Source organism: Papaver somniferum, chromosome 7, assembly GCF_003573695.1.
Source record: "Papaver somniferum cultivar HN1 chromosome 7, ASM357369v1, whole genome shotgun sequence".
Lineage (NCBI taxonomy): Eukaryota > Viridiplantae > Streptophyta > Magnoliopsida > Ranunculales > Papaveraceae > Papaver > Papaver somniferum.
The window spans coordinates 179,450,291-179,522,379 of record NC_039364.1 but is presented as its reverse complement, the minus strand read 5'-3'; the positions used below and the strand labels follow the sequence as shown (position 1 = coordinate 179,522,379).

At 38.9% G+C, this 72,089-nt stretch overlaps 1 protein-coding gene across 1 annotated transcript; it reads left to right on the top strand.

Annotated features, from left to right (window-relative positions):
- Positions 1 to 43,084: 43,084 nt before the first annotated feature.
- On the top strand, positions 43,085 to 44,932 carry LOC113295621 (ABC transporter F family member 4-like). The gene is made up of 6 exons (XM_026543954.1): positions 43,085 to 43,186; positions 43,390 to 43,888; positions 44,009 to 44,090; positions 44,210 to 44,311; positions 44,409 to 44,492; positions 44,632 to 44,932. The coding sequence occupies exons 1-6, from the start codon at positions 43,085 to 43,087 to the stop codon at positions 44,930 to 44,932; spliced, it is 1,170 nt and encodes a 389-aa protein (XP_026399739.1).
- Positions 44,933 to 72,089: the final 27,157 nt, after the last annotated feature.

Below are 72,089 nucleotides of genomic sequence, written 5' to 3'. Positions count from 1 at the left end.
GTGGCGGTGGTAGTGGTGGTGGTGGAGGAGGCGTTGGCAGTAGCGATGACGGTGGTGTTGGTGGTGGTTGTTCTAGTAGTAGTGGTGGCGGTGGTGGGGATGGTGGGGATGGTGGTGGTGGTGGTGGTGGTGTTAGCGATGGTGGTTGGTGGTTGTTCGTTTGGTGGTGGCGGCGGTAGTGGCGGATTGGGGCGTTTTGATTAAGAAGGATAAAAATGGAATTTCAAAACTCTGTTGACCGGTCAAGATGCCCAATTTTGATCAAAATGCCCCAAAACTAACGGAATGGGGCATTTTAATCTTTTCCCTAACGTCCGGGGCATTTTCACAACCTTGGGGTCCATTTTGGGGCATTTTGCCACTTAACCCCTTCGTATATAAGACATCGACATAATCATATGAATGCTATTGTGATTATGTATGGGTATCGGTGAAGATTTCGTCTTAGGAAACAATGTTTTATATTCGTTTAAAGGAAGTACAATTCATAAACTTGTTTTATGAATCGAAAGAGAAATCTCCAGGCTTATTAGTATTGTTATTCATTACAAATCTTTGGATTACCAATATGTGTATTTAGTATAACCGCTCATAACTTGTTTATGTATCTTGGTAAAACTATTCACAATGCCTGACTTTTTTATTGGTTGACTTTTATTAGTGAAACCGATCTTAAGTAATCACCTGAGATGGTATGATCGATATATTGTAATTGGTATGACCAACTCTAGACATTGGGGAACCGATCCTATTAAGAGGTGCAACCGATCACAAGCATGTGGAATCGATCATTGTAAGAGGTGCAACAAGTCTTAGTAATTGGTAACCGATCCTATGACTTGTGCAACCGATTACAAGTTAAATACCATAATTATGTGGGAACCGATCCTAGTACCTAGTCAACCAATTTTTGGAAAGCTAGTATGACCGATCCTAGTACCCACATGGAGGTAGAACCGAAACTTGTTTTGGTAGAACCGTTAAACCCATGAATGGTGATTGAATGTTTTTGATCAATCACATAGTTCTTGGAAATCAGATGAACAAATTCTAAACTCGTTTGGAAGTGTGGCAAATCGGTTCCAAGATTGTAAATATGAAAAAGGATTTACAAAGTAAAGATGTCGTCATACTTTGAACAAGTGCATTAATTCTTATCTTTTATTGTTCAAAGATATTCCTTTATAACTAAAGGAGAATCCCGGATCGAAATAAATTGAGAATCTTTTAATTAAGGTTTTTAGTTTTATATGCTTTTAATTTCCAACAATTAAGATGCATATCTTTAGAAAATAAAAATTGGTAATGTGCATTTACTAATTGGAGATTTTCTACTGAGATTTCGGTCAATAGTTGGACAGAGCATTTCCAGGAATTATGAAAACCGAATTTGGAAATAGATTGCATATCTTGAGAATATTTTCGGTTTTGGAAATTCCTTGGTGTCCAAACTTCCTTGGTCTATAAATATTGAAGTTTGCATTTCGAGCAAACTATTCCTCATAGCCTGCAAAACTACCTAGTTGTATTGTTACTGGTGGAGCCGTCTATCCGGAGAGGAAAGTACCCTAATTAGGCGAAATCTCTTACGACCGCTCATTTTAAAGACTTCTTTGGGATTGGGAAGCTCTACGAGTACCGTTGGTGGGAAACTAGATAATTGCAGTTTATTATTAGTTTTCGATTGATTTGATTGACTAACGGTTGTTGTACTTTCATTGCACCTAGTTTGTTTATGCTTGAGAATCTTCTCTTTTGATATAAGATTCACTCAAACTAGATCGAAGTTTCGACGGGGATCTTTAGACTGTTTGTAGATCTAAAACGTCTTGTGATAATTCATTGTTAACAGACTCCGTTTTGTGTGTGATTGATCACAAGAGATTCAAATTGATTGTGCGCAGGTGTTTATTGAAGATCTAAGAAGATTTGAAGACAAAGAAGATTTCTTATTTGAGTTCATAATCTTTGGTGTGCACAAAACTTGATCGGCTGGGGATCCAACTATAATCGGTTTATCTTTGTGACAACTTTGATTGATTAGTTGAATAGATCGGCATCAATATGTTTCTTTGTGATTAAGAGTATTGATTGCATAGTCTAAACAATTACCTTGGTAGTTGTTAAGAGATTGATCTAAGAACCTGACAAAGGAGTTTATTGGGATAAACAGAAAAGCCTTTTGTCAAACTCATATCACTTGTTTGAAAAGAGTTGTTACCGAAAAGATTTTCTGTTCCTTTACTGTTTGGAATACGAACCAAAGGAATTTTTCCAAGTGCGTGACTTATTGCAAGTTGTAGGCGCAGGGATACATACGGAACTAGGTGAACTATAGGTTTAGTTGTTTGGTCTCAACTATACGAAGTTGGTTTAGATTTTGTATAGCGGCTTAATCCTGAGAGTATTCAATTCTGGACAAGGTCTCGGGGTTTTTCTGCATTTGCGGTTTCTTCGTTAACAAAATCTTGTTGTGTCGTTTACTTTTCTATTTCCGTAATTATAATTGTTTTTATTATTATTATAAGTAAAATACACAAACGTTAATTCCTAATTACTTGATAGCGATCCTATTATGTTTGGTTAAGTCTGAACCTATTATCAAGTAATGATACTTCGTTGTTGTATTGTCTCGATCTTGTATCCATAGTCAATCACACAAATTATCTTGTTGTTTTATTGTCTCGATCTCTTATACATAGACGATCACACGAAGTGTGAACCGATTAGTTGTATTGTCTCAACTCAGTCCATAGACAATCACTTTCGGAGAAAGGAATTATAGGTGGAAAAGTTTTAGATTGAGGTATATTTGGGTACCCTCGTCTTTTCAGAAACAAGTCAAGTCAGTATCACTAACCTCAACTGGAAGGATGATGTCTTCATTGTAGTCGATACGTCTTCACGATCTTCAGGTATTCAAGGTAATACTTGTATGTATTAACATTCTTAGACTTTCTATTCTAACCTAAACGAAGTTGACTCTAGTACATTTAATCAAGCGACTCTAATTGAGTTTTGATACTAAAATATGACAACAAAACTTGACATACCAATGCTTGGTGGGTTCAACCGAGCAATGCTCTAACATACCCCTCCCAGTTTCAGTGCTCCAGTCATCACTCCTGTCAACACTGGAAATACTAGCCCTATCAACAACCCTCTCTTCGGTCGAAATCCTGAAGAAGTCAGGAACAATCCGCTTACCATGGCTGATCTTATGCACATACAAGAGACTCTTGCCAAGATGCAAGAGGACATGGCCACGACGCAAAAAAAAAACCTTCTCACTTATTTGAAGACTTTGATAGAGCATCTGAAGACTGATCAACGCCTCGAAAAAGGAAAAGTTAAGGAAAACTCCCTTGTTATTAATCTCGAAGTTACTCCAGTTCATGTTATGGAAGTCGATGAAGTCACGAACGCTGCAAATAATGCAAAGGCAAAAGATCAGTCAAGCTTTATTACTCGTGAAGATTTGGAGCTCTTCTTGGAGAAACGTGAAAAAGATGGGAAATCATCGGTCCACCGCTACCGACCTCCATATCCTCCTGACGTGAAGAAAGTTCCTCTTTCTAAAGGATAAACTTCTCCAACATTCACGATGTATGATGGAACTGGAAATGCGCGAGACATGCTTCACGATTCTTGGAGTCGTTAGGAGAGCAAGAATAAAATCATGTCCTCCGTTCAAAGGAATTTTTCAAGTCTCTAACAGGCAGAGTGTCCACATGGTATAACAAGATTGCATCGGGAAGTACAACCAGTTGGAGCGAGATTAGACCTTGCAATTATGGCAAAAACCCGCGGGTCAACCCTAACCCGGCCCTAACCCGTCTTGGTTGTTAGTAGGTCCGAGCTAGGGTTGAGCTTTTAGGACCCGCGGGTTAACCCACCAACCCGTCAGATTCCTCGTTTTGTGTATGTTTACAACTGATTTCCCTATATCTTTTGATATCATCAATATTATCATGTCTTATACAATATAATCTTCAATATCAATCAACAATTAATAGTTTATACATTCAAAAGAACCATATCTTAATAATATCTAACATTCATACAAAGAAAAAAAACCTATATATATATATATAGATGAAGAGGACAGAGAGGTCATGACGGCGATTAGATGAGTAAAAGAAGAGATCTGAAGTGAAGAATCTTTGTTCGCATTTTTATTTATAAAGGTTGATATTAATCAGTATTTAATAAAAGCTGTGTAAGCATATTCACGCAACAACATATACAATTTGGCGGTACTGTTGCTGGGTTATAAGTTGAAGGTGCGAGGATCGATTCTCCCCAACCCCTATTTTTTGGAACTAAATTAATTCTAACTATCCCACCAGAGTTGGCCCGTCTAGGGTTAGGGTTGGCATATATTAACCTATGGATTAAACGGTCCAGGTTAGGGTTAAACACTCAACCCCAACCCTCATAACCCGCCACGGATTGACCCTAAACCGGCCCATTGTCAAGTATATGCAAGATGGTCAACGCATTTTATCGGAAATATTTCTTTGTCTCGGAACAGATCACTCTCTCCGATCTGGGAAGAATGTTCCAGAAGACCAGAGAGCATCCAAATGACTATGTTAAGAGGTTTAGGGTCCAGGCTTTGGATTGTCATGATCCAAATGTCAATGAACAACAACTGGTGGATTATACATCAACGGGAGGATTCCTGTCTATCGAGCGTTATTGGAAAATCTACGTTTCTAGATTTTTTTTCAGATTTTCATGAAGCCACCTAGCGATCAGCTACTACAACGCCTGCTTTAGTAGAGAGACCTAAGCATGTTTAGACCGAGGAACCTCGTGAAGCACGAAAAAACAGGTGTCTCGTCAACATGCACTATAACCTTGGTCCTTATATGAATTTTGTCAATGAGGGGGAAAATGGAAAACCACTGCTCCGGATGCACAACAGCCTAAACGTGTGAAACCATCGTCAGCACCAGCTCAACCGATATAAGCTCCACGATGATCTAATCAAGCCCAAGCTGCGCCAATATTGATTCCACGTCAACAACTGCGACAAGCAAGAGAGGCTCAGACGCTTCAAAAATTTCCTCTGCATATGGACTCAATCTGCTAGAGGTACGGATTCAGGATGTAGCAATCAAGTTACCTCCTGGTAGACATCTACCCACTGAAGAAGAGATGGAATACCCTAAATACTGTTGCTTTCATCGATTCGTCAATCATCCAACAAGTGAGTGCAATGTTTTGAAACGTATCTTCAAGGGAAAAGTTGAATCTGGAGAATTGAATATGGGGACTGAAGGAGTCCACAGAAACGCCCTGCCAGTCAGAGTATTCACTTTATCTGAAGAGACAATCGATGAAGCATTCCAATCCTTGGTGGACCACTTATGCGAGTTTGTTTATATATAAAAGGAACAAAGAAAGGATATCTTCGACACCCTTAATCATGTTGTGTCAGGAAAGCGCTTGTCCCTGCCGGAAGCAACTCCTCAACCACCAGCCACAAATAAGGAGTTATATGACTGGGGACTGTTAACCACAGTCTATCTCAAATATAATGAATTCAAGGGAACTTTGATTGATGTTGGTACCCTTGTCAACATCATTCCTCTCAAGACACTCGGAGCTACGGGAATCACTCATCAAGAGGCCACATTCACTCCTACTACGATCAGGGATCATGAAGGGAAAGTTAAGAATGCCTATGGTCACATCAATTTGAAGATGAATATGAAAACTACTTGTATAGAAACCCAATTCCACATCATCAGAGATGACCCATGATATGACATGATCCTTGGACGAGAATGGTTACATGCTGAAAATATGATTACTGGCAAGGCGCCTTCATCAATGAGTTCCTCTGATGAGGAAAACCCTGAACTAGAGGACTTGGTCGATGGTCCATCTACAGATCGTTTGGAGGAATTCCTAACTTTGATTCCAATGAAACAGGAACGCGGAGAGGATGCAATTAATTTCCTATCTCAAGAGGTTTCGTTCTCAGGTAAGTCTCATTTCACTTGCATCTATTTCATTGAGTTTTCCACATGTTCTGTTAGCTAGGATCAATTTTTATAATAAGAGTACCACTGCTATCGCAAGACGTTACGACTGGATGACATCTCCGGTCCAATACTTTACTAAATGGATGACCTCAATTCCCGAATCTCGAGCCAGGACATCCACTACTGGGACGATATCCATTGAAGGGCATCTAGGATTTCTCCATGCGACATTGCAAGAATGTCCACATATGCCACCAGGCAATCAAGGAGAGTTTCAGAAAAGTATTCACATTTGGAACCTGGATGCTGGCACAAGGATGAAGGAGAAACTAAACCAACAGAAGATATTCAGGGCTAGGGCAATCAAACCTAATGCCTTTCTTGTTGGAAATTTGGTGCTGAGAGCAGCAAAGAGAAATCGTCATTCTATGATTAAGTCTGATTGGGAAGGTCCCTTCATGATTGCTAACTCAACAATCGACGAATACTACAAACTAGTTTCCCCAGACGGCAAAGTAGTAGAATCGGAAATACATGAGAAATGGCTTAAAACATTTAGTGCTTAAAAGCAATTGAAGCTCACAGCTTAGAACATTTGATATTTAAACCATGTGGGATTTCCTTATTTTGTTTGTATTTTCAATTCTCCCAATACAGATGCAATACTTGCAACTAGCAATTGAATTTTATCTTTATCAAACCAAAATGAAATCCTCACAATATCAAATTTCAATCACCTACCTATCCAAAATCACTAGAAATCAAAACCAAGTACCAAATAAAACCTCACATCTCTCAACAGTTCAAAGACAGAGTTCAGAGGAAATAAAATAGTAAATTTAAGGGAAATTAGATTAATATGGATTTGGCTCCTTCGAAAGGCTACTTTCATGCTCTGTAAGATATTCTTCTCCAGCTCCAATTTTTTAGACAACTGTAATTTTTGCCTCCGCTTTCTTAACAACATCGTTGGATGGAGTCTTATTTTCAATTTGAAGCCACTTGACTTTTAGACCATGCTTCTCAATAACTTTCAGGTTGAACTCCCAATCAAAGAGTACACCTTCAGTAATGGCGCATCTGGGTTTGGTACATATATCTTTAACAATACGCAATATTGATTTTACCTGCATTATCAAGAAATTAACATGCTCGGGTTTCTTAGCAGTAGCAATATGGTTCTCTCTGTACAAATTAACATGTCCAGTGGGAATGCTGAATCCTCCAACTAACTCATGCGGCTCACTGAATGGAGGATCAAAAGTAACACTTGCGTTCGGATACTCATGTAGAACTATACGAGTCTTAGTCATTGGAGTATCTTTCTCAGTTTCCAGAGTCGTGTCAACTTGGATTTCAGTCTCATCCATCGCCTCAAGAGTAGAAGTTTCATGACTCTGAAGTGTATAATGGGGTTCGTCATTAAATTGGTTCACAATGGTGCTTGTGTTGTTATCGGTGACTCCATTTTTTTCAATTTCACCATTTTGCACCTAATATGACGATTTTATGAGTAAGAGTACTTGAAGCAGAAAATTCAAGCATCAATCATAAAATTTAGAGTGCAAGTGAATTAAGGCACAAATCTATGGTCTAGAGGATCAGAAACACGTTTTTTCAATAAGTATGCATGAAGCCGTTTTACACTATCCTGTACAAACTGATGAGGCATGGTTCCCATACCATTCTATTCGTAGGATGTTCTCCGTAGCAATCCATAATTCAAATCAATCGGATGAGCGATCTAAGAGCCGTGGATCAATAACGAGCATCATTACTGCTGAAAATTTTCTGAAATTCTCTTGGAACTTTTCTGATTTGAGCCCCTAAACGATCTCAAAACTCAGAAATCTTCTTTTCTATGGATATAAAATTTTCTGGTCATGAAAAAGTTGGGTAGACCATCAAAAACGGATACCGGATGAAGATTTCATGACGTTTTTAGTGAAAGCTAAATTTCTGAATTTCCTGAAGACGAACTATATTAAACTCCTCGTTCATCCATATGGTCTTTCATTCATTCTTCCGTCAAGAAGAAATATTCATACTATCATAAAAGCATAAAAGATAAGAACTTACTTGGGGATCTCTAAATCATTTGGAGGGTTAAAATTATCAGCGCTATTATTGGAATCACCATTCTTTCCATTCGATTCCGAATCGTGGTGACTTCCTTCATCGTCCTCCTCCGAAGATGATTGAGTGCCATAATCACCTTGATCATCTATCACTGTCTCCTCCTATAAACAATAACCATTAGTATGAGAATCCTTGAAACACCATTGCAAATGATCGAGCAAAGAGAATACTTACATCGACTTATTCATCCTCGGTTTAGGTTTCTTCGTCTTCAGAGGATCCAATTATCTGAGTCGACTGTCCAGCCGTGGAAAATCGAAGACTTTTAAGGATTGATTGAGCAAAACCCTGCAATGAGGTAACAAAATGATTTATCTTATAAATTTAATGATGTTAAAAATAAGATTATCGTGAAACATATATCTACAACTAACCAAAGAAGCGGGCGAAGGCTCTACAACGTTGGATAACATCCTGTGACTTTTGCTCATTTTCTCGCCACTCTGGGGACTTACTCCAACCTCCACAAAATAACCACTATTCCGGGGCCTTACGATGCATTCATTCTATAGTAGAAGTCGAAAAAATGATTAAACCATTAATCATTATACTTCTCTGAAAGCTGTAAAGAAAATACTCACCTATGAGGGTTTCAGAAATGTTTTCCTCTTATCACTCTTGGGAAGCGGCTTCAACTGAGAACGATTAGATATCATCTCTGTAGTAGGAGCACCGTGAGATGGTGGTGTCTCAACAAACATCACAAAGTCATAAATACGCTCATGTTGCTGGTTCCAAAAGTCTATGTAGCCCAAAGTTACATATGAGCCTCGACCATGATGAGGATATTTACTTCTAGCCACATGTGTACAATCCAAGTGAGTCATGAGATGATGAACCTGAGGCTTGTCAGCTCGAAGAGGAGGCAAACTGATCAAGGCCCATTTGTCTAACAACTCTGTTAATGTATACTCTTCAACAAGATATTCTTGTTGCATCACAGATACAAGATGAGCGGGTGTGCAACTTAGCATAAAAGTTCTCTCACCATCAGTAAGGTTTGTACCAGATTGCAACATCACATCATCTTCACAAGCAAAAGTGGTCAATTAAGAAATATAAGGAGGAATTAGTGCCCATGGGCGAAAATCAAATTCAACCCCGTTGTCTAGCAAATCGACAAGGCATACTTTAGAGTGTGGCATCTTGTTAGACTAACGCAGTATCCTAGCATTATTGTATTCGGAAAAGGCATGACGAGGATCAACACCTTTCTTTTTCAAAATTTTACGAGGAACAGGTGCATAACTACTCAGGTGCTCTTATAATCATGCCTTGATGAACAATGTGTTAACATATGATTCAACCATCATGTAACCATTATAGATATGACTATCAATGACTAAAGAATTTGAGTGGGAATACAACGAACCAGGGAACATACTGCCGTTGGGAAGTTTCTCGCCTTGGGCCATCTTAACTGCAAGAGGAATTACAAATGGTTTCAACTGGGAACTTCCATCTTCAAACACATCCTGGATAACCACAGTGATAAGAATGCAGCAATAGTCAATGTACTATCGTCAGGTCTATTTGGGTCCTTATTCATCGACCACTAGTGCTTCAACCACTGAGGGTAACAATTCGCTACACCATTAATTTCGATCATCTCAGTTTTTAAAATCGAATATATCTTGTTTTATTCTTCTGAGAACACAATAGGAAGATTACCGGTAACCGGAAAATGCGGTAAAGCAGCTACATCTTCTAAAGTGATGGTGATTTCTCCACATATACATATGAATACGTATGTAGGAATACACCATCGAGCGATTAAAACTACAATGCATGTCATGTGATGATATATAAAGATTTCTCCAGACGCTCTGATAGCTTCAGTAACTTGTGCGTCGTTCAACATCACTCGGACGTGGTCATAACCAAGCATGTGTCTCGTCCATCCAGAAAAATCAGACAAAGCTTTTCTAGCAATCTTGAACTCTATGAATGAAGCATAGTAATAACCTCCTTGCAGACAAAACCGAATTATGGCTTTTGGAGAAATCATCTTCAACTTTTCATTCTTTATATGGTTTACGAGAAGATGGAAGTCACGACCCTTGGAGCATTTTACTGGTCTGTACTGAACCAAAAAAAATTCATCATCCATGTTCGGAGTGTTTTTGATCATCGAATTTCCATCTCCACCATTGAAAGCACAATCATAACTATCTTCTGGCATCTCTACAAAGCGGCTATGCATATTCACTCAATGTCTACTTCAATACATGTAAACTCAACAAATCAGCAAGGTATCAAAAGTGCAAAGTGATGATTTTGGATGATGACTATATTGCAAAGATGCGTATATCAATTAAAGACGATGTAAACGATGAAAAGATAACCCTTATTTTTACTGTTTACGATCCAATCAATAAGCAGTGGTGATGGTGCAAGATTTAATGCTTCAAGGATGTCCTCTTTGTTGCACTAAGGATGATTAAATCACCCACGAAGAAGTTTGAAGCACCTAAAGTCAAAAATACGGTATATTGACCTAAATTATGATTAATTCACGTAATATATAAAAATGATTTTTCTTTTCGATGAATGATGTATCATGTAGCACAGAAGAAAAAAAACATGAAATCAAAAAAAATATATAAGGGTTTCACTCCCTTTTATACTTATTATTAGGTTTTCCTAATTTCAGTCAAATTAGGACTTCCTCTTTCAAGCGGTGCCTGTGCCATACACGGGTCAACATGGTCCTTCTACCACCAAAATCAGGGAAGCCTCATTAACTTATGCTCTCCGGACGATGCCAGTAATTCTGCATGCACTCATGTGTCTGACTATTACTCCTTCAACGATCATTCGACACGATTGAAGCATTATCATATCGGAATTCCTGGTAATATCTGACAACTAAGTCTATTCATTCATTTTGCTTATGTCAGTTTAGAAATAACCATCTATATGCATACTGCGGAACATGACTGTCCCACACTAAGCATGGGACTTAACGTTGATGGTGGATTTTTGACGAAGTCCATATTCGTAAAATCACATCGAAAATTATGCATCTTTGATCAGTATCGGAATCATAAGAAATTTGTATCTTCACCTTCAACAAGAGAAGTGAATTGATGTAGATGGGGAAAAACGATTTGCTGGTTTTTAAGGAATTGAGGAGACGACCGTACGGAGGAGACTCCTCGAACCGAGCGAAATGTTAAACTTCAAACAGATGCACCGCTGCAAAGGGGGTGCTTTAGATTCGAGATATGAATCTGTAGTACTCCGGCCTAAATCAAGACAATGACCGTTCTAGAGTAAATTCGGTCACAAGAGAGGATGGGTTGATCTGTAGGAGGGAAGCTGAGAAATATGTGAGATCAATGGTGATCGAGATTGTGGGTGTATGAATTCTGAATATGATAAGCTCTGAATGATTGAAATTGCTCAATTGAGAGTAGTTTCTCAATTGATGAGTTGATGATCTCGTGTTGTCGATGAGACGTGAGATTGATGATATTGTTGATGCTGATGATTCAATCATGATTCAGAGACTTATTTATATTGCTGGAATTTTAGACACCATGATTCCATGAAGTGTGACAGTTGATGGAATCAAGGAGTGGGGAAGTGGAGATCGTGTTTGAAACCAGTTGCCCAACGTGTGGAGACTTGGTCGATTTTCCACCCACTACCTCGTGAATTCCTTCAACTGATTGCACGACTTGCTCACATTCCATCGTGTGTTTGAACACATGTGCCGTAGACCGCCAGACCAAAACCCTAAGTGATATCCCCCCAAGTGACACGATTGACGTCTCGTGGTTTGTTAGTCAATTGATGACTTCGTGGTTTGATGGGACGACGAGTCCATGTAGTTGCTGAGTTGAACATGATGTTCTGAAACTCATGAGTTGAACATGTCATGAGACAGAGGTATAGTTCTTATGATGAAGTGAGCAAGTATTGCTCATTCGATGGATCGTTGAATATTGATTGTTGAACCAATATCCCTTGGTTTGAGCAAATATTTATCATCTGAGCAAGTGTTTCTCATGTGATGAATTGTTGAATATTTGATCGTCTGAGCATGTGTTGCTCATCTGATGGATTATTGGCAACGTACCAAAATATTAATTAGAATACTGGTCGTTGAACCGAGCATAATTAATAAAATTAATGACCATGAGGTCGTCGTAAAATTATTAAGGTTGGAATCTGAAATGATGATCCTTGGATTTAGAAACCCTAATTTGATCAATTGATGATCAATTCATGGTTCGTCAGAATTTCAACCATGGGACGAAGGAGGGAGCGACTACATGGGACCGTGGATCAACCATGTAGTGTCCATATGCTCACGTGAGCAAATACGAAGAACTCCTGAAGAGTTGACGATTTGTTGGTGGAAGAATGATTAAATGCTGGCTTAATCATTTATTCAAAAATGCTCGTCTGAGCCTTAGGTGAGAAAACCTAATTAATTATGACGAGGCGAGGGACCGACCATGGAGTCATGAAACCGGCCCTGGGTTGTCCCGTGACTGCCTGACGATCACTTCATGAAAATCCAAAGTGTTTGGAAGAGTCTTGGACCTAATACGTGCAATTGTGCAAATTAGGTCAAAACTGAGAAACTTGATGGGACCGGCTTCTGTAAGCCAAAGAGCCAATCTTGGTCGGTCACGATAGCGTGCTCGTGTCCCCAAGGCGTTCGCGTCTCAGTCCTGAGAATTTTGATATTTTCTGGCGTGCAATTGAGCATCCATTCGAGAAAATATGCCAAAATTAGGGTTTCGACGAAACTGAGGAAAACACCATGAGATGATGAAAAATAATTATAAAATAAGGAATGAGAGGCGTGGGACCGCCGTGGTCAAGACATGGTCGGCCGGTCGTGACCACGGTCCCGTGGTGTTTTTTCCTTAATTTTATAATATTTTGATGATTTTATGAAAAATTCATGAATTTTGAGAAATTTGATGAATTTAGGGAGTTTCCATGAATTGACGGAGTTTTCATGAGTTCATGGAAGCAAAATATTAAAATAATAAAAACACGGGCGTGTGGGACCATGGAGGCATGGCCGGCCGGCTATGGCCCGGTCCCACGAGTTTTTCATAATTTTTTAATATTTTTAGGTATTTTTGATGATTTGAGGGAATTTTTCCTAATTTGAGAGAAATACCATAAAATCAAGGAATTTGATGAATTCAAGGAAAAATAGGATAAATAATAATAAATAATAAAGCAAAGGGCGTGTGGGACTGGCTAGGGCATGGCCGGCCGGCTAGTGGACCAGTCCCACAAGTTTTCATAATTTTATTTTATTTTATTATTATATGATGATTTATGCCAAAAATACCATGAAATCAAGGAGTTTTTTCATGAAATTAGAGAAATAATAATAATAATAAAATAATAAGGAACCGTGGGGTGTGGGGCCGGCTGGGACCAAGGCATGGCTGGTTGTCCAATGGTCACGCCCCACACTCCTTTCCTTAATTTTATATTATTTGTTATGGATTTATGGAAGTACCATGAAACCGAGGAGCTTCCTCGAGACGAAGGAGATTTGATCAGATGAGAGAATTTTCATTAAATCATGGAAAATAATAAAAATGTATTAAAAATATAAAACTGGCGTGGAACTGACCACGACACGGTCGGTAGGTCGTGTGTCCGTGTTCCCAGCACCTTGGTCAATATTTTTAATTATTTATTATTTTCTTCCGTATTTTGCATAGGTTCATCGTTTCGTAGTATTTTTAAATACTCGTTCATATGGTGACTATTAGTGCAGCGTCGTTGAATACACTTTCACCATTTGAATCGGGGCTTACTTGGAGGTAGCTCAGACGCCCAGTTGTTGATTATTTATTACTAATTGTGGAATTCAGTGAAGAATAATTCGCAAAACTGAGTAATAAGATGTTTATTATTAATTCATAGGATCAGCTGAGGATTCGACTATGAATTCAGAATAATAAAGTGAGCATTACCATTCCATGGGATCGTAGATTCGACCATAGAATCAGAGTAATTAAGATTTATCTATTACCATTTATAAGACCAGTTGTGGATTCGATCATGAAATCAGAGTAATGAGATAATATAGTTATTGCTATTCTATGAGATCAAGCCGTGGATTCGATCATAGAATCAGAACAATTGTTTATTGCCATTCCATGGGACCAGTCGTGGATTCGACCATGGAATAGGAGCAATAATAGATTATTCTGGGAATTCAGTAGTGAATGTCATGGCAGAATTAATCTTAAATAGGAGTAATTAACTTTTTCGCTCTATACTAGCAGAGCAAGATGTCTAGGAGCATTAATTATCCCGATATGAGCTTGTCGGTAAGTCATATCCTTTACATAGTCAGGGTAAACTCGTTGTTTGTTTCTGAAGACGTTATCGCTCTATACTAGCAGAGCAAGCTGTCTAGGAGCCGTCCATCTCGTGATACTATATAGAAATAATCACTGAAAGTGTTCAATGTTTATGAGATATGCCGGTGTCCAGTCGTGAGACTACATATCTACATGTACTCTGAGAGAAAGTACTCCCCGTTCAGAATTCGATGAGAGACCCGTGTCTCAATACTCACGTCTGATTGCTGAATCAGAGCTTCGTATAATTATGAGTTCACGATTTTATCCCTTGTCGAAAATCCACCATCTACATTAAGTCCCCTGCTTACTGAGGAAAGTTGTGTTCCTCAGTCAGCATTAAATGGTGATTTTCCGGCCATAAATAACAATACCAGTAATTGAACTTAGTCGTAAGTTGAAACGTTACCGGATTTAGAGAGCATGAGAAAACCATGACTTGATGAAGGCTTCAATGTCATGATTGGAGTGTCGTTTGATGAGCATAAATTGGTGTTGAACCGCTGGTTTGGACGACGAGTCCGTGGTTGGTCAGGATTCGCGGGACGGGCCCATGAAAACAAATCCCTGTTTTATGAATAGACGCTCATTCGTTCGTTAGTTTAAGGAACAAACAAAATAGACCTGAGTCTAATGATATAAAATTCATCTATGAGCTTTCACGAAAACCGGAATTTTATATTTTAAATATGTGAGATTTCACAAAGTGGAATAAACTCTCGTTTCAAAGGTGGATGCTCGTACGAGATTTTTGTTTTTGATAGACGTGCGTCTGTTAGTAATAAAATTTTGTTTATGAGCCTTCATGAAATTTTTTATCTTCGAGCTTTCGGAAATCTTTGAAAATATACTCTCGCTTCAAAGACAGATGCTCGTGCGAGGGAGCAAAAATATATAGATATATTTTTCAAATTTACGTGAGTTTCACGTTAAAATATATTTTGTAAAATCAATGTTTTTATTTTGAACAATTGTTGAAAGTAGACAACCATACATGGTGAAAGAATGTCTATATGTGAGTTTTCACAATCGTAGAATGGACGTCTGTCCAGATTTTGAGAAACCAGTGAATGTTCACATTGTAAAATTTACGTGGGTTGTTCACGGTTTTGTGAAAATCATGTCAGAATTTTGCTCGTCTTAGCAGGTTTGAAGGAACGAGCAAGATTTGAAATATTAACTCATGTACTGTTAGTGGAATCGTAAACAGGTAAGAGTTGAAAGTTACCATTTTTGCAGACGCTGATGTGAGCATCTTTATTCCATGATTCATTGTTTTGCTGAATCATGCGCTTTGTATAAATGATGTGCTGAATGTTATGCATCTGTCACAGCCACTTTGCAAGAATGACTGAGTCCCATGATGACACTTTCAAAGACGATGTTTCCAGGGATGACATCTCCGTGGGTGTAACTTCAAGAAATGGTACTTCTGGGACCTCTGAGTGATGGTGAGAGATCCTTCATACTGAGTTGTACTCCTGGTTATTTCATCAACTATACCACAGGATGATCATGTAGTGAGGTTTCAGATCAATGTAGACTCCTCGGAAATGGAAGAAAGTCTTCGGGGCGGAGTACCCAGAAGTAAGGACTACAGAATGTTAGCAAATGACGTGCAGTCCCCAGCCGTTTCTTTGGTGAGTTGCTAGCGCTCCTTGTGTCATGAATTTTTCCTCCCCGTGCAATTAGGATCACGAGACCAAGGTTTTGTTATTTCTTTTCAGACCTTTTCTCCATCGAATGACGGTCTTCAACTTGTTCCCAGGCGAACAATTCAAGAATCCAGTACTGATGAAGAAGTCAATGTAAATATCTCTTTCGTGCAAGTGATCGCGGCATCTCCTTGAATGAAATAATAATAATTTTGATTGATGAATCCAGGAAGAAATCATTTTAGATAAGAATCATGTTGATGAAGCGCACTCTTCTTTGGGATATGGGAATATGTAGAATTCCCGAAATCCCGAACCGAATGGAGATAGCGGTGTTGTCAGCGGAGATTCTGGCATCGTTGAGCCTTCAAATGATTTAGAGACTCCCTTAGTAAGTATATATCCTGTAATTTCTTCAAAGAAGTATGATATCACTGATTCGTGAATGAATGAATGAAAATCCATGTGAATTTATGGATAACTTTTCCGAAATACGTCACCGGAAAATTTCAGACTTCAGATTTTACTAGAAACGCTGTAGAATCTTCGTCCGAAGTCGGATTTTCGCGGTTTGCATATGTATCTTCAAGCCCAGGAAATTTCCAAGTTTTTTCAAAGAAGATTTTTGAAGTTTGAGCATGTTTAGGGCCTGAAAAAGGCGAAATAGTGAACTTCCAGGAGACCTTCAGAACTTTTTCAGATGGCATGTTGCTCCATGTTTTATCCACATCTCTTTGCTCGTTCATCGGATTGTCATGAAATTTTGAGACGTTGTAGAGGACATCCATATGAAGAGAATGGTATATAACCCATCTTCAGATTCCTCGTAGATTGCTCCCAGTTTTGTTTTTAGTACAGGGAAGAGTACAGTTTCTTCAGACGAGGTTACCATAAAACGTATTTTCATGACTTTCATGATATTTGCTCGTTCCTTGAGTGTATAATGATTAATATTGATAATGTTGGATTGCTTGTATGATGTATTTTATGATCTCATTTGGTTTCAAGCTTAAATGACTCTAACCTCATGTAATCTTCGTATTAGGTGCCAAATACCGAAGTTGAGGATATTGAAACCAATGAGGATAACTCAAACTGCCCTGGAGTTATTGATGAAGATACAACCATATCTGAACTTCAAGGCCATGAGAAGGTTGTCATTGAAGTCTTGGAAACTCAGATTGTTTCTGCTTCAGTGATAGAAGAAACCGAAACACCAGTCTTGGAAACTCAGATTGTTTCTGCTCCAGTAATTGAGAACCGTATAGTGGTGCATGAATATCCAAGTGAAGGAGTTGCTTTTGATCCTCCGTTCGATGCTTCACTCCCGTATCATGAACTAGTTGGAGGATTCATCATTCCCATTGGATATGCAGGCTTGTACGAGAAACCGTGGAAGATGTATGGGCACATCGTCGTTACCAAGGATCCGGAGCATAGTTATTTCTTGACGAGGCAAGTAGAAGCCATATTGCGTATTATAAATGATATCCGCATCGCAACTAGAAATACTGTCACCCGGGATGTACTCTTTGATTGGGAGTACAACTTGAAGAAAGCTGAAGAACTTGGCTTCAATTTGATCAATTTGAAGTGGCTTCGTCAAAAGATTGATGCTATAAGGAAAACGGTGGAAGGTGACACTTCTTTCACCACCAGTGATGCCGTGTTGAAGAAGATGGATGAAGAAAAGCAGAAATCTTATTTTGCTGACTTTCTTTAGTTTGCTTTCCATGATATCTTGAACCTTGGACTTCTGAGAGATGTGAGGTTTTATTCTGGTCTTGATTTCTTGATCGGTTTTGGATTGTGAAATCGATCGTCTTGACAAGTGGACCGTCAGTCCCCAGTATTTTGTTAAGTCTCTCCCTTTCGTTTTCCCTTCTTCTGGTGAGACCTAGATAGAGGACCCAGGTAGAAAAATTGATGTAAAGACCTAGGTGGTCGAAGTTGGAGGTACCTTGATGAAGGACTTAGCGAAGAGACCTGGTGGACACCGATCAACTGTGGAAGTCATGAATCCCGTCTAAGAATTGTTGCTTGCATGTTGTACGCTCTAGAAGCTGTAGGGACCTCGTACAAGGTCGGAATTCGATGCTTGACCTAACTTTCGAAGCTAAGAGGATGAGTTATCACATGAGAAAAGAATCACTCAATTTGGAGTTGTAGAGGTCATCCAACGAAGCGTGCGCATTTGCAATTTGTAATCCCGTACAAATTTTTCAGATTCCGTAGACCTGACGGTAAAGGCCATATCTTTCAGCTCGTATGTCCGATTGATGCTCCCTTTTGGTATGTTGTAGAAGAAACATAGACGAACATCTTTCGTTGAGGAAGTATTGTCCCATTCCTCACACATTGGTACGTTTCTGTAAACCCATGGCTCGGAGCATGTCGTATCTCATTTGTAGAGGCGATGCGAACATCTTGGAGGAGACTTTGGATTATGCCCACCAATCGTGCCAGCTTTGGGAAGACTTTCATGTGAGCATGTTATCAGTTCTACACATCTTGATATGAATAATTAGTTCTTGGAGAAGTCTGCTTCATGTGTAACACTTAAGAGAATGATTAGTTGATGAAGCCCTGAGGATGTTGCTCCTGAGACCGTTGTTGGTGCTGAGACCATGAATGATTACGCTCCAGAGATCCTTGTCGATGCTGAGATCATGGATGGCGTTCCTTTAGAGATTATTTGATGCTGATGCCATGGTTGGAATTGCTCCAAAGACCGAAAAAGGCTAGAACCATGATTATAGATATAATCTTTGCTCTTCCATCTAGTGAGTCTTTTACATTCACGAACTAGTTGATGAGTTGAGCGTCCGTAAGATGAAGGTGTACTGAGAGTTCAACCTGAATGCTCTTGAAAGCATAACTTTACCACGAACTGGCTTTGTCAGTGAGTCGACATTGTTGCGGTAGATGGCATCAAGAGTTTTCATACTGGATGTGATTGGTGAAGAGAGAAAGTTCCTCAATCATGCAGGGGCTTGTGATGTAGCGAAAACCCGTTGATGAAGTTTCACGAAATCACCTCAAGTTGCCTAGTGTATGTTGAAGGAGTTAGTGTCATCGATGTATGATGTTGCATATGCTTCAGAAGTCTTATCATGAGATAATGAAGACTTATCGTTTAGTTACACTTTGATGTGCTGGTGTTGAATCAATGTGTCATCGTCGATATATTTGTGCTGAAGATGTACTCTTTGATTGGGAGTACAATTTGATGGATTCTTAGATGCTTGAGAGTTGAAGCGTATATTCCTTAAGCATCGAATGTTTGATCATCTCGGCCCTGGAGTATCTTCCATTGATTCATCATCCCTTTCGTTGCGGTAGTGGGATTCGACACTTGTGCAGACATCAGAGCTTTCTGATTTTGTGGAACACATAGACTTGCAGGAGAAACACCCAAAGTGTTCTTTGCCATGTTTGGACATCATCTCGGTAATGAATGTTTCAGTGCTTGATTCGGAGGAGCATCAGATTCAACCACTTGGTAAAATACTAATGTGGTGAAACTACCATTCATAACGTCTTGCAGAGTTGCTAGCAGAATTGAGTCCCCATGCTAGGATAGCATGTGAGGAAATAAATGACATAGACGTGGGATGAGACTTGCCTGAGTGCGGAACCTCTTGATGGATGTATATGCATCTTTTGCAGGTTCTTTCTTCAACCTCGTCAAAGTTTGAAACTCCTCCAAGTACTCTGATGATGGAATGTCCGTCAAATCTTCTAGATCAGAACTTTCTTCGTTGGAGAGACGTGTAACCAAAGGCGCTTTATAAGTACCCATCTTTTCAGCGTGGATCCACGCTCGTCTGAAGGACATGTCATATCCCGGATCTTCCTGATTATGTGAAACTTGGTTTCTGTCCAGTGTTGAACTTATGTTCACTTTGAGAGTGATGTATCCATAAGTATTCCAAGCGCTCCTTCAAGGTCTTTGATTGAGATGGGAGCATGAGTAGCTTCTTGTCGACTGATGCCTGCGGCTCTGAGGTTTTCAGTGGAATGATGTTGATGGCGGTGCCGGCATCGATCAACGTTCTTCCAGATTTGTTTCTTCGACTGTGGAAAGCAGTCCCCAGTCGTACATCTCTTGGTTTGTGGCTGGAGGCTCAAGAAGTATTTCATGAATGGGCTTCTTGACACGATGTGGTTCAGTGCTGTGAACATGTCTCTCTTTTGTGCCTTCGACAGACAGAGCAATTCAAGTTCGACCAAGGATTGAACTGCCTCTTTGATAGGTTGTTCAGAGAGCGTAAAGGTTATGATTGGGAGGGGATTCTTGTGTACTCCTCCAGTGCCCAGTTGAAGCTATTGTGGATCAACCTTCTCTTTGGTGACGTGCTTCAAAATATTGCAGTTACTTGTCGACTGATTGATAAATCTATGAAGGTCACAGTACCTTGGATTCTTCATGTTGGCTCTCTATGATGAGCAACAGTTTGATTGCACCATCTTGAACCCAGACTTCCAGTAACTCGATCACTCCTTCATGAGAAGTTTGAGTCTGTCCGATCATTTTCCCGTTCGTTGATGCCAGGTCGAGGTTTGTGCAAGATTGGTTATCCTTCCGTGATGCTTTTGTAGGAAGAGGTGTTGGATGTCGCATGTTTGAGCAGAAGCTTTCCTTTTTCTTCCTTGAGCAACAACGTTCATGGAAGGTTGGACATCATACTTTTTTTTGATCAGGCTTCGGCTGCTCCGAGGTTCCTCGACCTTGTAGACTTTTCTCAGTAAAGCAGGTGTAGTAGTATCTGATCGTTTTGGATGCTTCATGAAGTTATGAGAAAGTTTGGAACCGGAGGTTTTCCAGCAAGGCTCTGTAGACCGGGATCATTTTGTTGACGCACAAGTCTACAAGTTGTTGCTATGTGATGTTTGGGTCGTGGCAGTCCAAGGCTTGAATTTTGAACCTTTTCACATAATCATCAGGATGTTCGCTGCTCCTTCGAAACATCCTTCCTAGATCAGAGAGAGTGACTTGCTCTGACACGAAGAAGTATTTTCTGTGGAAAGCAATAATCATCTCTCCCCAATCGGTGATACTTCCCGGTGCGATGTTGTTGTACCAGGTGTATGCTTTGCCTGTCAGAAACTTTGAAAATTCCTTCAGACGGATGACATGGTTGTGCTCGTGTTCGCCCAATAGAAATATGTTCCCGAGCATTGCATGTTCCGTCATACAAAGTGAAGGTTGGAGAGGTATAACCTTTTGGAAGAGGAATCTTTGCGGAGCAGCAGGTTACGGAGGATGGTGACGATGGACATGTGGGGTTTTGTCTTTTCCACGGTTCTCCAGAAGGCGTTCCAAATCCTCCCGAGTGATGAAGTTTGATGACTCATTCGCCGATGGATCGTCTGCAGCTTTGCGGACTTCATCATCATCTACTGTATGAATCAGAATTACCTCAGGATCAGCGTCTGAGGATTTTTCCTTCTCTTTTCCTTTTCCTTGGGTCTTCCTTGTATCAGTGAGAGCTTTCTGTTGATTAAATAGCTCCTTTTGTGTTGTAGCCATATCGGTTTGATTCTTTGCAAGAGTCTCTTGCATTTTAATGAGATCAGCAATGGTAGGTGGTGGATTTCCTCTGACTTCCTCAGGGTGTCGGCCGAACAAAGGATGACCCTCCGCGTTGACGTGAGGAGGATTAACGTCACCACCGTCAGTGTTAGAGGCAGGAATCGTTCCCGGGATATCCTCGCTGTCGTCATTGTTGTTGTTGCTAGTGCTAGCACCATTTGTATTAGAACCTGTAACTAATCCGGACCTAAGACCAACCATCTTGTGAAATCGCGTCTCAGTCCTGAGAATTTTGATATTTTCTGGCGTGTAATTGAGCATCCATTCGAGAAAATATGCCAAAATTAGGGTTTCGACGAAACTGAGGAAAACACCATGAGATGATGAAAAATAATTATAAAATAAGGAATGAGAGGCGTGGGACCACCGTGGTCAAGAAATGGTCGGCCGGTCGTGACCACGGTCCCGTGGTGCTTTTTCCTTAATTTTATAATATTTTGATGATTTTATGAAAAATTCATGAATTTTGAGAAATTTGGTGAATTTAGGGAGTTTCCATGAATTGAAGGAGTTTTCATGAGTTCATGGAAGCAAAATATTAAAATAATAAAAACGCGGGTGTGTGGGACCATGGAGGCATGGACGGCCGGCTATGGCCCGGTCCCACGAGTTTTTCATAATGTTTTAATATTTTTAGGTATTTTTGATGATTTGAGGGAATTTTTCCTAATTTGAGAGAAATACCATAAAATCAAGGAATTTGATGAATTCAAGGAAAAATAGGATAAATAATAATAAAATAATACAACAAAGGGCGTGTGGGACCGGCTAGGGCATGGCCGGCCGGCTAGTGGCCCGGTCCCACAAGTTTTCATAATTTTATTTTATTTTATTATTATATGATGATTTGTGCAAAAAATACCATGAAATCAAGGAGTTTTTTCATGAAATTAGAGAAATAATAATAATAATAATAATAAAATAATAAGGAACCGTGGGGTGTGGGGCCGGCTGGGACCAAGGCATGGCCGGTTGGCCAATGGTCACGCCCCACACTCCTTTCCTTAATTTTATATTATTTGTTATGGATTTATGGAAGTACCATGAAACCGAGGAGCTTCCTCGAGACGAAGGAGATTTGATCAGATGAGAGAATTTTCATTAAATCATGGAAAATAATAAAAATGTATTAAAAATATAAAACTGGCGTGGAACTGACCACGACACGGTCGGTAGGTCGTGTGTCCGTTTTCCCAGCACCTTGGTCAATATTTTTAATTATTTATTATTTTCTTCCGTATTTTGCATAGGTTCATCGTTTCGTAGTATTTTTAAATACTCGTTCATATGGTGACTATTAGTGCAGCGTCGTTGAATACACTTTCACCATTTGAATCGGGGCTTACTTGGAGGTAGCTCAGACGCCCAGTTGTTGATTATTTATTACTAATTGTGGAATTCGGTGAAGAATAATTCGCAAAACTGAGTAATAAGATGTTTATTATTAATTCATTGGATCAGCTGAGGATTCGACTATGAATTCAGAATAATAAAGTGAGCATTACCATTCCATGGGATCGTAGATTCGACCATAAAATCAGAGTAGTTAAGATTTATCTATTACCATTTATGAGACCAGTTGTGGATTCGATCATGAAATCAGAGTAATGAGATAATATAGTTATTGCTATTCTATGAGATCAAGCCGTGGATTCGATCATAGAATCAGAACAGTTGTTTATTGCCATTCCATGGGACCAGTCGTGGATTCGACCATGGAATAGAAGCAATTGTTATTGCCATTCCATGGGACCAGTCGTGGATTCGACCATGGAATAGGAGCAATAATAGATTATTCTGGGAATTCAGTAGTGAATGTCACGGCAGAATTAATCTTAATTAGGAGTAATTAACTTTGTCGCTCTATACTAGCAGAGCAAGCTGTCTAGGAGCATTAATTATCCCGATATGAGCTTGTCGGTAAGTCATATCTTTTACATAGTCAGGGTAAACTCGTTGTTTGTTCCTGAAGACGTTATCGCTCTATACTAGCATAGCAAGCTGTCTAGAAACCGTCCATCTCGTGATACTATATAGAAATAATCACTGAAAGTGTTCAGTGTTTATGAGATATGCCGTTGTCCAGTCGTGAGACTACATATCTACATGTACTCTGAGAGAAAGTAATCCCCGTTCAGAATTCGATGAGACACCTGTGTCTCAATACTCACGTTTGATTGCTGGATCAGAGCTTCGTATAATTATGAGTTCACGATTTTAGCCCTTGTCGAAAATCCACCATCTACAATTGTAGTCCTGTAATATCATGAAAGTAATAATATATGTCGGCGATATTAGGGTTTCTAAAGAAGAAGTTTTCAATGTTCCATATTTCATGATTAAGCTGAAAGACTCAACGTCTCTTTTGAATTCAGAATTCATCTCTGGTGTCTGGCCCAAATTAATATTTTAGAATAAATATGATACTGATCACATTATATCTGAATTAGTCAAATGCTCCTATACATATTGCATGCTAGTATAGAGCCACTAATTAATTCTAGTTGCAGTATTCATTAGTTGAATTCCTAGAAAAAATACACTAATGTTCACTTACTCAGGATCCATGGATTTTCTCGGCTGAACTCCATAGAGTAGTGATGAATATTCAACTTTTGGGCATAAGGGGCACCCCCGAGTAAAAGGCACGAATGTCTTTAATAAAAATGCTTAAAAGAGCATCCAAAAACATGGAAGGACAAGGATATCGAAATTTGATCAAAAAAGAAAATGGAAGAGAGATAAGATAATAATAAAATAGGAAACTGTGAGGGGTAGGCCCACACAGCTACCTAGCCGGCCATGCCGCCGGTTTTGGCCAGCCCTTCCTTTTTATTTATTTATTATTATTATGAAAGAGCACCGCAGAGGGAACTTTATTAGAGGCAACAAGCTGGGCACTGACACCTTTCTGAATAACAATACCTAATCTATGAAATAGGGAACTACCAATCTTAGGATTCGCGCAATGACTAGATAGGTGGTTCCTCAAATGCTTTAAAAATAGAATCATATCCTCACAAAGTACACCGAGAGTTGAAAAATCCAATACACCAAAACCATAGCCATGTGTAGTGCATTTGTCTAGATATTTGTTGCATTTGCGTGTGACTGCGACACTAATGGCATGACCGGGTGTGATGCTGCGAGTTCTAGCACTAGTAAAAGGCGAGACATATGTGACATAAAAGCATACATCTTGTCCGTCTTTCCAATTATATACAAACATACATCTTTATTATCGTTATATTATTATTATTACTAATTACGGTTTCCTCTTTTTATGACTTCCTCTTTCTATTAAAACTCCTTGATTTCCATGAGAAATATTAAAATAATGTTTTTTTTTAATTTTTTTAATTGAAACACAAAAAGAGTATTACACAACATTGTTTGGTGGCGCTGGGAGCCTAGCAATAAGTTGCGCTCCAAAGTAATGAATAATCAAAGTAAAAAATTATAAGGAGTTAGTTGGTAGCCTAGAAACAAGTTGGGCACCGACGCCTTTCTGTATAATAATGCCTAACCTATCAAAGAGTAACCTACCTACTTATTGCATTGTGGATATATAGACAGTTACTCAACCTTTTTAGAAATCCAATTAAATCCTCACTCAACTCACCTAGTGTAGTGAAGGCCAGAACACCAACCCCAAAGCCATTCGCTAAGCATTTGTCAGGATATTTGTTGTTTTTGCGTGTAAATGAAGTTGTGATAGCCTAATGTTACAGGTCAGGAAAGTGACGCATAATGATTGCGCGTTACAGAGTTGCAGGCCAAGTCAGTGTGCATCCAGAATGGCGCGACACTGCGTAGACTGTCAAGTGCTAAGAATGGCATAACCCCATTGGGCCAGTGAAGCTCAAAGGTAGCGCTATACTGTAAAGAATTTGGATAAGTAATGAAGCTTATTGTCCGACACAATGAGGCTTCATTGAGGGATTGGCAAGACATGGCCAAAGTTGACAGATGCAATATGTGATGTTGGCATTGATGCATATCCGTGGAAAAATTGAGTTGTACCAGACTCAAGGATGATGCAAGAGTGAAGAATAGGCCAGGAGTTGGTCTATGACATTATTTCAAGGATGTACAAAGATTGAATAATACAAACAAGCTAGTAATGCAAGAGTGGCATTGCTATTGTAAAGCAAGTTGGCGAAGTGAAGCATATGACGCATGAACAACTAGAATGAGCTTAAAGAGTTGGCCTCGATGATTGAAGTACAAGGATTATCCATGCATTAGCTTAGAGTGATAAGCATGCATGTCCAAGATGGATGAGCATTGGAGCAAGGAAGAATTCAGTAAAGTGCAACAGTTGTGCAATACGGCTCAAGTGACGGTTAGGAGTTGGTTACGAGCTTCACAAGCATTCCAATGACGCGAGACAAAGAATAAGGGTTATGAAGGAAGTTTATAACCATTTGGAGTGTTCATAACCAACAATAACAGGTGTGGCACCAGTTGGCGTGACAACACAAAAGGTGGCAGTTGAAGTTTGCGGTTATGAGAACCACTTATGGGACACATGGATGTTCCATGCAGGTGCAAGCGGTTGCAAAGAGTTTTGGCCTGATCCTAGCATGTATAAATAGCTTAGGAATCAATAATGTTGGTGTTGTTCGATTGAGAGAAGAACCACTGATTTGTAGAGAGTGTTAGGCATTCACCAAGTGGGTGAATGGCCTGTTTGGTCCATGTGATGGACTATTTTTTATAATCTTCCTTAATGCAATGAAATGGGTTTACTGTGTTAGTTCTTTGTGTCCATTATTTTGATGATTTTGTGAAGTTTTTTAAGTACATTGATGCATGGAAAACTTCTTATGCTTATGGGGGCGTAAAGAGTTAGAGAGAAAGAAGAAAAAACTTCCGTTGTGCAAATCCTTTAGAGTGAAGGCAGATGCGTACATTGGTTCAAGTATGCAAAGCTGAGTGATTGTGGGTGAAGTTGATTCAATGAACCACAATCATTGCCGGTCATGTCCCAACAAAATTTTAGGCGATTGAATGGGCATGTGACAGCTGGTATCAGAGCTGTGTTAGGGGACACAATTGCTGATTTTTCTATCTTTTTACTCAAGATGGTGTCATTTGTTTGTCGAATTCAGTGAAGAATTGTTTGGGTTTTGCTAGTATGGAGACTAGAAGAAGTTTGTCTTGTGTGGAAAGATCAATTGGAATGAACTTGAAGCTTGATGTAGCAACAGGCCATAAACGTTTATGACAAAGGTGTCAAAATTCTAGCCCAAAGTGTTAGACGAACATGCGAGAATCATTGAAAACCAGGTTTTCAAGTGATGGGCATGAAAAAACTAAGGAGTATGATGACTGCTATGGTACAAGTCAGGTGTTAAAGTCCATGTTTCTCACAAGTATGCAAAGATTAAGCATTTGGAATAGGGATGTGAATGGGTACCCATTACCTGGAACCGGAACTGGACCCGGTAGATCCGGGTCCGGTTCCGGGTCTTAAAGTTGGACTCATTAACAACTTAGGACCCGACGGGTAATTACCCGATTGGACCCGAATCTTAATGGGTCCAAACGGGTAATACCCGTCGGGTACCCGGTTATTCATCCTTTTGTTCAACTTTTTAGCAAAATTATAAGCATTTGGTAGTTTTGGCTTTGATTTTTTTTTCATTTTTCATTTTTTTCTTACATTTAATCTTTATTTAGTACATTAATAAAGAAATAATAATAAAATTTTATAAAAATAATTTAGATTCAAGCTAAAAAGAGAAAGAAATTAAGTTTTTACGATTTTTTTTATAGTTTTCTTATACCCAACGGGTACCCGAGTCTTTAAACGGGTCCGTTTCTAGGTCCACATGTTTAGGAACCGGACCCGGAACCGTTAGGTTCCGGATCCGACTTTCATAAGCTGGGTCCGGGTCTAGTGGTACCCGGGAGGACCCAGACCCATTGACAACCCTAATTTGGAATGCATGTTTTCATAGTGTTATCAGTAGCGAGTACATTACATGTGTGGTAATGGGAATTTCGCGAAAATTCCTGAACTCAAAGATGGTGTTGGCCTTTTCAGTCGCAAAGAAGATGAAGAACATGTCTATGCGATAGATTGAAGGTGTTTTCATCGTATCCAGTTGATGGAAGATTATAGTTATCTCTCTTGAATGCATGTACCTTGGTGGTAATGCAAAGTCTGGTTGTGGACCAGCATGTTTGTGGCAATGTGATGCCATGAAGGAAGAGTTGGAAGCCCAATTCTTATCTAGTATAAAGCTTATGGAAAGGCTGAAAAAATAAGCGCAAGTTAGGGGAAAACCAATACACCACGGTCTTGTGTATGCAAATAGTTATTTGTTGATGCTAGATGTGCACAAGGAGTTTGCTTGCACCTGGTTTATGAGTGGGATCGGTATGCTTGGAAAAGGGTGTCCAAATACCTGCATTTTATCATAACCACAAGCGGATGTTCTTGTCGACTGCAAATCAACAATTGTTGCTACTGAAGTTGATTTTGGAGAAGGGGAAAGACAAGAGTTTCCAGTTGTGCATGGACAATAAAAATGAGTTCCAAGCTTGAAGAAGAATGCAACATTCTTGCTTCATGGAACGTAGGCAGTGGCGCGTCATTTGCAAGGATTATGGCCTTGTTTGCAACTGTCCAGAGTGTTTATCCGCATAAGTCATTGAGTTGTATGACTTTGCTGAGCTCTATGGTGATGCTCAGAATTACCAAGTTAAGTCCGATCCAGTTGTGCAAAGGTGCAAAAGTTTGCATTAAAATTAGGGTGTTGACCGACATAGCAAATATGCAACAGTAGCATGCGCCAAATAGGATTTGCGCATGGCCAAGATGCATGATGCGGTTGGAGATGCAAGTTAGGCGAATTGTAGATGCATGGAGAAAGAAGGACAAAGTAGCAGTGATGCATAAAGATTGGCATGTGGCCATTATTGAAGAAATCTTCATGAAAGCTAAAGCAACATGATGGCATCAATTTGTTTGAAGGAGTATTCAACTAATTATCAATTATATTGTGCTTCGTTATGGGAGTTGCATAAGACCGTTGATAGTTGGAAGAGTGCATGTGGAAAAGTGAATTGCTACATTGGGGGCAGTAGGTGCTGTCTCGCTTCCTTTGTTGCTTAGAAGTGAAGATGAAGTCAGTATTGCAAGGCTTGTTAGGTCTTACAAGTTGCAATCAGTTGGCGTGAGTATTTGCTCAAATTTGAGTATACTTGCAGTTTGGGTCGAGTGGACCTTGGTGTTGGAATGAAGTCTCCTTATGTAAGGTAGTAGTGAAGAGGGTATTTGAAGTGAAAGATCTTGCCTCTTTCGTTCGAAGTAAAGCTAGTTCGCGTAGAAGATGCTACATAGCATATTAATCCAAAATATGCAATAGAAGATGCTGAAAGTGAAAGAAGCAAATAGAGTTGGTGGCATAGTCAAGTTTGCTGTTGAGAGTTATGTGAAAGTGCGACGACATATGACATGATAGCATGGAGTAACGCAACAAGAATGAAGATGTAAGTCCATGAAGTATATGAGTTAAGAGTAACTCATGGTTTGGAAGAACATAATGTTGTTTTTTCGCTACATTAAAGCGTAGCAGTTTGAAAGAACAAGTGATGCCTTGTTAGTTTCAAAGGAGCGTGAAGAGGAGCCTTGTCTGTGAGACGCCCAGGGTATCCTAAGTCATGACTATACCAAAGTCATGCATTTTAATCAAGATGTAGCAACAACGCAAGCAAAGAACAGCGAGGTGCTGGTTATTTGGCATACAAATGGTGCGAAGCTAGGAGGCGTAATTTACAATATTATTTGGAGGACAAATATAGTATAAGTTTTGCTGCATTGCTGAAGACAACAAAGGCTATGGGTTGTGGCACATACCAGAGTGGTATGGAATCATAGCATGCATACCTTAAGGCATGGCATGATTTCGCGTAGGCGCATATGATTGAAGAACACTTAGTATACAGTAAGGCCTGTTGAATTGCAAGAGTGCAATGTCAGTCGGAATTGAAGGCAGTAAGCTAAGTTATGCATATCAGGGTGATATGTTGGCTGTTTGGCATGTACACTTAGGCACGGAATGGCTTGGAGAAAAGATTTGTGATGTTGATGTAATCAAATGTGGAAAATTGGTTTAGGGTTTAGCTAAAAGAGTACTGCCGAATTTCAGAGGAGTTCTGAAAGTGCATAACAACAGATCGCAAGTGCACTTGGGTATTGATATATGATTTGAGATGGAGTTGAAAGCGGTCGCGACGCAACAACAAAGTTCAAGATCAGTAGGATCAATGGCAAGGCAGTAAAGCTAAGTGATGGCATAAATTACTAGGCAGAGAAGTTTTGGCAAGGTTAAAGGCCAAGCAAAGTTTGTTGATTTCTGAGAAGGGCTCAGAAGCGTACAAGGCCAGAGAATAAGTATAAAGAGTATACTGTGTTGCGTTCAACGAGGGTGTTGAACGGATTAGGTGGGGGAGGTTTGTTACAGGTCAGGAAAGTGATGCATAATGATTGCGTGTTACAGAGTTGCAGGCCAAGTCAGTGTGCAACCAGAATGACGCGACACTGCGTAGACTATTAAGTGCTAAGAATGGCATAACCCCGTAGGGCCAGTGAAGCGCAAAGATAACGCTACACTGTAAAGACATTTGGCTAAGTAATAAATCTGATTGGCCGACACAATGAGGCTTCATTAAGGGATTGGCAATACATGGACAAAGTTGATAGATGCAACATGTGATGTTGGCATTGATGCATATCCGTGGAATTGAGTTGGACCAGACTCAAGGATGATGCAAGAGTGAAGAATACTCCATGACTTGGTCTATGGCATTATTTCAAGGATGGCCAAAGCTTGAATAATGCAAACAAGCTATTAATGCAAGAGTGGCATTGCTATTGTCAAGCAAGTTGGCGAAGTGAAGCATATGACGCATGAACAACTAGAATGAGCTTAAAGAGTTGGCCTCAATGATTGAAGCACAAGGATTATCTATGCATTAGATTAGAGTGATAAGAATGCAGTGCCAAGATGGCTGAGCATTGGAGCAAGGAAGAATTCAGTAAAGCGCAACAGTTGTGCAATACGGCTCAACTGACGGTTAGGAGTTGGTTACGAGCTTCACAAGCATGCCAATGACGCGAGACAAAGAAGAACAGTTATGAAGGAAGTTTATTACCATATGGAGTGTTCATAACCACCAAGAACAGGTGTGGCACCAGTTGGCGTGACAACACAAAAGGTGGCAGTTGAAGTTGGCGGTTATGGAAACCACATATGGGACACATGGCTGTTCCATGCAGCTGCAATCAGTTGCAAAGATTTTTGACCTGATTCTAGCATGTATAAATAGCTTAGGAATCAATAATGTTAGTGTTGTTCGATTGAGAGAAGAGCCACTGATCTGTAGAGAGTGTTAGGCATTCACAAAGTGGGTGAATGACCTGTTTGGTCCATGTGATGGACTGTTTTGTATAATCTTTCTTAATGCAATGAAATGGATTTATTGTGTTAGTTATTTATGTTCATTATGTTGCTGATCTTGTGAAGTTGGTTAAGTACATTGATGCATGGAAAACCTCTTATGCTTATAGGGGCGTAAAGAGTTAGAGAGAAAGAAGAAAAGACTTCCGCTGTGCAAAGCATTTAGAGTGAAGGCAGACGCGTACTTTGGTGCAAGTATGTAAGGCTGAGTGATTGTGGGTGAAGTTGATTTACTGAACCACAATCATTGCCGGTCATGTCCCAACAAAATTTTAGGCGATTTAATGGGCATGTGACACCTAGCCAGGTGAGAATGAGTGTGTGCGTGCGCTTGTAAAGGGTGAAACACCCGTAACATCGAAAAAAACATCGTTTCCATCCACCCAATTGTACACTAGAATATCTGCAGGTTTTAAACAATTACCATTGTCTGATAAGAAGACAAGAGAAACTTCTTTTCTAGAGGCAACTCCAGCTTTGTAGCACATATCAACGATGATATTTCTAACCATATCGTGCCTTAATTTGAGGCCCCTCTCTTTAGCAGAATGCACTTCATGGTCTCCGTAAATATCCATAGGTTTGGCACAGCTGGAACACAAACTATCAACAACAAACAACGCCATAACTACTCGATATTGAAGAACATCCCTAAACTGCCTAGGTCCAACAACTTGGTTTAACCACTAATTGGTGTGGCTTTCAGAAAATCCATCGCGTGTTCCCTCTTATTACTCTGCCAGATAAATGACTCACGCTCTGTCAATGTAAAGATAGAGGTTAATGTGTCCTTTACAACACCAAAGTAGATTAATGCGAATGACTTCATGTAAGGGGGAGCAGTGTCGTTGATGTTGAAATCAGAACTAGATAAACCACAAGCTTGAGTAAATACTTGCAAAGCATGATCAAAACTGTGAATCACTTAAGCTGGAGGATTGTGTTCTGCAAGTGCTGTGTTTGAGCACTGGATGCTAGAAAGCAGTATGTGCCAGTGTCTGCCATTGTATAAATACCCAATACACCATCTTTGATGGGAAAAGTAGCCATACGCTGCTGAACTAGGCCGAAACATGCACCATCACCAACAATATATGTCTCAAGTATTGGATCAGGTGCTTATCAAAATAAGAAGTAGCAGCATGTAAGGTCTTTAGGTTGGTTGTCCTGAGAGTGAAATAGAGTTTTGAGACACCAAGACAGTTGCCAGAAGTAAAAGTTCACACTGAGGATCTTGTAACTGCTATACTTTTTTCATCAGTTGTATAGTCTTACTAGCCTACTGAGAACCATGCCACTACAATAACCCATGTCTAAATTGACTGGTCCACCAAGCAGTTTAACACCTGTAGAAGGCTTGCCAATATTTGCAGGGAAGACACCCTCTGTACTATTCCTAGGATCACTAGATGGCCAAATGATTTTTTGTCTTTGAGATGTTTAAGTATAAACCCCTCTTAGGACCTTCAGTTTGTATAATACTGATAGGACTCTAGGAAAACCTTATATGTAAATAACTGCAATTGCACGACATCTAACTAGTAGACAGAGGCAAGTATGGGTCGAACCCACAGGGAGCGGTGGAAAAACTGTAACCAATATCTCTAAACAAAATAACTAGGAACAATATTTTTGGATTTTTAAGACTTGGTGTGAAATAATAAAATTAAATTAAACTAATAAAAATAAATTCTCAGAGAGGCGATAACCAGGGTTTATAATATCCACTACTATTTCTATTCAATTACTGAAATGAAACATAATTATGAGTATATATTTATCTTCCATTCTATTGACATCACCTATTATATGTATTAGAATCGCAAATATTACTAGTATACCCTTAGCATGGCGCATGAAAAGACTAAATCCAAACATGCACCATCAAATTGCATCAATGAGAAAATCATACGAAACTAAATATTAGTTCACAAAAATTATATGGCTCTTCTGAGCATAACCCATCAAAGAACTTAACCCAAGCATATACTATAAAATAATGATACCAAAAATATTTATGAACCTAACAATCACGCACAAAGATTATCATATCCGGTGAAGCAACAACTCACTTTTCATTTAATCGATAAACAATAATCAAAAATTAGTTTATCCAAATCATAATAGTCTTTGCTCAATTAATCAATTCAAAATTTCCAATACTCCAAGTGGTTTCTACCATAAACCCTAATTACAAACTTAGTCAAAGATGGCTTTCTCAAAACCCATAAACATATAACAAATTGCAAATCGAGATGAAACTAAAAACGAAACTGCAAACCCTGTTCACGGCGTCCTGCCCTTCTTCTCTCTTTCTGTCGCCGCCTTCCTTCCGGCGCCGGCCTCCCAACCGGTCTCTCCTCTTGATACTATTTCTCTCGAAATATATATGTGCTGCTGAGGGTCCAAACAAGGACCGAGCGAACAGCCCAGGCCCAATCCAATACTGACCCCCAACCCAACTCCTACCAATATCCGGCCACAACTCCACTTGTTCTTTCCAAAATATGACCACTAAACAATTTTCCTTGTTCTGTCCCTGGTATTCCAGCCACGACTTGCACCCATATGAATTTAGTTAGTAGAAGTACAAAACAAACCAATCAGCATCATCTAACTTCTTCCCAGCATAACATCCTTATCTTCTTTCTTGCAAATTCAGAATCCCTCATCGCTTGTGTTGTGAACTTCTCAGTCTCGTCCAATTACGTCTTGGCTTCCTTGTTCACGGTCATAGCAGGAAAAACTCTCACTTCAATAAACTGCAGTCTACATACATTTCAGTCCATGCCAGTCCCCAAATTCCATGGGTTCAACACCACTAGCAGCTTTTTAGCATTCAGAACTCCCAATACAGACCCATCATTCACTTTCTCGAACCCATTGGTCACGACTATGACCATGGCAGCACACACTAGCTCACAGACTCCATCATTGTTGTTGTTAAGCCATCTAAACAACCAACAGAATTGGTAGCTATTCATACCTTTGATAAATCGAACCCCATAGAGTCCGTGTTGTTCTTAGTTAAACTTGTACCAAACCCATCATTCTCATACCTTCTAAACCTTCATCACAGCTAGCACTTTCTTTCTTGGTCCCTTCCAACTCAAAGCAAGCTCATAATCTCTCCCGTCCATCACCTACTCGACGGCTGCAACATCAATATACAACCACCAAAAGTAATACCAGTCCGAGAACATTGAACCCACCATCTCCATTCACAATTAACTTCACTCTCAAACAACACCTCCTCAATTTCAGTCCATCCAAGCTATCTCCACCGGTTTTAGATTTTAATGATTATGTTTGTTGTTCTTCTCCTGGTAATGGCAGATGAAATCCATCACCGTCAACAACGTCTCATACCAACCCATTTGACTGAATCACCAGCCGCCATTCATATACAGCAAACCCCAGACTCCATCTAACCGTCACTACCAACTCTCCACGCAGTGGCCGAAACACTACCCTCATTCTGCCATAACCAATGCCGACAGCGTCTGTATCTTCTATTCGTCTTCATTCGATTTCAACTCGAATCAGTTTAATACTTGCATCTCCACTTCTTGTTGATGCTCAGGTATTTAGTTCTTGTACTGGAAGATATTTAATGACCTCCACCATGATCACAACTTCATGGCAGAACTGCAGTTGCTAATCTGATTCAACCCCTAGTTGTCGCGTCATGAACTCCGACAGTAGTTCTTGATACTTTCCTTCTCTATCCGTTCAAATATCTTCACCCACAGGCCGACAATGAATTCTAATAACTAGACCCTTCTTCTTCGCGTCTATATCTTCCCAATCATGTCGTGAAAATGATGAAAATCTCTCTCTCTAGAACCCCATTAATGTTGTTGTGTAAACATCATCTTCCCGTACTCAAACCATCTCCAATTCCATGCGAGTCTCAATCTTGGAAACCATGGTAACAACATTTCATTTCTTCGTCGAATACCTCTGCTGCTCATGAAATTAAAACACCGGTTGGGTACCTCTGAGTGTGTTCTTTCATCCTCAACATTTCTGTTCTTCCATTGATAAAAGTACCACATACTGGCAAAGAAGAACAAATCTCTGCTCCCTTGAATCGTACCTCTAGGCCTCTCGCACTAAAATGACTTTCATGCTGCTGATATATGGAAATACTAGGCTAGCTATATTTTGTCACAAACTTCAATTCACCTCTCTTTTAGCATATATTCTCCCGATGATCTGATTTCACTCGTACTTTCTACAAAAGCATTAAAATAATGTTATTAGCTAAAATATCGGGTCCTAGATAATATAAATACGGTTATAAAATGTAACGCTTAAATGCTTATCAAATACTCAAAGCTTTAGCAACCTCTAAGGTTTCACCTGCAATTGTAGCATCATTTAGGTACCAGGCATGGAGGTCCAAAGTACACTCTGTAGCAATCTGAATAACCAAAAGGTGCAAGACAAGAACAAATAGAAGGGACCAAGTGGGTCACCCTGTAGAACACCCTGAGAGGAAGAAAGAACTGCATCGTTGTTATATAATCTGGAAGGTTTGGAGTAACAAGACTCAACCATCTAGAGATGCTGGGGCAATGAATTATGACTTTTTGAATCAACTTAGATCTATCTACCAGATTAAAAGAATTTGAGAAGTCAATCGGCATCATAGTTTGAGAGTTGCAGTTACCTTTCATATCTAAAATTTTGTTGGCAACATGTAGTATAGCCTCTCCTCCACAAGGTATGCCCACCCCAAACTGATGAGCACCTAAATATGGGATGATATGCTTGCAAACTAAAGTAGAAGCTAGTTTGGAGCATAATCTTCTCCAGATTGTGCCAACTGCAATAGGTCTTAGACCCCCTCCAGGTTTGAGTAACGGGATTAGTGGCGCACTAGCAATATATTCACCCAAAATAGAGGGGCACTTACCTGCAAGCAGCAGGTTGACAACTCCAGTAATGGAATGTAAAAGTTCTTCAGAAACGGCTGCAGCAGCACCACTCATGGCATCAAGTTAATGTTGTACCCTAAGCCCATCTCTCCCATAAGAAGTACCCTTAGGGAAGCTTTTCAAGGCCTTCAAGACTGCATTAGCATCAACTAAAAGTGAAGCTGTTGAAATTTCTTCTCCAAGTATTCTTGGAGGAGGTGCTTGTGGATGTTTCTGCTGCAATTCATATAAGGTATATGGAGTTGGCGGAATACCATTAGAAGATAGCACACGGATAGCAGAAGAATAGTGGTCGTAACTCATTTTTCTCTTAAAAGCTTCAATAGTGGAGGTATGTTTGTTGTTGTGCTAAAGCCTACGGCTCTGGTTATGCTTGCTCAGATCAAGCAAATTTTGAGCCAAGTTGTAACACCCCTTGTTTCCCTCCAATGTGCCAGAGAAATATTGATAGCTGCAATCTGACGCCCTTTCATATTTCCTGACCTACCCTCCATAGATGTTTTAGGCATGTAAAGGTTTAAAGTGCAAGCAGGTAAAAGAAGCAGGTGTAACCATGCAGAACAATCCATAGGATTTTCTAAGACCCTATCTAAAGTACTTTTTAATGCCCTCGAAAAATTTAACCTACAAGGAGGTAGATTTCTAACTGTAGTGGTTATCTTTTTCTGAAAGATTAAGTTAAGTAATACTACAGTTAGGCTATCGGGAATAGAAGTTTCGTCTATAGAAGGAGGTAATGTAGCATCTACATCAAGATTTTTTGTAGGGGTATTAGCAGTGGGCTTGTCTATGCCATATATCAGAAATTAAGAATGATTGCCATTGAAGGGACAAGGAGTAGTGTCACCAGCATGACCACGGCAGGGCCGTTTCCAGGAATTTAAACGCATACAGTCAGTATATAGCCAACTCTGTAATAGATTAAGAACCTTTTCCCAAGCAGTATAAACATGTGTATGAATCCTCTCCCTGCAAATGGATTTACGCTCCTCAGTACAATGTGTCTATCCACGACATGCCGGAAAAAAGAACTTCTGGCATATCCACGGTCGTCTACACTATCATGACATCCATCCAAGTTTTTAAAAGGAAAGTGATATCCATCATCATCCAAATATGTTGTATAAGTGCAAGATGGTTGTTCATGAGAAAGAATATTCAATCCAGCATACATGGACGCAGGTGCAGGTGAAAAAGCGGGGTACAACAACCACACCCAATATTTCGTTTGGCAATCTGAATAGACAAACTCCAATATACTTTCAAGAGAATCAACTAGACAGTCAGACTCAATCTATAGAAAAGTATATCAAAGAGTTTTATATCTCTATCTCTCAATTCAATCTGCATTCAGCAAATATAAATTTGCGAGCTCGATTGAATATAATAGAAGTAACTTGAACGGTACCAAAGACCAATGTTCAAGAATCAATCAATTTCAATCAACAACCAAAGGTTGGATTTACCAATTGATTGATTCAACGCACAACTGTGATATTTCAATTATATAACAAAATATAATGCAGAAAACAAATAACACAGACACCAGAATTGTTTTAACGAGGAAAACCACAAATGCATAAAAACCTCGGGACCTAGTCCATCTTTGAACACCACATTGTATTAAGATGTTACAGACACTAGCCTACTACCAATGAACTTCAGACTGGAATGTAGTTGAGGCCTAATCAATCTCTCACTGATCAAGGTACAGTTGCGCTCCTTATGTCTCTTAGCTGATCTCACCCACAACTAAGAGTTTCTACGACCCAAATTCGAAGACTTGATAAACAAATCCGTCTCATACAGAAAAGTTTATTGGAATAGATAAATCTGTCTCCCACAGAAATACCTATGAGTTTTGTTCCGTCTTTTGATTAATCAAGATGAACAAGAACCAATTTTTAACCCGGACTTATATTCCTGAAGAACAACCTAGTATTATCAATCAACTCACAATAATCTTAATCGTATGGTAGCGAAACAAGATATTGTGGAATCACAAATGATGAGACGAAGATGTTTGTGACTACTTTTAATCTTACTTATCGGAGATAAATCTCAAGTAAATCTTAGCAAAGATAATACTCAATCACGATAGAAGAAGTAAGATCAGAACACGCAACTACAGAGAAAATGGTTGGGCCTGGCTTCACAATCCCAATGACGTCTTCAAGTCGTTAACCTACAGGGTTTCGTGAAAAACCTAAGGTTAAAGGAGATCCGACTCTAGCTTATGCAACTAATATCACACATAAGGTGTGGGGATTAGGTTTCCCAGTTGCTAGAGTTTTCCTTTATATAGTTTTGAAATCATGGTTTGCAATCTAAGTTACCTTGGTAACAAAGCATTCAATATTCACAGTTAGATGAAAACCTGATTAGATTCAAGCTAATATCTTTCAACTGTTAGATCGAACTTAACTTGTTATACACAAATGAAATGTACCTTCATTTAGGTTTAAGTAACCGTACCTAAACGTATACACCATGTTGGCTCAACAGTAGTTGACCGAGGTTAGTTATATGAACACTCTCATATCAACCTTATTCATCTTAACCATAACTAGTTCAAATGACTCAAATGAAACTAGTTAAAGAGTTGTTCAATTGCTATATTCTCATAGAAGTATACAGGAACACAATTTAAGCAAAATCGGTTTGATTCACTCGAATCAATTCATGAACACTATAACAACGATTGCAAAGAATGCATTCCTTAATATATAAATGTATTAGTTCATGAACAAACCGATTTCAGAACTTTAACCACTCAAGTATGCAAACGGGTACGCATACTTAAGTAGCCGGTCTGAGTTTGGGTTCGCCAGTATGCGAACGGGTGCGCATACCTTAGTACACTTCCAAATCTCAACAGAAATTCCCGGACCTATACCTTAAGCAAGTATGCGTACCGGTATGTGTACTTGGTACACGGAATTTAACAACTACAAGTACGCATACGGGTATGCATACTCTAGTTCCGGTCATGGATCACATACATGCAAGAATGCACACTATGTTCATAATCCAATAGTTCTAAACTCTATTTCAATCATTGGAACTTTCTTAGAGGATGAAAATAGCCGTTTTCACACACTATTAGCATCAAAGCAATTTTCTAGTTATTGAAATAATCATAACGAAACATTCCAAGTCTACACTAAATGATTGTATCACACAAACTATGTAAGATGTTACTCGGCAATTTTCACATGATCATCTTTTGACTTTCTTCAAGAATATTAGATGAACTTGGTTGAAGCGAAATCTTACAAACACATATTTCGAGAAATATGTAAGCGAGTTAATCTCAGCTCGAAATCTCAAATGTGTATAATCGAATACTATATAGTAACACGACTTTTGTCTCAATATAGGAGACAAAGTAGAAATAGACTTTCCAAGTGATAGATGAGTTTTAGTATCCACATATACCTTTTGTTGATGAAATTCCACAATCTCTCCTTAGTAGTTCTTCGACTTCAATTGATGAACGCCGTGAAGTCTAATGCTCAACTACACAATCATTAAAAGATTCAACACCAATTTCATCCCCAACTCCATCAGTTGCAGCAAAAAAAATTCGAAAATCAACAACACCAAGAACGAGATCGAAGAGAGCATTAGAAGATTCAACATCAATTTTAGTACCAAAAACTTCAAAAACATCACCAGCTAAGAAGAATCAAAGACTTCAAATCCTTCCACATCTGTTAAAAGAAAAATAGGTAACAATTCAAGTCTAGTTATGTCTGTTTTTGAGCAATTTTTATGAGATTTTTTGTATATGTGTACAGATCTGTACACCACCATGCTGTTGCAGTGATTCATGTCCAGTTTTATCTGTTTTTGAGCAATTTTTATGAGTTTTGTTTCTGGTGTGTACATACTAGTACACCACCATGCTGTTGCAGTGATTCATGTCCTGTTTTGTCTATTTTTGAGCAATTTTTATGAGTTTTGTTGCTGGTGTGTACATACTAGTACACCACCATGATGTTGAAGTGATTCATGTCCAGTTTTGTCTGTTTTTGAGCAATTTTTATGCGTTTTGTTGCTGGTGTGTACATACTAGTACACCACCATGCTGTTGCAGTGATTTGTGTCCAGTTATGTCTGTTTTTGAGCAATTTTTATGAGATTTTTTGTATATGTGTACAGATCTGTACACCACCATGCTGTTGCAGTGATTTATGTCCAGTTCTGTCTGTTTTTCAGCAATTTGTATGCATTTTGTTGTTGGTGTGTACATACTAGTACACCACCATGTTGTTGCATTGATTCATGTCAAGTTATGTCTAATTTTGAGAAATTTTTATGAGTTTTGTTGCTGGTGTGTACATACTAGTACACCACCATGATGTTGCAGTGATTCATGTCTAGTTTTCTCTATTTTTGAGAAATTTTTATGAGTTTTGTTTCTGGTGTGTACATACTAGTACACCACCATGCTGTTGCAGTGATTCATGTCCAGTTTTGTCTATTTTTGAGCAATTTTTATGAGTTTTGTTGCTGGTGTGTACATACTAGTACTCCACCATGATGTTGCAGTGATTCATGTCCAGTTTTGTCTGTTTTTGAGCAATTTTTATGCGTTTTGTTGCTGGTGTGTACATACTAGTACACCACCATGCTGTTGCAGTGATTCGTGTCCAGTTTTGTCTGTTTTTGAGCAATTTTTATGAGTTTTGTTGCTGGTGTGTACATACTAGTACACCACCATGCTGTTGCAGTGATTCATGTCCAGTTCTGTCTGTTTTTCTGTCATTTTTATGCGTTTTGTTGTTGGTGTGTACATACTAGTACACCACCATGCTGTTGCAGTGATTCATCTCAAGTTATGTCTTTTTTTAGCAATTTTTGTGGGAATTGTTGCTGGTGTGTACATACTAGTACACCACCATGTTGTTGCAGTGATTCATGTCCAGTTTTGTCTGTTTTTGAGCAATTTTTATGTGTTTTGTTGTTGGTGTGTACATACTAATACACCACCATGCTGTTGCAGTGATTCATGTCCAGTTGTGTCTATTTTTGAGCAATTTTATGAGTTTTGTTTCTGGTGTGTACATACTAGTACACCACCATGTTGTTGCAGTGATTCATGTTCAGTTATGTCTATTTTTGAGCAATTTTTATGCGTTTTGTTGCTGGTGTGTACATACTAGTACACCACCATGCTGTTGCAGTGATTCATGTCCAGTTTTGTCTGTTTTTGAGCAATTTTTATGTGTTTTGTTGTTGGTGTGTACATACTAGTACACCACCATGCTGTTGCAGTGATTCATGTCCAGTTATGTTTGTCTTTTAGCAATTTTTGTGGGAATCGTTGCTGGTGTGTACATATTAGTACACCACCATGGTGTTGCAGTGATTCATGTATAGTTCTTTCTATTTTTTAGCAATTTTTATGAGATTTGTTGCTGGTGTGTACATACTAGTACACCACCATGTTGTTACAGTGATTCATGTCCAGTTATGTTTGTCTTTTAGCAATTTTTGTGGGAATTGTTGCTGGTGTGTACATACTAGTACACCACCATTATGTTGCAGTGATTCATGTCTAGTTCTTTCTATTTTTTAGCAATTTTTATGAGATTTTTTGCTGGTGTGTACAGATTTGTAAACCAACATGTCCTGTTATATGAGTTTGTGAGTGGTTTTATGGTTAATGGCATGTTATATGTGTTATGGAGTTGTTTCATTTCAGTTGTGTGTACAGATTTGTACACAAGCATTCTATTGCAGTGATTCATGGCATGTTGTGTGTGCTTTAAAGATGTTTCTGTAGGAGTGTACAGATTTTTACACCTTCATGGTGTTATAGTGATGTATGGCGTGTTGTATGGGACTTATTGTTGTTCTTGTTATATTTCTGTAGCAGTGTATTGCTTTATACACCAGCATTTTTGTATGAGTATTATGTTTATGTTTATGCCTCTCTTTTCTTATTCTCATGTGTCTATTTTCCTAGATACAAACAAACCTTATATATCAGGGTTTTCATGCAATCAATGAGTTTGTGAACAAGAACCTTGAGGAGGATAGAGAAGTACGGAAAAATGATCCTAAAAAAGTCTGGTTCACTAACTTTCAGTTAGAGAAGCAAAAGGATAGCCCTTTTTGGCCTATATTAGACGTCTTTGTTCACAAGAAAGCTGAAAAGAAAGAGGATAAAAAGTCAGAAAAGAAAAAGGATAACAAGAGAGATGTGTGGTCCAAGAATCCAGAATCAATCTTGAAGGTTGTGAACCAATTCCGCCATGATAATTCAGGGGGAAATGTTTTCGTTTTCAATACTGTCGAGGAGAAAATTTTTGTGGAAGTAGAAAGTATGTCAGAAGACTTGTTTTTAATTTTTGGATTAGATATGGTGGCATCAGAACCTTGAGAAGGAGAAAGTAACAAAACTATAGCTGAGATGAGATATGGTTCATTGATAACCCGAATGAAACTGAAGGATCCAACTAAGTTGGGAAAAATAGATGTGGAGAATGAAATCTTGTGTATTGAAGTTAAAACCAAAGTTGGATAGAGGGATTGAAAGAAATGCTGAGGACTTGGTAGTGTTGTTTGGGATGTACCTGTGCATCACTGTTTTTTTTTACCACAACAAATGGAAGCGCGCTTACCAAGAGCCAATTTTCTCACTACTTTGAATCATTGGATATAATTAAAAAAACCAACTGGCCAGTTCATATACATAAATATCTAATGGATAGCATTAGGAAACATATTGAGTCACCGCTTAAAGTTAATGTTTGTATGGTATACCTGTTGGTGAGTTTACATGTGTACATTGTTTTACACCAGTTTTAAGTTGTACCAATTTACATGCTTTGGTTCATTGTATTTGTTGGGTCCTATCACATTTCTAACTCTTTACATGTTTGTTAATGCGGTATTGGTTTGTTGAACACAACAACAACATGACGCCAAACAATGAACAAGGTTTCCCAAGTTTTCTAAGGTGGGTAATAAGTGACATCAGTACAACAATCGAGAAAGACATTAATGAAGCTATGAAAAAGGCAACTCGATAACTTTCTTACGATAGTGATTTCTTCCTACATGTGTACATTAATATACACCTAGATAAGGTGTACAAAATGGTGACAAAATTTTGAATTTTGTCATGTGTACAACAATATACACCTATAACACAGGTGTAAAAAGATGTACACATGTGATCCATATTGATACTTTGGCGTGTTTTCAGATGCAACCAGGATAGGAAAAAGCTTGCAGTGATGAACAACAACAAATTTTGGATGAGTACGGAAAGAATAGGCAAGAAAATAACACAGATGCACTGAAGGAGCTTCACAGAGCACAAACACGAAGAGATGAAGTATTGGAAGAGCTTTCTGACTTGCAGGTTAAACATGAAAAGCTTGTTAGCTTCATTAAAGAAAAAAGCAAAAAACTTCATGCAGCTGATCTGAGTAATGTGCAAAATGATAAGGATCTTGTTGATTTATGTGTTGACACCTTGCAAGAAATCATTTCATTTAACAAAACATTAAAAAGTGAGGACGAACGTGATGATGATAAGCAGGAGGAGGAGGAAGGTGAAAAAGTTGAGAAAAGTGGAAAAGGTGGTGATGTGGATGATAGTGATGATGATGGTAGTGATGATGATGATGATGAGAAAGGTGAGAAAGGTAAGAAAGGTAGGAAAGGTGGTGATCTGGATGATGATGATAGTGATGATGATGAGGAGGAGGAGGAAGGTTAGAAAGGTAAGAAAGGTGTTGATCTACATGATGATAGTGATGATGAGGAGGAGGAGAAGGAGGAGGAGGAGGAGGGTGGCAAAGGTGGTGATCTACATGATGATGACAATGACAAAGAGGGTAGCAAAGGTGGTGATGAGGAGGATAGAACTGAATCCGAAAAGAATGAAGTTTCATCTGAAACTCCTAAAAAGCCGAGGTATAACATCACTTTTATTAAATCTGACAATTATTTCTTTTTATATTTTTTATGTGTGTACATAGTTGTACACCAGTGTGCTAAAACTCGTACCTTTTCTCAAAACTTGCATCTTTTAGCTCACCTTCATCAAATACCAATGAGGGAAATGAAGAAAAGGATATGGAAGATGGAAGTGAATATGACAAAGTAGTTGATTCTGAAACTGCTAACAAGCCGAGGTATGATGATATAAGATCGCATTTCTTTTCATTTTTTGTATATGTAGATACTTGTACACCACTGATAAAAATCAAATAAAATTGTATTTCTCAGCAGGCCTTTATCAAAGTCAAATAAAAAAGAGGATGGAAAGGATGGAACAAGCCTGGGAGTTGAGTCTGAAACTGCTAACAAGCCGAGGTATAAAGAAAATGATCTCAGCTCGCATTTCATTTCATTTTCTGTATATGTGTACTAAGATGTACACCTTTGTGATTTCTTGTGTGTGTATACAATAGTGTACAACTTTGTACAACCTAACAAAATTGCATTTTTTCAGCACTTCTTTGCCAAAGACAAATGAAGATCAACAAGACCATACGGACCTTGATAACCAGGATGTAAGGAATACCACTCAAACTGCTGAAATTGATGAAGCTACGATAATCGCAGTTCAATCCATATCTCATGTGGACCCTAAAGGCATGTTGCCGGTTGAAGAAGATGTCCTTTTACTCACACAGGGAGAAGATCCACATAATGATCCTTATACATCAATTGATGACTTTCCAGACAACTTGTCTGAAACTGTTTTTAAAAGCTTGAAAAAGGTAGTTATAGAACGGCACCATCTGAAGTGAAGGAAAAGATGGAAACCCTGATCCACGATTGTCCAAGATTTTCATTGATGATCCAAGAAGATCCAAAAGAAGAGTCTTCGCAAAAATCATTATCCAATGAAGATGTACGAGAAAGGATCATTGCTTAAGGAATGCAGTTCATCCAACAACATGAAGATAAATTTTTTAACAGTCAAGAAGTAGAAGAGTAGAAGACACCACCAGCAAAGACAAGAGCAGGGAAGATGAGGGAAGCAGAGATGTTGAGGAATCAAGCAGCTGGCAAGTTTTCCAAGACACCACCAAAGACAGTTGCAAAGAAAAAGATGGATCTTGATTTCACCGTCGAGGGTAAAACCAGACAAGTTAGGATAAAAGTGGATCAAAAAGGCAAGGGGATCAAAGAGGGAGAAGAACCAGGCTATCCAGTAATATTTCTCATGAATCTGGAGAAATAGCTTCCTTTTTCCTTGATGCTCTCCCTCGTGCATTTCTTTCAAAATTGTTGGAATTTCATGTTCGGCTAAGCATCTCAGCAAGCTTCCCCCGAAGCTTTTACGGTATAGGATTCCATCAAGAAAGATAAATCTTTTAGCTCTCTGTGTAAGTTTGATTGCTTCTTTCCTTTCTGACGGCAAGTCATTGTCCCAGAGGTATTTGATGTAAGGATCCCTCTAGTCCCCAGTATGATGAATTGTCAAAGCTTTAAATGATGAGGAGGCGTTTGACAATCAGAACACGATCCTTGCAAATAATATCCAAGCATTTGAATCCTTCTATAAAGTGTCACCACCAGCGTTTGTCCACATATTTTCTCGTGCGTGTGTTTAAGTTGTTCGCTCGCTTCTTCGTCTCCGAGGCATCCTGATAAAGACCCATTATAATTGTTGTAGTACAACGCTTCATGAAGCAGAAATAAGTTTTTTAATTCTTTGAGGCCGATTTTTCCTTATGAAAGAGAACTGCTCAATTCATGAATGATAGGTGTTCGCCAGTCGCTTGCTTGAACATCCTCGACTTGAGTGAGCCAGGTGGATGATACAGCACGTCTTTGCACTGTGACGGATTTCTCTGATCCTTGACTTGAGTGAGCCAGGTGGATGAACGAGAGTTGCTAGACAGTCATCATGCCGGTTGTTGGTTCGACCAGTATGGACGATCATTGCATCAGCAAAATGAGATAAGAGTCGTTGTGCTTCGGCTCTGAATGGGGCAAGCGTTACTTATTTGAGAGAGTACACTCCATTCATTTGGTTGACTAGCAGCTTTGAATCTCGTCTTATCTCCAGGTGCATTGCTCCCGCGTGCTTGGCCAAGGATAATCCTAACAAGAAAGCCTCGTATTATGCTGAATTGTTGGTACAATGGAAATCCAACTTGAATGAATGCGAGAAGACTTCACCAGATGGGAATACTAGCACCACGCATGCTCCTCCAGTATCGTTGCTAGGGGTGGCGGATCCATCTGTAGAAAAACGAGTTGCTGGTTTTTAAGGAATTGAGGAGACGACCGTGCGGAGGAAACTCCTTGAACCGAGCGAACTGTCTAACCTCACACAGATGCACTGCAAAAAGGGAGTGCTTTGAATTCTAGAGATCAATCTGTAGGACTCCGGCCTAAACCAAGACAATGGTCGTTCCAGAGTCAATCCGATCACAAGAGAGGATGGGTCGATCTGTAGGAGGGAAGCTGAGAAATGTGTGAGATTAATAGTGATCGAAATTGTAGGCGTGTTGTGTATTCTGCGTGAAGAAATAAGATAAGTTTTGATTGATTGAATTTTCTCTGTTGAGAGTAATTGTTTAAACGATGAGTTCGTTTGCTCCTGTTGTCTGTTTGACGAAAGAGTGTCCTCTTTTAAATCATGATTCAGAGACTTATTTATATTGCTAGAACTGTAAACACCTTGATACGATGAAGTGTGACAGTTGCTGGAGTCAAATAATGGGGAAGTGGAAATCGAGTTAAAACCAGTTGCTCATCGTACGGAAACTTGGTTGATTTTCCATCCACCACTTTGCTAACTACTCCAGCTGATTGCACGACTTGCTCACATTCTCATCGTGTGTATGAACACACGTGACGTAGACCGCCAGACCAAAACCCCAGTTAATATTCCCCCATGTAACATGATTGATGTCTCTTGATTGTGAGTCTGCAAGGCAGACGTGTATTTAGTTAGTCAGTTGTTGACTTCATGGACGATGAGTCCTTGTATTTCTGAGTCGAACGTGATTTGCAAATGTTCTAAGACTCATGAATCGAACGTGTCTGTTGAGACAAAGGTATAATTCTCGAGTAAATTTTGATAGTTAAGGTGAGCAAATATTGCTCATTCGATGGATTGTTGAATATTGATAGTTGAACCAATATTCCTTAGTCTGGACAAATATTGCTCATCTGAGCAAATATTGCTCGTTTGATGAATTATTGGTAACATGACCAAATAAAATATTAATTTAAAATACTGGCAACTGAACCGAGTATAATTAATTAAAATATTGATCATGGGATCAACGTAAAATTATTAGTATTTTAATCTGCTCAGAATTATGTTTTGCAGAGATTTGGATTCGAAACCCTAATTTTAATCAATTGCTGATCAATTGATGATTTATCGAAAATATACCACGGAGTGAAGGAGGGACCGGCTACATGGGATGATGGATCGACCATGTAGCGCCCAGATGCTCGAGTGAGCAAAATACCAAAGCCTCTTGAAGACCAGTTGGTGAAAAGATGATTAAATGTTGGTTTAATCCTTCATTAAAATAATGTTCGTATGAACCTTAGGTGAGAAATAAATTATGAATAGATGAAGGACCGACCAAGGGGTCATGAAACCGTCCCTGGTTGGTCATGGGACCGTCTGATGATCGTTTTATGAAATTCCAAATTGTTCGGAAGAGTTTGAACCTAATGTGAACAAATTAGGTCAAATGATGAAAATGTGCGGGATCGGCCTCTTGCAAGCCAAAGAGACAACCTTGGTCGGTCAAGGTAATATGCTCATGTCACCGAAGTATTCGTGTCTCAGTCCTGAGAATTTTGATATTTTTTGATGCGCGTTTGAACAACAGTTTGAGAAAATATGAAGAAATCAAGGTTTTGCTCAAACTGAGGAAACTTCATAAGATGAAGGAAATAATAATAATAAAATAAGGAATCATGAAGGGTGGGACCGGATATGGCCAAGGCATGGCCGGCCGGCCAATAAGCCCGGACTCATGGCACTTTTCCTAATTTTATATTATTTTCATGATTTTATGGAAATACCTTGAAATCAAGGAGTTTGTTGAAATGAAGGAGTTTTCCTTAAAGTGAAGGAGTTTCCATGAGATGAAGGAAACAATGATAATTAATAATAATAAAATAAGGGGCATGTGTGACCGGCCACGACTAGGGCCTGGTCGGCCGGCTAGGGCACGGTCCCGCGAGTCTTCCCTAATTTTATATCTTTTCCTTGATGTGAAGGAAATATCATGAAACCAAGGAATTTCATGGGATGAAGGAAATAATAATAATAAAATAATAAGGAATGCAAGGTGTGGGACTGGCCACAACTAGGGCATGACCGGCCGGCTAGTGAGCTTGGTCCCGCGACACCTTTCCTAGTTTTTATTATTTCCTTGATACGAGGAAACACCATGAAACTGAGGAGTTTCCTTAAAATGAAGGATATTTGTTCAAATGGAGGAATTTTCATGAGATGAAGGAAAAATAATAAAATATGATAAAATAAGAAATTAGGCGTGGGTCTGGCCACGACATGTCTGGCCTGCCGGTGGGCCCAGTCCCTGATAAGTGCATAATTCATATGATTTTAGTGTTCATTCCATACTTGCTTTAGATATTATTCTTGCATGTTTTCGTATTATTACTCTTGTTTTCTCTTATTTGCCTCTATTAGGGGAATCATCCAAAAAGGAGCTACAAAGTGCTGAAAAGAGATACGAAGAGAAGTATTCCAAGTGCCCAAGCCCAACAGAAGTGGAAGAAATGCGACGAAAAGGAGCAAAACGCTCAAAATCAAGAGAAGGGCCAAAGACCGATCTTATCTCATTCAAATTAAAGATTTCTCATCATCATCTTAAATAGAATTGAAAGATAAAAAGAATGCAAAAATAATGAGGTCATTCCGAGTTCGGATGAAGAAGTTGTGGCCAAAACAGTTTTTATCAAATACCGAAGACAGTGAAGTCCGCGAACTTGGTTTGCAAACCGAGTTCGCAGACTTATTTCCGAAAACATCTGCTGGAATTTAAAGTTTGCGGACTGGGCACGCGAACTTATCAAATGGGAAACGTGTATTCACACCTTGGAATGCCTAAGGGCACGTTTGGAGTCGTTATGTCATATTTTCGGGTCGGGTTCCTAAACCTAACTAAATACTTGGAGACCAAGCAATGTAAACCTATAAAAAGGTATTAGGTTATGTAAAAATATCATCGAATCTCATATCACAAGTTTTACATCAAAACCTAGGGTTTACCCCTTTAGGGGGAAACCACCATGATTCATCTTATTTGTAATATGAGTAGCTAAATCCTTTGTTGATTAAGGATGAATTCAATGTTCCAAGAGTGAAGCTTTATTAATAATACAAGTTTATTTGAGGTTTTAATCATCATCGTTTGTTTTCATTATATCTAATTTATGATTGATTCTTAGATTGGTTAGGAGTGCACGCTAGACTAGTCTATTAATCATTCTATTGCTAGTAGCGAGTTGAGCGATTCGTAATTGTCGTGCATCTCCTACAGAAGTAGAAAACATGAGACCTTGCAGAGGGATTCTGTAAAGGTGTTGTGTGTGGAAACAATACCAGTAAGTGAACCGAGCGTACTGAGTTTAACTGTTGGGATCAAACCTAAATTCATAAACCCTAAAGCGTTCGATTGAGTTACACCTTGTAAGCGTACCTCAAGGCGGCTCAGTTGTATAGAATCCGGTGACTAAGCGTACCTGTTATCCGGTGATACAAGGAGTTTTGGGGATAGCTAAGCGTACCTGCTATTCTACGGTTGGTGATGAATGGTTCTAACGGAAGATAGATAAGTATTCTAATCCTGTTAACGCTTGGTAATGACGAAGGATTCCTTAATCATCTTTTTCTTCTTTATTGTCTTTTTATCTATCTCACAACAAAACCCCCTTTGTTATTTACTTTATTTTGCTATTTCAAATAACTTATCAATTACACAGCTCTTTGTGGGAGCGATCTCTTACTACCGCTATATTACCAGTTAATTAGTGGGAAATATATTTATTAATTTGTTGAGCCTACGACAACCCATACAAATTTTGGCGTCGCTGCCGGGGAGAAGTTGCTAATTGATTTGTTATTTGTTTAGCTTTCGTTTTATTTTTATTTTCTTTCTTGTGAGTCATCATGTTTCCTTACGGAAATAACATGTATGGAGCACAAGATCATTCATATAATAGTGGTAATAAATATGGTTTTCAATCTCAGTGTTATGATAACTATCAACCATACCATGGGTACAATCAAAACCAATCTTTTGATTACGATCAATATCCTACGGAATCTTTTGGTTATTCTCATACATATCAAGAACCTTATGACGGGTATGTAAGTGAACAACCACGAGGATGGGAGGATTGTTATGCTTCTAATCATGATTTTTCTAGTCTGACAGATCTTCTGCAGAGATGCATACATAGAATGGACCAGCAAATTCAAAGTATGGATGAACGCTACTAGAATCTGGATAGCTATGCTTGTAATGATAGTTCTTCTAATATGAAAAATATAATGCTCCAATTTATGAATAATATGGATGAGCATAGAAAAAAGACTGAAGATACACTCGAAGGACTTCAAAGGTCTATAGATATCCTGAGGAACCATATTGCTCAACTCGGCGAGACAATGAATGAAGAAGAAGTTTGGTCTCAAAGCCAAATTAATTCTGAAATTCCAAAGGACGACAACAAATATTTTGGATATGAGCAACCTTTGGAAATTCCATGTAACAATGATGAAGTTATTCCAACTCCGGATCTTTATAATGATCATTATCCTATTCAAAAGGAGGAGCCTTGGTATGACCGAACCATTGTTATGAACGGTGTGACATACTAAAATGCATATCAACATTACAATGAACATCCATATTACAATGTTTTTAGGCCGGTTGATTTGCAAGAAGTAGACCCGATTATTCCCTCAACGGAAACTCATACAGAATACCCTAAAATTTATACTGAAGAAGAGTTCATGGGAGCGGAATTTGATTCGGATGATGAAAGTGTTGAAGAGATGGAGATTGAAAATGAAACCAAATTGATTGAAGTCGTGGAAGACCCAATTGAGATAGATAATAATAGTTCGATAGAGGACCACGATATACTTGAGGTAAATAATTCACTACTAATTAAGAAAGATGAGGATCCGATACAAGGTTTTTCTAATCCTTTGCATAATTTTATATCTACTGATTCTTTTCATCCAATTGAAGTAGTTCCCGAAAGAGTTGTTAACCCAACTTTTAGGAAAATACCTCACTTAGGATTGGAGTTGTGTGCTTCCAAAGTTTTAACAGATTATTTTGCTTCTAAGTATCCACCACTTGATGTGTTTGATTCGAGTATTGTGCAGGTTCACCAAGCTGAGGAACCTATTGAAGTTCCCGAATCCTATGTTCTCTATCCACTTCCGAGTGTAGAAAGGACTAAGTGTGGGGGAAACTTCAATAAAGTGATAGATTAAATATTTATATTTTGTGCTAATATTTTTGTGAAGCTGTTATTTAAATTGCAGATTGTTATTTGGAAAGACTACCAAATTTTCAGATTGTTGGTGTACGGACGATAATAATAACGTCGGGCTGACGACATTAAACCAAGCGCTTCATGGGAGGCAACACATCGGTTTTGTATCTCTATCCCTTTTATTTTTATTTTTATTAGTTTTCATATCATATCTTGCATTCCCATCTTAGATTTTACAAATTCCTATATCTATAATGAAAGTTTTGACGAATTCTCGTCAGAAAATTCTGACTGCGCAGTTGTTATGAAAATAGCTCTCGAGACTTCATACGGAGTCCGATTTGAGTGGTTGACCCCAACTTTTAAAGAGGACAGACATACCTTTCTTTTACAGAAAGAAAATATGAATTTGGAGTCTGTTAAGTTTGACCGATAGGCCTGGACATTTGAGTTTTGGTATTTTCCAGAATTTTTTTCAGACTGCATGTCAGTCATTCCGGAGGCCATAAAAGTCAGACCATTTATCGAAACACTGTTTCATTTTGACACGTTTTAGAAAAGACGTAGGAGAACAACTTTCGTTTAAGATGTTTTTCCTAGTTCCCTACCCATTTGTACAGTTTTCGAGTTTTTCAGGGCTGTTATGTCAGAAATCAGAATTTTCGGTTTTGAACATTGAGGACAATGTTGAGTTTAAGTGTGGAGGAGTAGTTGAGCATGTTTGGTTTGCATACAAAATAAAAAATATTACTCTTTGATTTCTTGCATTCTTGAGACTTCATCTTTTGGAGTTAATTATGAGCTATTTAGGATGACACTCTAAACCTTTTTAGGTTGAAACAGTTCTTACGGCTATATATTAAGTTCCATTTATTTCAATCCTTAAATATATATACGTTCATAATTGAATGCGAAACTAAGCTATGGTAGTCATTTGAAATATTTATCCTCGCAACTAATCATTACTGAATCACTTTCTTTTTTATTCTTGCAGTTATATGTTTCTCTAAAGTGATTTAGTGGGATCCTGATACTACCGTGGACGTTGTAGCAAGGTAATCATTGGTTGAGTATTTGAAAGCCCCGTAAACAATTTTCTAACACTCATAAAGACTGAGCCGGAAAAAAAAGAGAAAAAAAAAGAAAAATAAATAAATAAATAAATAAATAAATAAGGCTCCTCTTCATTTATCGACACTAATAAATGATAGGTCCGGAATCGCGGATAATCATAATCGATGAAAAAAAAAACCATATCATCATTATATAGCAAGTCAAAAAGACTATTGATGAGGTTCTTGACACTTTGATAACAGTATGTGTGAAACGTTGTCCCTGTCTCCGTCGCCTAAGCAAGCATGGAACGCAGGATCCAAGGCAACTATCACATACTTGCTGAAAAGGAATATGCGCTTAGAGTATCTAATCATGTGGTCGAGTTAAATGGGTGCTTCTCTCAACTATTGCGCTATAAATATATATCCTTTGACGACATTCATACAAGTATTGTGGGTAACATCTTTCACTTTAGTCAACATTTTCACACTTCACTTTTCTATTTCCATTCTCTTATCCATCCATGTGATTTCAGTATGCGAGTGTTGTGACAAATGTTGCAACAAGTACGATGACTATCTTAGTGGAGTTTTGCAATCAGGTTGAATGACATACGTAAGTAATTACTTATGTGTGATGATTGGAATGTATGTGGGATGTTTGCAGCTAAAGAACATAAGTATGCTGATTATCTTATTAGCTACTATTTTGTGTCTATCCTTAGTGGTTCTTCCAAGGAAAGATATTGGAGTAGGTTTTGTGGGTATACCTCTTGTAAACCCTCACGAGACTATAACTCGTCCACTAGGGACACCTAGGGGTTTAAAGGCCTGTTATTCATGCTAAGAGTAACCGTATCCTCACGACATGGATTTGTTGTATTTAAGATTAGTTTTATTTAGTTTGCTCGAGGACTAGCAAAATCTAACTGTGGGGGAATTTGATAAGTGCATAATTCATATGATTTTAGTGTTCATTCCATACTTGCTTTAGCTATTATTCTTGCATGTTTTCGTATTATTACTCTTGTTTTCTCTTACTTGGATCTATTAGAGGAATCATCCAAAAAGGATCTACAAAGTGATGAAAAGAGATAGGAAGATAAGTATTCCAAGTATCCAAGTGCCCAAGTCCAAGAGAAGTGGAAGAAATGCGACGAAAAGGAGCAAAACGCTCAAAATCAAGAGAAGGGCCAAATACCGGTCTTCACTCATTCAAATTAAGTATTTATCATCATCATCTTGAATAGAATTGAAAGATAAAAAGAATGCAAAAAGAATGAGGTCATTCCGAATTCGGATGAAGAAGTTGTGGCCAAAACAGTTTTTATCAAATACCGAAGACAGTGAAGTCCGCGAACTGGGTTTGCAAACCTAGTTCGCAGACTTATTTCCGAAAATATCTGCTGGAATTTGAAGTTTGCGGACTGGGTACGCGAACTTATCAAATGGGAAACGTGTATTCACACCTTGGAAGGCCTAAGGGCACGTTTGGAGTCGTTATGTCATATTTTCGGGTCGGGTTCCTAAACCTAACTAAATACTTGGAGACCAAGCAATGTAAACCTATAAAAAGGTATTAGGTTATGTAAAAATATCATCGAATCTCATATCACAAGTTTTACATCAAAACCTAGGGTTTACCCCTTTAGGGGGAAACCACCATGATTCATCTTATTTTTTCTTAACAAAGGATTATGTTCATAACCAGAGAATATTACAAAATTTTATTACAAAAGATGGTGGGAGTGTTCACCAATCAACTCAAGGAAACTAAAAAAAAAGATAAAGGAAGGAACATTCTTTATGCCATGATTATTTGTAATATGAATAGATAAATCTTTTGTTGATTAAGGATGAATTCAATGTTCCAAGAGTGAAGCTTTATTAATAATACAAGTCTGTTTGAGGTTTTAATCATCATCGTTTGTTTTCATTATATCTAGGGTTTATGATTGATTCTTAGATTGGTTTGGAGTGCACGCTATATTAGTATATTAATCATTCTATTGCTAATAGCGAGTTGAGCGATCCGTAATTGTCGTGCATCTCCTACACAAGTAGAAAACATGAGACCTTGCAGAGGGATTCTGTAAAGCTATCGTGTGTGGAAACAACACCAGTAAGTGAACCGAGCGTACTGAGTTTAATTGCTGGGATCAAACTAAATACTTGGAGTCGTTATGTCATATTTTCGGGTCGGGTTCCTAAACCTAACTAAATACTTGGAGACCAAGCAATGTAAACCTATAAAAAGGTATTAGGTTATGTAAAAATATCATCGAATCTCATATCACAAGTTTTACATCAAAACCTAGGGTTTACCCCTTTAGGGGGAAACCACCATGATTCATCTTATTTGTAATATGAGTAGCTAAATACTTTGTTGATTAAGGATGAATTCAATGTTCCAAGAGTGAAGCTTTATTAATAATACAAGTTTATTTGAGGTTTTAATCATCATCGTTTGTTTTCATTATATCTAATTTATGATTGATTCTTAGATTGGTTAGGAGTGCACGCTAGACTAGTCTATTAATCATTCTATTGCTAGTAGCGAGTTGAGCGATTCGTAATTGTCGTGCATCTCCTACAGAAGTAGAAAACATGAGACCTTGCAGAGGGATTCTGTAAAGGTGTTGTGTGTGGAAACAATACCAGTAAGTGAACCGAGCGTACTGAGTTTAACTGTTGGGATCAAACCTAAATTCATAAACCCTAAAGCGTTCGATTGAGTTACACCTTGTAAGCGTACCTCAAGGCGGCTCAGTTGTATAGAATCCGGTGACTAAGCGTACCTGTTATCCGGTGATACAAGGAGTTTTGGGGATAGCTAAGCGTACCTGCTATTCTACGGTTGGTGATGAATGGTTCTAACGGAAGATAGATAAGTATTCTAATCCTGTTAACGCTTGGTAATGGCGAAGGATTCCTTAATCATCTTTTTCTTCTTTATTGTCTTTTTATCTATCTCACAACAAAACCCCCTTTGTTATTTACTTTATTTTGCTATTTCAAATAACTTATCAATTACACAGCTCTTTGTGGGAGCGATCTCTTACTACCGCTATATTACCAGTTAATTAGTGGGAAATATATTTATTAATTTGTTGAGCCTACGACATCCCATACAGTCCCCTAGCGCCTTAGCTTAATATTTTATTATTATTATTTTTCTTCCTATTTTGCATAGGTTCATCGTACCTTCGTATTTTTGAATGCTTGTTCGTGCATTCAGGTGCTCGTTACTGCATTATTGCTGAATACATTTGCACCATTTTGGTCAGGACTTACTCGATAGCGGCTATGATGCCTGTACGTTGAATATTTATCACTAACCCATGGAATTCTGCTGGGAAGATCAATGAATTGAAGTAATGAAATATTATGAAGAACGTGGAATATTTCCGAATATTCAGTTAATGAATTTAAGGATTAGAGATAATTAATTGATGGCTCTATACTAGCAGGCATGCTGTCTAGGAGCATTAATTATCTGAGATTCGAGTAGTGAGCTTGTTAAAGCGTCATATTTCTTTTATATAGTCAGGGAAAACATTGTTACATCTTGAAGACGTTATTGCTATATACTAGCAGACAAGCTGTCTAGGAGCCGTCCAGTCTTTCGATTCTATATAGAAATATTTACTGAAACTGCTCAGTATTTATGAGATATGTCGTTGCCTCAGCTGAGAGACTACACATCTACATACACTCTGAGAGACAGTATTCTCAGTCAGAGGTTCTTGCGGCATGAACTTTCATGCTTCAATTAGACACATGAGTCTCAATACTCATCTGATTGCTAGACCAGGAGTATGTACAATTATGGTTTTACGATTTTAACTTTTCTCGAAAATCCACAATCTACATTAAGTCCCCTTCTTAGCGAGGGACAATCATGTTCCTTAGTCAGCACTGGATGGTAATTTTCTAGTTACAGATGAAATAAGTAATTGAACTTAGTCGTAAGATAAGATGTTACCGGATTTTCGATTGCACGAGCGAATCATGGCTTGAACGAAGATCCCAGTGGCATGATAGAGCATCGTCTAACGAGCGCAAAGTGGTGCAGCACCGCTGAATTGGTGATGGAACCTTGGTCGATTTAGGATTCACGGGTCGGGCCCAAGAAAGGAAATCCTTGTGAAATTAGGTTTTGGAAACAAAATTTGATATAAAAGGAATTAATCCCTTTTTTTTTAATTTCTTCATCTCCGACCGACCACCTTCATCCTTCATCTTCTTCACACCAGCAGCACCAGCAGAGGAAGGAAAATTTTCTCCAGGAATCACCGTCGCCGGTCGTCCAATCACCGTCTGTCCAATTTCCGGCCGACACCGACCAGGCAAGCAAATTTTTTTTTTTTTTTTTTTGTTTTCTGTTTCATGATTTGTTCATGTAAAATTTATATATATATATATATATATATACATGTGCATATATAAGTGTGAGTTTTGTAGGAAACCCTTGTTTGAAAAAATGCATGTCCGTTCGATCGTTAGTTTAAGAAACTAGTAACAACCCTGACTCAGGAGAGATTTTTTTTTATATATATATAGACCTGTGTCTAGTGATAAAATTTTGTTTATGAGCTTTCATGAAAACCAAAACTTTATCTTGAAAGCTTTGAATTTTCACAAAATCGAAATAAACCCTCGTTTCAAAGACGGATGACTGTACGAAGGAAAAAGATTTTTTTTTTAATAAAACCGTGAAATATCCACGATTATTTTTTTTTTGGTATTTACGTGAGTTTTGCTCACGTCAATTTTTTTTTAAAACTTACGTGAGTAATTCACGTTTTGTATATATATATATATATATATATATATATAAATATATATTTTTTGAAAATCAAAGCTTAACTTTGAGTAATTTTTAAAAGAAAACAATTATTTATGATGAAATACTTCCTTGATGTGAGTTTTTTTATAACTCAGTGGAAAAATTATGTTCATGATTTTATGAAATTCAGGTTTCGATTTTTTGAAAATCAAAGTTTTGCTCATTTTTGTAGGTTCGAAGAAACGAGCAAGTTTTGAAGTGTTAACTCTTATATCACAAGCACTACTGCTAGTGGAATCGTAAACATGTAAGAGTTTAAGAATTACCATTTTGTAGATGCTCGTATGAGCATTTTATCATCCAATTGCTTCATCCCATCACTTTGTCGAAGTTTGCATCTTTTATGGACGATATGCTGAAGTAGAGTATTGTGTGGATGTTGCAGCTACATCACAAAGATGTCTGACTCCCAAGATAATGATGTCTCTAGAGATGATACATGCATGGATGAGACTTTTATTGGTGAAGAAGAAGAAGAAGAAACACCTGGAATAAAGAATGTTCCGAATATAGATGATGCATTTTTTTAGGTTCAGCAGGAAACCGAAAAACGTCTCAAAACCCCTGCGTATCGTCTTCTGATAAATCCCAGAAGTGTTACTCAAAAGAAATTGGTAACTCCTGAGACAGTAATCCGATTTTGTCTTGAACGAGGACTTTTCCTTGCGTCAATTATAGAGTTTAAGCTTTCTCGACGACCTTTAGAAAATTCTCTGGATGGGCGAGACATATGCTGGGTTTCCCTCGCGTTAGATCTATGATGAATCAGGCACAAGTAACAAGGGATATTCAAGCATATGGATACTTGTTCATTTTTCATGATGTGCGAGGTATAGTGGCTCTACTTGCTCGCTAGTGCATTCCGACCCATACCTTCATATGCAGATGGGGAGAGTTTACCATCACCTTAGAGGATGTAGTTGCTTTGTTGCATCTCCCAATCACAGGCAATCTCCCTGAGAGTCTTTCAGCTGAGGAGACGAAAATTTCTAACATCTTGGCAGCGGAAATGGAGAGGATTAACAAGGTGTCCAGAAAGTGTTGTTATGCTCACTGGTTAACACGCCGGTGGCCAAGAGATGAGGCTCCTGATAGCCCCGTTGATGGTATGTTATCTATTGTTGCTTTCTTATGTTTATGGCTGTCCAGAGACATATTTGAAGATAGTGGAAATTTGTTGAATCCCTTCGTGATTCCCTTTGCTATCAAGATGGCTCAAGGTGAGCAACTTCCAATAGGTATCCTATTCTTAGGTTCTTTGTACTCTAACTTAGACTCCCTGATTATAGACTCCAGTGTATCGAATGACTTTATGAAGATCGAATGATATGCCAATACGATGTTTCTTCAAGCTTTGATGTGGGAACATTTCAAGAATTACGCACCTATTCTACGTACTATCTTGCAAGGACCGAATGCTGATGCTCGTCATGTAATCTCTGAGAAGGATAATGCCAGGATCATGCACTGGTCTACAAAGCAGCCTCGGTTCAAGACACGTCTCATTGATGTGTTGAATATGAGTTCGATTTTCGCCCATGGGTGTCAATTCCTTCTTATATTTCCCAGCTGACAACTTTTAATACTGGAGAGAGTATGGCTTTGGCGTATGGTGCAGGTCTAAGCGATGGCGAGAGATCTTTTATGTTGAGTTGCACTCCTGGTCACTTGATATCAGCGATATATGGAGAACTTTCAGTGGAGGAATACAACATTGATAGAGCAGCTCGACAAATGGGTATGGATCAGTGTGTTCCGACTTTTCAAAGAAGGAAACCATCGGTCGAGCAACTTAAGAACCATTTATACCGTACACATGTGGAAGGAAATGATTACTGGTTCCCTTGCTCTGAGAGAATTACGTATGTAACTCCAGGTTATGTAGACTTTTGGAATCAACAACTTGAGAAGTTACATGACTTCGTGATGGTTGGTCAACCTCCGGTGAAAGATCCTCCTTCTGTTGAGATGATTTATACTCGACCAAGATTGAAGCATCTCTCTGGTGGTGATAAACGAAAGACGTCTCCAGGATGTTCACAGGTATGTACCTTTTGTATAATCTTCATAAAATTATGATAATCATATTTTAATCATTGGATCAAATTTTACCACAGGATGGTCGTAATGTAAGACCTCAAATCCATGTAGACTTCTCAGAAACTGAAGCGATTATTCATGGCGGAGAAGGCAGGAGCAAAAATTATAAGTTGTTTCCTAATACCATAAAGTCCCCGGTTGTTTCCTTGGTGAGTTGTCAATATTTCTTTTGCCGTGACTTCTTCTTATCCGCATAATTAGGATTATAAAACTCATATTTGTTATTCCATTGCAGAACTTTGCTCCATCAAGTATTGACGGCCTTCAATTCTCTGTTGCTGGGCAAACGATATCTGACTCGAGTGTTGAAGAAGAGGCTGACGTAAGTATTTCTCCGTATAACCAATTATGATGCTTTGTGGATAAAATGCTAATTTTTGAGAATATATCCAGGAGGATGTTGCCATGGAAGTGGAGAATACTGGTGATGCTCGTTAATCTTCGGAAGTTGGTGACGGAGAGGATTCTCAGAACTCAAGACCGAATGAGAGTAATGATGCTCTTAATACTAATACATGCAATCACGACTCTTTGAATGCTTCAGAGACCACCCAAGTAAGTATTTCTCTTGCATTTTATCCATAGAAGTATAAACTTGTTTATTTATGAATGAACGAATAAGAACTCATGTTAATATACGAAATGTTTTTCCGAAATACGTCACCAGATATTCCAGAATTCAGCCCTTTAGCAAAAATGATGTAGAATCTTCATACGATGTCAGATTTTCGCAATCTACCCATGTATCCTTATTCCCAGGAAATTTCCAAGCTTTAGTGAAGAAGTTTTTGGAGTTTTGAGCACGTTTAGGGGCTGAAATCAGCGAAACAACAAACTTCCAGGAGACCTTCAGGAATTTTTCAGCTGGCATGTAGTTCGATGTTTTGGCCACATATTTTTACTCATTCATCCAATCGCTATGAAAGTTTGATATGTTATAGAGAAAATCCATACTAAGAGAATGGTATATAATTCAACCTTATATTTTTCTCCAATTTCTCCCAGTTCGTCTTCTTATACAGGGCAGTGTAAAATCTCTTCAGATGAGCTTGTCGTAAAACGTGTTTTTATGATTTTCAAGCTATTTGCTCGTGTGTTGAATGCATAATGATGAACTTTGATGATTTTGGACCACTTATATGCTGGATTTTATGATTCCCTTTGGTTTCCATGTTTAGATTGCTCTAATCTCATGTAATCTTCGTATTAGGTGCCCAATACCGAAGTTGAGAATATTGAAACCAATAATGATAACTCGAGGAACCCTGGGGTTATTGATGAAGAGACAAACATCTCTGCACTTAAAGTCCATGATAGGGTTGTTACTGATGTTGTTAAAGAGACCGAGACTTCAATTGTTGTTGCTTCAGTGGCTGAAGAAGCCGAACCACGAGTAGAAGAAACTGAAGAAACTGTTGCCATGACTGTAGAAGTTGCTCCAGTAATTGAAAATCGTATAGTGGTACATGAATATCCGAGTGAAGGAGTCTCTTTTGATCCTCCATTTGATGCATCACTCCCATACCACGAACTAGTTGGTGGATTCAGCGTTCCTATTGGATATGCCAGCTTGTACGAGAAGATATGGAGGAAATTTGGTCACATCATCGTTACCATAGATCCCAAGCATGCTTATTATTTAACAATGAAAGTAAGTGTTATCTTGCGTATTGTAAGTGATATATGCGCTAGGGACAGAAATATTGTTACTCCAGATGTACTCTTTGATTGGGAGTTCAACTTGGAGAATTCTGAGAGACTTGGCTTCAACGTGAAGTGGCTTCGTAAGAAGATAGATGATATCAAGGACTCATGCGATAATAACATACCCTTTCCCAATGATGCTGTGATGGAGAAGGAAGACAAGATTGCTAGGCTGACTGAAGAGTTGAACACGGAGAAGGCAGCTTTACAAGTCTTGAAGAATGCAGAGGAGCGAAAATCTTTCTTTGCTGATTTTCTTTGATTTATTTTCATAACCTCTTGAACTTCTGAACTTCTGAGAGATGTGAGGTTTTATTTTTGGTTTTGATTGGTTTTGGATAAGTAGATGATTGAGGATTTTTTTTGGATTTGATAGAGATTTTCTTTAAGTAAACTGAATCTTGATAAATTGCCGGATTTAAATTAATGAATGCAGATATTGCAAACATTTTGGAGGAATTGAAATTCAATGAAAGAAAATCCTAAATGCCAAATATTTTACGGCCACACTCTCCTTGCTGTCCATGTTGATTAATTTGTAGTATCCACCAGCAACAAATTTAGAGATAATAAAAGGTCCTTCCTATTTGGAGTTCTTTGCAGAATGAAAGTTACGCTTAGTTGCTTTGAGAACTAAATCCTTGTTAGACTTGATTGTACGTGCCCTGAATATCTTCTGTTGGTTTGGAATTCTTCGTGCAATGGAATTCCATGTTGTTGAAGCCCTCCAATCTTGCGGAACATATGGACATTCATGCAAAGGAGAATATTTGGAATACTGCTTGTAGAATTCAGACATTATTTCAGCAACGATAGTATTGGTGAAATGTTCGACTCGGAGAGGCTTTGCATCCAACCACTTGGTGCAATATTGCTGAGGTGAGGTTATCCATTCATATCATTTTGCAATGGCTAAGTTGTTGTTGGAGTAAAGTCCTAGAACCAAAGTAGCATGTTTGAAAACTGATAATATGGACACATGAGGAGGAATAAGACTTGCCTGAGCGAGAAACCTTTTAATGAAAGCATTTGCATTTTCTTCAGGCTTTTGTGTCAGCTCCGTCAAGGTTCTACTTCCTTCATATATTCAAGCGGTGGAATATCTTCTATTTATTCTTCCGAATCAGAGCTTTCCTCAACAGAGAAATGTGCAATTGAAATGTGCATAGAATCCACGCACGTCCAAGGATCATGTCATATCATGGATCTTCTCGGATTATGTAAAATTTGGTTTCTGTCCAGGTTGAGTATACATTCACCTTGAGAGTAATGTGTCTGTAAGCATCTCTGGGCGTCCCTTCGTGATCCATGATTGATACTGGAGCATGAATGGCTTCTTGTCGTGTGATAACAGCGGCTTTGAGAGTTTTCAGAGGATAACATTGACAGCAGTGCCAACATCAATCAACGCTCGGTTGAACTCATTTCTTTTGAGATGGACTGTGGTGAGAAGTCCTCAGTCGTATATTTCTTTGTTTGTTGCTGAAGTCTCAGGAAATATCTCCTGGATCAATAAACGTTTCCCTGACACGATGTGGTTCAATGCAGCAAACATATCTTTCCTTTGAGCCTTTGATAAGTACAAAAATTCACAGACATGCTCGATGAAGGATTGAAATGCTTCCTTGACGGGTGGTTCAGAGAGAGTGGAGGTTCTGACCGGGAGAGGGTCTATGTGCACTCCTTCAGTCCCCAAGTTAAGTTCTCCTGATTCGACTTTTTCTTGGAATATGCGCTTCAAAATTCTGCATTCCTTTGTGGGATGATTGACGAACCTATGAAAGCGACAGTAACGAGGATTTTCCATGTCTTCCTCAGTTGGTTCTTTCTTGACATGCACCGTCTTGAACCCAGGCATCTAATAATTCAATCACCTCTTCGATGGGAAAAGGGAAATCAGGTGCTTCTTGACCAACTCCTGCGTGTTGGGTAAGATCTTGTGCATATCGAGTTTGATTATCCTTCCTTTGTGCTTTCGAAGGGGTCGGAAAAGTATGCTTGCGCTGTGGCTCGGCTTTTCGTTTACTCCCTTTTGCAACAACATTTGTGGAAGGTTGGAGGTTGTATTGTTTGTTGATTAAACGTCTGCTACCTTGAGTTTCTCGTGGTTCTTCAGCTTTTGTAGTTTTAGCTCTCTCCAATAAAGCAGGTGCATTAGTTGCATATCTCTTAGACGCTTCATGAAGTTCTGAGAAAGTCTGGAACCTGAGATTTTCCAATAAAGCTCTGTAGACTGGAATCATTCCATTGATGCACAAGTACACGAGTTGTTGTTCTGTGACATTTGGATCACGACAGTCCAGAGGTTGAACTCTGGACCTTTTCACATAATCATTAGGATGTTCATTGCTCATTTGAAACATCCTTCCAAGATCAGAGAGGGTGATTTGCTCTGAAACGAAGAAATATTTTCTGTAGAAATCCTTAACCATCTCTTCCCAACTTGCAATACTTCCTGGTGCGATGTTGTTGTACCAGGTATATGCTCTGCCTTTCAGAGACTTTGAAAATTCTTTCAGACGAACAACATGGTTGTGCTCGTGTTCACCCAATGCTTCCAGAAATCGAGAAACATGTTCTCTAGCATTTCCTGTTTCATCATCAAGGGTGAATGTTGGAGAGGTATAACCTTTTGGAAGAGGAATCCTTTGTGTGGCGGCAGGGTATGGAGGTTGGTGACGGTGGACAAAGGCCGTCTTGTCTTTTCCACGATCCTCCAAAAGGCGTTCCAGGTCTTCACGAGTGATGAAACTGGACGGTTCTTTCACCGGTGGATTGTCTGCAGCCTTAGGGACTTCCTCATCATCTACTACATGGATTAGAGTGATTTCAGGATCAGCGTCTGAAGATGTTTCCTTAGCTTTTCCTTTCTCCTGAGTTTTCTCTGACATCTTGTTCGTAAGAGTCTTGAGATAATTGCATAATTCTTTCTGAGTGGCAGCCATGTCAGTCTGATTCTTAGCAAGAGTCTCTTGCACCTTCATGATATCACCTATGGTAGGCGGGTTGTCTCTGACTTCCTCAAGAGACCGGCCGAAGAGAGGATTGTTCCCGATGTTGGTTTGAGGAGGAGTGGTAATGCTAGTGCCGTTGTTAGGAGACGGAACAGTCTCTGGAGTACCACTAGTATTGCTAGTGCTAGCATTTTTTGGGTTAGGGTTTGTAACTGAACCTGACCTAACATCAACCATCTTGTGAAAATGTGAGATTGCAACCGAGAGAATGACCTCCCACTGTGGTCGCCAATCTGTAGATGGGGCAAAACGAGTTGCTGGTTTTTAAGGAATTGAGGAGACGACCGTGCGGAGGAAACTCCTTGAACCGAGAAAACTGTCTAACCTCACACAGATGCACTGCAAAAAGGGAGTGCTTTGAATTCGAGAGATCAATATGTAGGACTCCGGCCTAAACCAATAAAATGGCCTTTCTAGAGTCAATTCGGTCACAACAGAGGATGGGTCGATATGTAGGAGGGAAGCTGAGAAATGTGTGAGATCAATGGTGATCAAAATTTTAGGTGTGTTGTGTATTCTACATGAAGAAATAAGATAAGTTCTGATTGATTGAATTTGCTCCGTTGAGAGTAATTGTTCAGACGATGAGTTCGTGTTCTCTTGTTGTCTTTTTGACGAAAGAGTGTCCTCTTTTCAATCATGATTCAAAGACTTATTTATATTGCAAGAATTGTAAGCACCTTGATCCCATGAAGTGTGACAGTTGCTGGAGTCAAAGAATGGGGAAGTGGAAATCATGTTAAAACCAGTTGGTCATCGTGCGGAGACTTGGTTGATTTTCCATCCACTACTTTGCTAACTCCTCCAACTGATTACACGACTTGCTCACATTCTCATCGTGTGTATGAACACACGTGCCGTAGACCGCCAGACCAAAACCCTAGTTAATATCCCCCCATGTAACACGATTGATGCCTCGTGATTGTGAGTCTGCAAGGCAGACGTGTATTTAGTTAGTCAGTTGCTGACTTCATGGGACGATGAGTCCTTGTATTGCTGAGTCGAACGTGATTTAATGTTCTAAGACTAGTGAATTGAACGTGTCTGTTGAGACAAAGGTATAATTCTCGAGTAAATGTTGATAGTTAAGGTGAGCAAATATTGCTCATTCGATGGATTGTTGAATATTGATAGTTGAACCAATATTCCTTAGTCTGAACAAATATTGCTCATCTGAGCAAATATTGCTCGTTTGATGAATTATTTGTAACATGACCAAATAAAATATTGAATTATAATACTGGCAACTGAACCGGGTATAATTAATTAAAATGTTGATCACGGGATCAACGTAAAATTATTAGTATTTTAATCTGCTCAGAAGTATATTTTGTAGAGTTTTTGATTCGAAACCCTAATTTTGATCAATTGCTGATCAATTGATGATTTATTGAAAATCAACCACGGAGTGAAGGAGGGACCGACTACACGGGATGATGGATCGACCATGTAGCGCCCAGATGCTCGAGTGAGCAAAATACCAAAGTCTCTTGAAAACCAGTTGGTGAAAAGATGATTAAATGCTGGTTTAATCCTTCATTAAAATAATGTTCGTCTGAATCTTAGGTGATAAAACCTAATAAATAATGAAGAGATGAAGGACCGACCAAGGGGTCATGAAACCGGCCATGGTTGGTCATGGGACCGTCTGATGATCGTTTTATGAAATTCCAAATTGTTCGGAAGAGTTTGAACCTAATGTGAACAAATTAGGTCAAATGATGAAAATGTGCGGGATCGGCCTCTTGCAAGCCAAAGAGACAACCTTGGTCGGTCAAGGTAATATGCTCATGTCACCGAAGTATTCGTGTCTCAGTCCTGAGAATTTTGATATTTTTTGATGCGCGTTTGAACAACATTTTGAGAAAATATGAAGAAATCAAGGTTTTGCTCAAACTAAGGAAACTTCATAAGATGAAGGAAATAATAATAATAAAATAAGGAATCATGAAGTGTGGGACCGGCTATGGCCAAGGCAGGGCCGGCCGGCCAATAAGCCCGGTCCCATGGCACTTTTCCTAATTTTATATTATTTAATGATTTTAGGGTAATACCATGAAATCAAGGAGTTTGTTGAAATGAAGGAGTTTTCCTTAAAGTGAAGGAGTTTCCATGAGATGAAGGAAACAATGATAATTAATAACAATAAAATAAGGGGCATGTGGGACCGTCCACGACTAGGGCCTGGTCGGCCGGCTAGGTCCCGGTCCCGCGAGTCTTCCCTAATTTTATATCTTTTCCTAGATGTGAAGGAAATATCATGAAACCAAGGAATTTCATGGGATGAAGGAAATAATAATAATAAAATAATAAGGAATGCAAGGTGTGGGACCGGCCACAACTAGGGCATGACCGGCCGGCTAGTGAGCTTGGTCCCGCGACACCTTTCCTAATTTTTATTATTTCCTTGATACGGAGGAAACACCATGAAACTGAGGAGTTTCCTTAAAATGAAGGATATTTGTTCAAATGGAGGAATTTTCATGAGATGAAGGAAAAATAATAAAATATTATAAAATAAGGAATTAGGCGTGGGACTGGCCACGGCATGACTGGCCGGCCGGTGGGCCCAGTCCCCTAGCGCCTTAACTTAATATTTTATTATTATTATTATTTTTCTTCCTATTTTGCATAGGTTCATCATTCCTTCGTATTTTTGAATGCTCGTTCGTCCATTCAGGTGCTCGTTAGTGCATTATTGCTGAATACACTTGCACCATTTTGGTCGGGGCTTACTCGATAGCGGCTCAGATGCCTTACGTTGAATATTTATCACTAACCCATGGAATTTTGCTGGGAAGAACCATGAATTGAAGTAATGAAATATTATGAAGAACGTAGAATATTTCCGAATATTCAGTTAATGAATTTAAGGATTAGAGATAATTAATTGATGGCTCTATACTAGAAGGCATGCTGTCTAGGAGCATTAATTATCTGATAGTCGAGTAATATGAGCTTGGTGAAGCGTCATATTTCTTTTATATAGTCAGGGAAAACATTGTTACATCCTGAAGACGTTATTGCTCTATACTAGCAGGCAAGTTGTCTAGGAGCCGTCCAATCTTTCGATTCTATATAGAAATATTTACTGAAATTTCTCAGTATTTATGAGATATGTCGTTGCCTCAGCTGAGAGGCTACACATCTACATATACTCTAAGAGACAGTATTCCCAGTCAGAGGTTCTTGCGGCATGAACTTTCATGCTTCAATGAGAGACATGAGTCTCAATACTCATCTGATTGCTGGACCAGGAGTATGTACAATTATGGTTTTACGATTTTAACCTTTGTCGAAAATCCACCATCTATACCATCAAAGTATAATAACCACGTTTCCTCTTTAAAGACTGAAATCTCTGGAAATCCACCGGGTACGTCTTCATGTAGCATTGTGATGTCCTCTCCTGGAAAGGCAACATGTAAGTCTGCAACTGCTTGGACTTTGATTTCTTTTGGTGGGACACATGCTACTGAAGTAGCCATTTTGTCGGTCTTCCTATCAAAGCTGGTTTGGATAATAAGAACTTTATAGGGTCGGCTTTGAAGACGAGGACAACTATGTTTGATAGCAAATAATTTTTGAATTTATGGATTGCATGGAACAACGCTAAGCATGCTCTTTCAGCCTTTGGGTATCGGAGTTCAGCATCTCTCATTGTACGACTAAAGTAGTAGATCGGACGTTCGATGCCTTCTTTATCTTCTCGAGCAATGAGAGCTCCGACAACAACATCGCTGGAGGCTGTATAGAGTTTTAATGGTCTCCCTTGCACCAGAGATTTCATGACAGCAGGTGATAATAATATTTATTTTATTTTCTGGAAGGCCTCTTGTAGGACGGTCGTTCATGCGAAATCGGCTCCCTTCTTCAGCAGAGGGGTGAATGAAGGAATGAGTTGAGCTAACCCAGGAATGAAACGTCGAATGTAATTTACCTTTCCCATAAAGCTCTGAAGCTCTTTCACAGTGCATGGAGGAGGCACGGTAGTAATAGCTTTTGTCTTGTCTGGGTCAACTTTGACTCCTTCGGCAGTGACCTGGAAACCTAGGAATTTTTCGGAGGAGAGACTAAAAGCGCACTTCAGAGGATTTATCTTTAACTTATACTCCCTGCATCTTTCGAAAACTTGTCTCAAAATGTCTAGGTGGGATGCTCGAGTCTTCGACTTCACCACCACATCGTCGACATAGTCCTCCACTTGCTTGTGCATCATATCATGAAATATTGCAGTCATAGCTCGTTGACACCTGCATTTTTTAGTCCAAAGGGCATCACGGTGTAGTGGAAATTCCCAATGGGAGTCTGGAATGCAGTCTTGTTGGCATCGTGTTTGTACATCTTGATTTGGTTGTATCCGCTGTAACCATCCATGAATGAGAACATACCGTGACCACTGGTTGCATCGACGAGCATATCAATGTTGGGTAAGGGAAAATCATCTGTCGGGCAACATTTATTCAGGTTCCTGAAATCCACACAACATCTGATTTGACCATTCTTCTTCTTGACTGGGACAACATTTGCCAGCCACGTTGGATGTTGAATGGGTTTGATGAATCCTGCTGTCAGTAGTTTCTGAACCTCGACTTTGATTTGTTCCTCGACTTCATGTCTGAACTGCCTAGGAGGTTGTTTGATATCTTTGGAGACGGGAGTGATGTGTATATGATGAGTGACTAATTTATCGTCCAGACCAGGCATTTCCTCGTACATCCAAGCAAAGATATCATGATACTCCTTCAGCAGACTTATCAATTTTGTTCGTTCCTATGGTGACAGTGCGGAACTAATCAAGATTGGTCTTGGATCATCCTCCGTACCGATGTTGATTGATTCAAGATCATCAGTAGTGGAGTCAGTGTCATCTTGTAAATGTCGTGGAGCATCTTGAATTTCTTCGTCAGGTGATTGTTCGCTTTGACATGATTCTTCAGGGCGAGGAGACTTTTCATCGATCTCCCATGTTAATTGTTAATCTTTGTGTCGGCGGTAAATGATCCTTCCTTCCGCATCATGAATGGCTATAAAATTAGATCCTTGAGTTGAGACCTGATATTTGTGGCGCTTGAGCGGTGTGGCAGGTGACTTGGACGGTTTAATACCATTCATTGAAGATGATGGTTTGTCAGTTTCTTCAATGGACTTCCATCCTGCGAGCGGGGTGCTATAGATCTTGCTCTAAGGTTCATGGATGCTTTTTGGCGGTTCGAGGAATTCAACATCATAAACTGGAGCATAAGGAGATGAAGAGGCTGCAATATGAACGATCTTGTTGTTGAGAAAAGCCTTCATACATTGGTGATATGTCGAGGGAACAACCTTGTTATCATGGAGCCACGGTCGTCCGAGTATCATGTGATAATCAGGATCTTTCTCAATTACGTGAAATTTGACCGTTGATTGAATAGGTCCCACTTTCGGATCCACATGAGCGTACCCGTATGTGTGGCTCTTGCTTCCTTCAAAACCCGTCATCAATATGGGATAATGAACAATTTTGCTTTGTGGGACTTTGGATGCCTTGAGAGTCTTCATAGTGACGAGATTCGTAGAAGCGCCTGTACCGACAAGAGCTCTCCTGAATTCAGAGTCTTTGATAACAACAGTCACGTATAGGTCCTGACTATGTCCTTCTTTCGCCATTCGGTCTTCTTCAGTAAAGGTAATATTGTTTATCGAATTTCGGACATCATATATACTTCTTCAACTGCTAGAGATGACGAAATTATTTGCACATCAGATGATATCTGGTTGAGTGCAACAAACGTGTTCGTACGCTGATCTCTGGAGAAGTGAAGGAGTTTACATAGATTCTCGATTAAACATGTAACTTCCTGATCCACCGGCTTCTCATAAGTAGTGAAACTATTGGCTTGAGGATGGTCCTCAGTTGAGGAATTATCCCCCAATGCCGGAATTTCTGGAGCGGAGGCACCGCTTAAATCTGATGTCAACCACATGAGAAAATTAAGTACGTTGTTTATTGTCTCTTTCATCAGGTCCATGTTTGATAAGTGCATAATTCACATGATTTTATTGTTGATTCCATGCTTGTTTTAGTTAGATTTTTTGCATATTATCCTTGTATTACTCTTGTTTTCTCTTATTTATGTTTTTTTAGGTGAATCATCCAAAAGAAGTTAAATGGAAGTTAATTGTGCAATAAAAGAAGTTAGCTATAAGAGGAGAAGGGACAAAAACCAAGTGGAACTCACCCAAATCGAGGAACTCTTGATATCATCTCGAAGAGGACGAAAAGACGAAGCAAATGGCGAAAGAATAGAGTCAATCCGACGTCGTATGAAGAAATTACCGGCGATTGAAGCGAGTCGAAGTTGCAAGAATTGTGAACGCACATAACTGTTAAAGGCACCCGGTTATTTTATTCGGGGCTGCCGTATTTTGAATAAAGTTGTCTTCGGTTTTGGATCGAGCTGGTAATGGCATGGATTAATGGATTTGTTAGAGCATTGCTCGGTCGAACTCACATGCGTTGCTATCTCAAGCATGTTTTCCAATATTAGTGATCAAAACTATATGTCTTGATTTCTAGTTTATTTATGACTAAGTCTCGGTCTAAGATAGTTAAGTGTAGTTGAGCTCCAGACTCCATGGTGATCATCTTACGAAGATGAAGAGCTACTCGAGGAACCAATGGAACTTCATCCGACAAAAAGGTATGTGGAGACTTAAACTTATCTATCATTCAAAAGTCTACTTTATCTACTACTCTTGAGACAAAGTCGTATAAGTATGATAGTTTTCATACATACACATTTGCTATTTCGGGCCGAGTTTACTCGCCTATATTTTTCTCGAAATATGTGTTGGTAAGATTTTGCTTTGACCACATTCATCTTTACCCGTGAAGAAAGTCATGATGACGTTTCAATCTTGAAAATAACTTTGATGACGATAGTCGTGAATAACGATTGTTATAACATTATAGAAGAATGTTCCAATGATTGAAATGTAGAGTTGAGATTACCAACTATGGATATAAGCATATATAGTGTGTTCGCACATTAGTGTATAAATCCATGTGCCGGAAACCAAGTGTGTGCATACGGTATTGGTGAAGGAGACAGGTTGGGTACGCGTACCAGCGGAAGTTTTCAACCGAAAATTTCTGCTGAGTTTGTAGTTTGCAAACTAGTAAACCAGTCACCTTAGGTACGCATACCCGTACACGTACCCACATAAATTTTCGAACCGTAAGTTTCTGCTGAGTTTGTAAACTCAAATCCGGTAGCTAAGGTACGCATACCTGTACGCGTACCCAGGCTGGTTATTTCTCAAATCGGTAGTTCATGAACTTAAAACAATAGTTTATAAGGAATGCAGTCTTTGCAAACCGTGGGTATATTGTTCATGAACTTAAAACAAATGGATCAAATCGATTTTGTTTCAATTGTGTCTATGAATAAAGACCTAAGCAATTGAACAACTCTTCAACTAGTTCTTATGAGTCATTTGAACTAGTTATGAGAAAGATGAATACAGTTAATATGAAATTGCTCATATGGCTAACCATTGGTTAACTATTTGTGAACCAACTAAGTGTACATGTTTAGGTACGGTTACTCAAACCTAAATGAAATACATATCATTTGTGTGTGACAAGCTAAGTTTCGATCTAAAGGTTGAAGGATATTAGCTTGGTTGAATAAGGTTTTTCATCTAATGGTGAATATTGAATGCTTTGTTACCAAGG

Bases quoted from the DNA above. Each gene is read 5' to 3' on its own strand.
- LOC113295621 (XM_026543954.1), top strand. From the start codon at position 43,085: ATGACGCCAAACAATGAACAAGGTTTCCCAAGTTTTCTAAGGTGGGTA. The intron at 44,091-44,209 runs GTATAACATCAC...TGCATCTTTTAG, and splicing joins GAAACTCCTAAAAAGCCGAG to CTCACCTTCATCAAATACCA. The intron at 44,493-44,631 runs GTATAAAGAAAA...GCATTTTTTCAG, and splicing joins GAAACTGCTAACAAGCCGAG to CACTTCTTTGCCAAAGACAA.